This window comes from Chiloscyllium punctatum, chromosome 15 (genome assembly GCF_047496795.1).
Source record: "Chiloscyllium punctatum isolate Juve2018m chromosome 15, sChiPun1.3, whole genome shotgun sequence".
Taxonomy (NCBI): Eukaryota; Metazoa; Chordata; class Chondrichthyes; order Orectolobiformes; family Hemiscylliidae; genus Chiloscyllium; species Chiloscyllium punctatum.
This window is the reverse complement of record NC_092753.1, coordinates 68,534,560-68,606,648: the sequence shown is the minus strand read 5'-3', so window position 1 is coordinate 68,606,648 and position 72,089 is coordinate 68,534,560. Positions and strand designations below refer to the sequence as shown.

At 42.5% G+C, this 72,089-nt stretch overlaps 1 pseudogene; it reads left to right on the top strand.

Annotated features, from left to right (window-relative positions):
- Window positions 1-16,158: 16,158 nt before the first annotated feature.
- LOC140485918 (NXPE family member 3-like) lies at window positions 16,159-53,280 on the top strand (annotated as a pseudogene).
- The last annotated feature ends 18,809 nt before the right edge of the window (window positions 53,281-72,089 follow it).

Sequence of the window (72,089 nt, the reverse complement as noted above, 5' to 3'; positions counted from 1 at the left end):
GGAGATGTCCCGCACCCTGGCACTGGGCAGGCAACACCATGCGAGACTCCCGATCCGGCTTGCAAAGGATACTATCTGTCCCCCTAATTATAGAATCCCCTATAACAACTACTTGTCTTTTTGCTCCCCCCCTCTTGAATAGCCTTCTGCACCATAGTGCCATGGTCTGCTGGCTCATCCTGTCCAGAGCCCTTTTCCTCAGCCGTACAGGGAGCAAAAATTTCGTAACTGTTGGACAAGGTCAAGGGCTGAGGCTCCTGCACTCCTGAACTCCGGTTCCCCCTACCTGCCTCACTTACAGTCACACTCTGATGTCCCTGATCACCAACTGAATGTGAATTATTTAATCTCCCAGGTGTGACTGCCTCCTGAAACATAGCGTCCAGGTCACTCTCCCCCTCTTGGATGTGCCGCAGAGTTTGAAGCTCAGATTCCAGATCATCAATTCAGATCCGGAGTTCTTCCAGCAACCAACACTTGCTGCAGATGTGGTCACTGCCATTCACAATGGGATCAGCCAGCTCCCACATCATACAGCTACAGCACATCACCTGCCCAGCCATCTCTGCTTAGTTAATTACTTTATTACTTTGTATAAATTTCAGTTCAAATACTTTCTGATACCTCTCTGCTATATAGTCTTCTTCTAAAAACCAGTTAATGAATAAACCAAAAAAGTATATTTTTAACCAGTCATTGATAAAGAAATAGAAAATACTTACCTTAACAAACTAGAGTCTCGGGTTTAGCTGCCTTCCTGATTTATATACTCACTGCTTGCCTTCCTGGCTTCCCCCTGCTGCTCCCGCTCCTTCTGTGAAGAAGAAAAAAAAACACTGCTGCCCGCTACCAGTAAGTAATTTTAAAACAAACTGTCTTACCTTAGCTGCAGTCTTCCGGGTTCGTTTAACCTCAGCTGCTGCTCGCACTCAAAATGCTGCTATGCTTTTCCAGGACCGCACTCTCAACTCTGATCTGACAACAACTATAGTCCTCATTTTTTCCTCGTTCATGTGAAATGATCTCCTTCACCTAGTCAGGGAGGAACAATCAACCTGTTCTTTATTGTCTCCTCTCAAGCCTTTCTTAGAATGTTTTCATCAATGTTGTCCCTTGTTTACATAGGTGCCTACAAGGATCCTCCTGACACTAGTCTGTAAGCTGCTTGAACATGAATCTATACAAAGTTGAAACTTCCTTCTACTTAGAGTAAGCAAGTATCATTTAACCTTTCGAACATTAAAATCTAAATTTCCCTAATAGTAACCACTTTTGGCCCCTTGGCCTAAGGTAGCCAATACTGTGGTTTCATCCTTGTCCTTTATGCTCCATAACACACCAATAGTTGTCAGGTATCCAGCTCAGGTTTGTAAAGGTAAAGGGTTAAATCATCTGTACCATTTGGTCCTTCAATCAAGGTCTCTGACCTAATTGTTCCTGGTTTCTGAATCATCATCACTATCTCCCGTACCAAAAATCATCAGGAATGTTAGATGTAAAAGCTAAAACAATTGGATGCCAACCAAGGCAATGGGAGACCATTGTATTCCTTGGAAGAATTTGTGCAATTGTCCCATGATTCCATAAAAGGGTAGGTCTGATCTAAAAGTTCTAGAGTAGGGAAGTAACAATGCTTGCCTTCATTGGTCAGGCCAGTGAGTATAGAAGTTGTGAACATCATGTTGCAGTTGTTGAGGACATTGGTGAGACCACTTTTGGAATACTGCAAATAACTTCTGGTCACCCTGATGAAGGAATGATGTTAAACTGTATAGGGTGCAGAATAAATTTAGTGGCATGTTACAGTGACTCGAGGGATTGAGTTATAAGAAGAGGTTAGATAGGCTGGGACATTTCTTCCAGAGCCTCAGAGTCTGAGGGATGACTGTATAAAGGTTGATAAAATCATGAGGGGCATAGATAAGGTGAATATGCAAGGTATTTTGCTCAGGGTATGGGAATTCAAAACTAGAGGGCGCACATTGAAGGTGTAAGGGGAAAAGTTTTGAAAAGGATCTGAGGGGCAACATTTTAACAGCGAAGGAGGTGTGGGAATGGAATGAGCTGGCAGAAAAAGTGGAAGAGGCCGGTACAATTACAACATTCAAAAGACATTTGGACAGGTCTGCGAACAGTGTTATGGACAAGACCAGAACCCCTCAAAATATTTTAAATTTCAGCTCTCGGCTACCTTCTTTTCATATTTTAAAGGCAAATATAAAGTATTGTGTTCTAGAAGCAATGTGCCTGGTCAAACTCTCAAAATTAAGCAAAACACCATTTATTTAAACACTAGAGTTAAAAAGCAATCAAAAAAAGAGGAATTTAGAATAACTTAAAACTCTTAAGTTTTCCCATAGAAACAGTTACAGTACCTATTTCTAATTAACTATTCCAATATACTAATATCCCATAAACACATCCTTTGGCTAAAAGACAAAGTTAGAAAAACAGATTGTGTCTCACATGTAATCAAGCAGCCTAGGAAGAGAACCCTCAGCTTTTGACTGTAGTTGAGAGAGGGAAAAACAGCTTCCACTTCTTCAAGATCCACAACAGCAACTGCTTAAAGCTAAAAAATTAAAATTATTAAATCCTGGTCTGAGAGAGCTGGTCACACCCAGCCAGGCTGCTTCTATTGTTGCAATATTGAAAAACACCTCAAGGCTTCACAACTGCTTACTCTTGTGGTTATAGTGGGCTGCTCGTCTCCTCTGCCTTACAGCCTCTCTTCAAAATAACCAGTACAAAATAACCTCTTAAAGCATCATCACACCTTGCCCATTTTTTAAAGATGATCAATATACAAAGATGGAATCATTTTTAAAAACGCTTAATCTTATGCTATTAATACACTATAATATATAGACATTATATTGACTGTAAGCAAACAAATATTCATTCCTACTATCTATTTCAGTCTGTTTATTCCTGTCACCAAACACCTCTACCTTTCTTCATCAGAGTCCCTACAATGGATTGGAATTACATTTTTTATCCTGCCACATGTATAATTTCTAAATTGAATTGCTGCAATAATAAAGCTTCATTGAAACAGTCTGGAATTTTAAATTTCTCCAAAACTTTAAAGGGTTTGGACTAGGATATATATTTGTCTCAGACACATTACTGGCAATGTGTCCTCACCCACCACCCCACCAGTCTCCGCATCTAACACATCATCCTCAAACATTTCTGCCAACTTCAAATAGACCCCACCACCAAGAACACCTCCCTTCCCCCCCCCCCCCCACTCCCCCCAGCCCTCTCAGCCTTCCACAAGGATCGTTCCCTCCAAAAGTCCTTAGTTCATACCACCCCCGCCACTGAAGCCCCAGTGCCTTCCCTGCAAGCAGGAAAAGATGCAAAGCCTGCCAGTACGTCATCCCCTCCCCTCCATCCAGGGCACCAAACAGCCCTTCCAAGTGGATAAGAGGTTCACCCGCCTCTCTTCCAACCTAGTTTACTGCACCAGGTGCTCCCGATGTGTATCTGGGAGACCAAACGTAAACTTAGGGAATGGCTCACTGAATATCACAGTCGCGACCACAGGGATCAACCAGACCTCCCAGTCACTGCTCATTTCAATTCCCCCAAACACTCCCTTTCTGACATGACCATCCTTGGCCTCCTCCATTGCCAAAACAAACCATAGCACCTATAGGAGGAACAACATGTTATTTTCTGCCTGGCCACTCTATAGCACAGAGGACTCAACATTGAGTTCTCCAGTTTCAAATAATCTCCCTCCCCATCCCCGACTCCCTTCCGAGCCCCTCCCCCTCATTGCCACTGCTCCCTGCCACCAACCAAATGTATTTGTCCCATTGACCAACTGGGTAGTACTCTCTACTTGTCTTCACCTGTCCCCAATTCACCACCCTGCCCCGCCACCTCCTGTATCTGCAGCTCCCCCACATTTACCCCCTGTCCTGAAGAAGGGTTACACCCAAACTCTCGACTTCCACACCTCCTGATGCTGCCTGGCTTGCTGTGTTCATCCAACCTCCTGCCTGTTTATTCTTCATAGTAATGGTACCATTACTATGGGTGAGCTCCAGTCACTGTAACTCAATTCTATTATGCTGTCCTTGAGCATGTGTTAAATCTCTATTTGAACCTGTGTCAACCTCAGAGGATTAAGTCAGTAAGGATCTTGCTTAATTGGAACAGCATTTCCTATAGCTACATCATCCGTAATTGGATAAGAACTTCCCAGCTTATTCCCATAAATCTCCCCACATGACTATAATAACCATATTAGATCATTTTGATTTTCCTCTGAATGGTAACTCAATAATTTATCCTAATTTTGACAACTTCCTCATTGTCTAATTTAATTTGAGGAAAGACCAATTCTGAGTCTTCTGAAGAGTCTTCACTCTGTATTGTAACCAGTAACACATTCTCCTTTTTCTTTCCTTCCCTATCAAAGTACATTTTGAGCATATTCACAAGGCACACTCTGTGAGGTTTTGTTCTATTTGATGTTCTTATCATATAATTCACCTCATTCAATCTCCTTTTGATTTGATAAGACCCACTAAAACTTACTTTCAGTTGTAGGTGAACCTTTAAAAATAACACTAACACTTTATATCTGCCAGCAAAATTGTAGATTTTTGATTTCATGTCTGCTTCCTGTTTTATCGCATGCTGTGTTATTTTTAAATGCTGTGTAGCCAACTCCCCCACTCTATTTAATCCTTTCTTAAAATTTGACACACAGTCCAAATATGTGGTCCCTGACCTCTGTCTCACCAATTTCTCCTTAATTAATTTCAGTGGTCCTCTCGCATTATGCCCAAAAACTAATTCAAATTCACTGAATTTGGTAGATTTATTAGTACATCTGTAATTGTGAAAAGTACAAATGGAATTCCTTTATCCCAATCCTCTGGATCATCTCAGCTATAAGCCCTCAGCATAGCCTTTTAAAGTTTGATGCCACCATTCTAATGCTCCCTGCAATTCTAGCTGGTATGCAATGGATTTGAATTGTTTTATTTCCACCTATTATCGTGGAAATTAAGTCGACTCAACTCAAATGCTAGCAAGAGCAAAGAAAAATTTTATTACAGGCCTTTGCAAAGGGACCCTCTGCACTTGACAAAAAGCTTTATGCAAAGGGCACTTGAGCAAAATTCAGACACGTGGCTCGTACTGTTTCTAATCACGCTCTCAAGGGCAAAGATTGGGAAAACTCGAGTTGTTATTCTCTTGTCCCCTGGTCTTGGACATAACAGTTCTTCAGCTTTCGCTGAATTCGACTGTCACAAGGTCAAGTTGAATGTTAACAAAGTTCAGAGACAAGCTGGCTGCCAACCTCATCAAAGTATTGCTTCCAAAGCTCAGCACAGCACTGAATTTTAGAAAAGCATTCTCTTTCAAATTTCATAGTAAATGTAAAATTTGTTAATTTTCCATTACATTTTCCCCCTTTTTGTCATTTTATGACAATAAGGACAACAACCAAACAAAAGAGCCAGATTTTTAAAGAAATAGAGCCAGATAACTAAAAATTGGCGATCTTAACAGCTGTCTGTGTTGTAAGGAGCACTTGAAATGGTCCCAGCCATGTCTTCGCCTTCCAGCTTTTCCTCCTGAAGTCTTTCACCACGATCCAGTCTCCAGGTTCTAGATCATGCAGCTTCCCTTCTGCTGGTTGGGGTAGTGCTGCTTTCACTTGATTCTGTATTTGAGATAATAGTGTAGAGAGTTTTATACAGTAACACAACATCTCATCCTCACAGCGGCCTGTTATCTGTCTTACCTTAGGTCGTGGGCCAATTCCTGTGTTGGGCGGCCTATCAAACAAAATCTAAAACGGGCTAAGATTGGCCTTTCCTCTCCTTCTAGACCTCATATACATCAGAATTGGAAGTGCCTTTGTCCATGCCACCCCCTAGTTCCTCACAACATTTTGTCAATTTAAACTTTTTTTTTGGGTTGCTTTTTTCCCTTTCCACTGTCCCACCGCTCGCTGGGTAGTAGGCTCAGTGTTGTCTCATGTTTATTCCCAAATATTCACTGATCTGCTATAAGGCATTATTGGCAAATGGTGTCCCATTGTCACTACTGAGCCTTTCAGGGATGCCCCATCTCGGGATTATCTCAGTTAGCAAAGCCTTGGCTTCTGCACTGGCATCCTGTTTAGACATGGGGAACACTTCCACCCATTTGGGAAACATATCAACTATTGCTTGACAATACCTTTTCCCATCGCTAGGTGTTCATTCAATAAAATCCATCTGTAAATATTCAAAAGGTCTTTGGGGTTGGGGGTGTGCTGCCTGACTCATCTGTTTTCCCCTCCCCACATTATTAGTGGCACAGATAACACATCTCACAATATCTCCTGGAGTAATGAGTAAATCCCTTAGTGTACCAGTGTGCCGAAATACTGTCATACATCCCCCCTTTTGACACATGGTCCTTACCGTGTGTCAGTTTGGGGTAGAATGGAAATAATGATGGTGATAGACAGGGTTTACCATTGGGGCCACACCGTACTCCTTCCCTCCCACTGCATACTGCTTTCATCCACTCACACTTTCTTTCCGGCGTGGCCTGTGACTCTAACTCCCATATGTCTGCTGTTCGGGTACAAATTTTTGTCATACACATGTCAAACTGATCACTTGGCAGCTGCTGGGCTGCCGTTCCTGCTGCTGAATCCGCCCTCGCATTAGAATCATTATTTTTTGTGTGGGCTTCACATTTACACGCAGTGATTGATTTAGGCAATTGGACTGTTTCCAGGAGATCGAAATCAGGCCACGATGTGTGATGGGCTTTCCAGTGGAGGTCAAGAAGCCCCTGTATTTCCACAGGGTTCGAAAATCACGTACAACCCTGAATGCGTATCTGCTATTGGTGTAAATATTCACTGTCTTTCTCTCAGCCAATTTACAGGCCTCAGTCAAGGCAATCAGTTTCCTGCTTGCGCTGACAGATGAGAAGGGAGTTACTCCGCTTTGACTACCTCATGGGTAGTCACTACAGCATATCCAACACAGTTCTGGCCTGTCTCCTTGCTCCTGAATGCTGACCCATCCACAAAAGACTCCATATCTGGATTCTGAAGTGGTGAATCCTGCAAATCCGGTCTAGGGCTGCAAACTTCATTAGTTACAGTGACACAATCATGTGGGTCTCCGTCTCCTGTGGGGAGAAGGCTAGCAGGGTTAAGGACGTCACATTGCTTTATTGTAATGTTAAGCATCTCCAATAACACGATATTGTATCTCAGCCAACGTGCTGCCGACATGTGTGCTGTCTTTTGCTCGGGAAGCAGTAAGGATACTGCAGAAGTGCTGATCCCGGAGTTAAAACAAAAGTCTCCAGACTCCTGCGTAGACCCTCATTTATATATGGTGGGGGACTCACAGTAACCTTGACAAAGTTGTGTGAAGGTATATCATTTCCCTCGAAATGAAAAAGCAAACCAGAATTGACAATCTGGGTGTACCGGTACACTAAAGAAGGCATTTGCTAAATCCACAACAGAGAACCATTTACTCTCCGGTGGAATTTGAGTTAATATAGTATAGGGGTTAGGAACATTTGGGGCGTGCAGAACAACAGCATTATTGACTGCCTGCAGGTCTTGAACAAACCATCATTCCTCCGCTTCACCGGGAATGTTTGTTTTCTTGACCGGAAAAATGGGAGTTCTCACCGGTGAGTTCTCACAGGGGATTCTCATTCTAGCCTTTAGGAGGGATTCAAAGGCTGGAGTAATTCCTTCTATAGCCTCTGGTTTTAACAGGCATTGTGCTCTGCAAGGAAGCAATAAATCTCTCTCATAGCATGACTCCTGATCCACCCATTGAGTTCAGGACCTTCCACTCATCTTTATTTGCGTTGACTCTCTGAACTGGCTTGAATTAAGGACTGAATATGTTGCCCCTGTATCTACCAAAAAGGTAACTGGCGTACCTTCCACATATAACATAGAGGTAGGCATCGACTTATATGCATCGTTGTTGTATTGGATATATTGTCCACACTTCACAATCTCAGTGCTCAATAAAGAGATGGGACATGTCTCAGTGCCCGTAAGGTTAGTAGAAGAGATTAGCAGAAGCAAGTCTTCGTTGCTAAGCATAAAGGAAAGAGGCTTACCTGTACCTTGTGGGCTGCCCACTTCCACCTCCGCCTTCCCCTGTCAGTCACCCTGTCGCCCAGCTTCCAGGGTCGATTGAGGCTGTCTGTGTGGGCACTGTCTCGCCCAGTGATCCATTGCTCCACAAACAAAGCACCCGCCAGATCTACCTCTGCCAGTGCCTCTTCCTCTCTCTTTTCCCACAGCACCTCCCTCCAACAGCTGGACGACCATCTGCGTTAGAGTAAGCTGAGCTTTATGTGCTTGTTGTTCCATCTTTAGTTTCCGCTTATCCTTCTCTTGGGCCAGCAATTTTTCAGCATGTATCACATGTTGTTCTAACAAATGCAGCTTTCTTGTGTCCCAGGTAATGCATGTGTCCTTTACCTTCTTCGCTATTTCGTCTTTCATTCCATTGGTGAAGCTGTTCCTCAGGTGTGCTTCATACGCCGTGATCTCTGCCCCTGTTATGTCGTCAGGTGGTGTCAGTCCACTGCGGGCGTTATGGACTTCAGTGAGGCACGTAAGGTACAGGGACACTGTCTCACCTTCTTGTTGTTTACACATTGCAATTTTGGTCATGTCCATTCGCACCGGGAATGCCTCCCTACAGGCGATTGTTAGCTCTGCAACAAAATCATTAAAGTCTCTGTTCTCTTCTGCATGCGGGTTGGCTGCTCTGGAATGGACGTTTGCAGCGGGCCAGTTATACTTGATTTTGGTGACATTGGCACCCGGTTTTTGTGCCAGGAGACGTCTCAGCTCATGTGACATGGGACGGAACTTGGTACAGAACTTTCTCACTTCTTCGGCGAACTTATTACCTTCAACCTCGCGTGGGTCAGGCAACTGACCATAGGCACTTTCCAAATCCTACATGGCCGGTGGACTAACACTGGTACCCTTCTGGACTTCAACCATCGGTGCTTGCAGAACTCCCTGGTAAGATGATCGTAAGCCAAACCCCTCACCGTCTGACTCGAGATCCGTTGTGGGGAGCTCACGAGCGGGCCCTAAATGCTTCTCCATCTTGGAATGACCATCTTCCTTTTGGGCTTCTTGCTTCAGTTGGTTGTGGGTATGGTGTGCTATCGGTGATCCAGTAGACCCTGAGGCAGCGGCTGCTGACATGGAACCTTCGCCAGGCGGATCTCATAGGGGGGCTATAGGTCTCGGAGGGCAGTCATCATGGTCAGGATCTGAAACAGACATGAGACACTGTACAGCTTCATTAGGTTGTTTTCCGTGCATCTGCATGTGCACTGTATTTGATCTATCCTTTACTTGAGATTTCCTTTCTCTGATATCAGCCTCAGCCTTCCACTCCAATTACAAGCACTCCAATTCACAGGTTCTATTTTTCCCTTTGTTTCTCCTTCTCTCTCCTCCAACCTCGACCTCCATGCTTCCAACTGCCTTTTACTAAAACTTCCCCCTCTGGAAAACCACACTGCTTGATCCACAATTCTAACTGCTTTACAGACTCTGGGCCATAATTATTTAACATGTACTGTATTTTTGGTTGGCCTTTCCAATTCCTCTGTGGACCCTTTTTTTTTGCTCTTGCCGGAGCCCATTTTCAGTGTTACTGGAAAAGTATTCAGCTCTCTCTCTCTCTCTCTCTCTCTCTCTCTCTCTCATGGCACGGTTACCCTTTTCCCTTTGACTTGCTTTTTACCTCCGGAGGTTCAGTCTCGCATTGGGCATGTCCGCCTCAATGCCTTGGTTTTCGTAAACCAAGAAACCATGTACCTGGTACATCTTTGGCGAGTCCAACTCAGCCAGTGGTGGTTCCAAGTCTAAAGCCACCCTTAAACTTGCTGTCTCTCAAACACTCTAGAGACAGCAATCCTGTCCCTTGAGCTCTGTTTGAATATTGCGTGAGAGTTTACTGAACCCTTTTCCTGATTCATTTATTCTCTTAGAATGAGTCTCTAAATAGGATTACTTAAGCCACAGCTCTTACCCCAACCTTATTCGATTCGAACCCCGGTGCTAGGGCAATCCATGGATTCCTCGTCCTCTTACGCAAAGGGGCCAATTCAGCGCTCGAGTTGAAGTGAAAGACCTTCAAGGCGTTGGTACCTGCGCCTCCTGGGAATCTTCAGAATCTTACCCAGGTAAGCCCCCAAGTTTACTGTCATGGAAATTAAACTGACTTGACTCAAATGCTAGCAAGAGCAAAGAAAAGTTTTATTACAGGCCTTTGCAAAGGGACCCTCTGCACTTGGCAAAATGCCTTAGGCAAGGGGTACTTGAGCATAATTCAGACACTCGTCTTATACTGTTTCTAAACTCAAGTTGTTATTCTCTCATTCCCTGTTCTTGGATATAACAGTTCTTCAGCTTTCGCTGAATTCAACTGTCGCAAGGTCAAGTTGAATGTTTACAAAGTTCAAACAGAGACAAGCTGGCTGCCAACCTCATCAAATTATTGTTTACAAAGCTCAGCACAGCATTAAATTTTAGAAGAGCATTCTCTTTCAAATTTCACAGTAAATGTAAAATTTGTTAATTTTTCCATTACACTATCCATAACGTTTTTGACAAATTTTGATGTAAAATTTGACCCTTGATCTGATTTATCTCCATAGGAAGTCTACATCTAGTGAAACAATTGCGTAACTCCTCTACAATCCTTTGAGTTGTATTGCTACATAACGAATGGCTTCTGGAAATTGAGTGGACACATCTATCATTGTCAACAAATACTGATTCCCACTTTTTGTTTTAGGTAGGTATTCTATGCAATCAATTAACATCCTTGTTAAACATTCCACAAATGTGGGGATTGGTATTATCAGTGCCTGACGTTTTCCAGTTACCTAACAAGTATGACATATCCTGCAAAATTCAATCACATCCTTATGCAGTCCAGGACAGTAAAAAATTTATTATATTTTGGCTTGAGTTGTTCTTGCTTACAAATGACCTCTTACATGTAATTAATGTGCTACCCACAACACCTCTTTTCTTTGTAATTACCTCCTGACTTTGTAATGAAGCCTGCCAATAAGGCTGGTGCTGGTATTGCCTGGCAGACCAACCTCTACATTGCAGAGGCTTTTTGCCAGCTCTCTGATACCTCCTCCTATCTCCCCCTGGACCATGACCCTACCATGGAACATCAGACCATTGTGTCAACTTTGGTTACCAAGCTCATTTCATCTGATGATCTCCTCCTCACCTCCTCCAAGCTGATTGGCTCCCAAGTCTACACAGCTCACTTCTACCTCCTTCCCAAAACACACAAACAGGACCACCCCAGGCAGATCCATTGTTTCAGCCTGTTCCTGCCCCACAGAACTCATCTCTTCCTACCTTGACTCGGTCTTTTCTCCCCAGTCCAGTCCCTGCCCACTTAGATCCACGATTCTTCTGATGCTTTGCACCAGCTTCAGAATTTCCAGTTAGCAGGCTCCAGCCATCTCCTCTTTACCATGGATGTGCAATTCCTTTACATGGCCATTCCCCATCAGGACAGTCTTTGGGCATTGTGGGACTGCCTACAACATGTGGACTGGAGCTGTTTGAGAAGGCAGCTTACCACCATCCTCTCAAGGATAGCTAGGGATGGTCAATAAATACTGGCCAGCCAGTGACACCCACATCCCATGAATGAATAAAATTTGATACCCGACTGAACCATTTCGGGTCAGCTTCTTGCCTTAACTATGTCTGGTAAATGAAATGTACTCATCCATTTTGTACAGCTGCTTCAATAGTTTGAGACCCCATATGATTTTTAATGAATCAACTGCTGAAGACTGAGTGGAGGTTTATGCATTTGTTTTATTCTTTGCTGTCTTGAAGGATGCAGACGATGTATCTGCTCTTTAACTGGGAAAGTGAGCATGGAGATGCAATGGGATCACAGCTGCTTTAAAGACTAGTTGCAGAATTCCATCTGAAAGTAGATGTTCATCATTGTTCTTAGGGAAATTGACTTTTGGACTCCATAAGAACCTTTTTACCTTCCCATGTATTTCTCAGATGTTTTCCAAAACCGGGATCCTCATTTTGCAGGTGATTCCAAAATTAACAAGGGCTTAATTCTGTATGAAATTCGTCTGTCCCTTTTTTTCACTCTCTCTCTGAAGTTCCTTTTTCAATCTTAAAATCACTGCTCACCATGGTCTTGGAGCTCTGAATATTCCATGAAAAGAAGTGTTTTTGCTCTGTCAATGCTCTTTTTTTTAATGTCAATCATATGAAATCATACAATGGGATTTTTGGAAATCTTCTGTTATCCTGACCTTTTTTTTGGTCTCCAAGGGTTAATTGCAGAAGTTTTACTTTTACTTCAGCAGTTTCTTTGAGATAGACTGCTCCAAATCTTGTTTAACTTTAGTCTGTTTGTGCTATTATTCTGGTTTAACCTTCAGCTGAACTAAGGCATTCTGTACCTTGAAAAGCTCCACAGTTCGGTCAACTGCTTGTTGCCTGAAAAAGTCCTTGAGTGTTTGCATAGTTTGCTGATGAGACTCCATGATAGCCTCCAGTCATCATTTATGCAGATTTCAAATTTCTGAAAACTAATATTGGCATGATCCAACTTGAACTTCAAACTATCCTTTTCCTTGCAAAGTGTTTTTTACTGGCTGCTTGCGGTTATTCGGGAAATTTAGACTTTTAGATTCGAAGGGTTAAATAATATTTCCTTACCAGAAGTAGAAGGCAGGTTTCAGCGTTGCTTGGAATGATCCTTGTGCAGTGGAGAGACTAGTGTCAGCAGGATCCCTGTAAGTATCTGTGTAAACAGGCAACAGTGTTAATGGAAACATTCTAAGAAGGCTTGGAGAGGAGACAGTGTAGAACGGCCACTGATGAAGGAAAAGACAGGAATACCTAGGATAAAATTGATTGTCTACTCTCTGATTTAATATAAACATATGAAAATGCAAACATACTAAATAGTAGCAGAAGAAGGCTATTTGGCTGCTTGAGGCTGCTTCACCATTCAATAAGATCATAGCTGATCTGTTCGTGTTGTTTTGGACCAGAATAAACCCTCATCAAATATATCCCCAAGAAGATAGTCAGGATCTTAACTTTTATCTTCTTTCAAGGCAAGTGTAATTCGATTGGTTACACAGAGAGCTTTAAGCAGTACATACCTTATTCTTACTTGATAGTTAAAATACAAACAAAAGAATGAGCTCTATTGGAAAACATAACAGAATAATTTAATTACAAAACAGCAATGGTTCCCACAAAGTAATTCCCATAATCGCATCATTGACAAAGGCAAGGTCAGTAAATTAGATTGTCTCACATGCTGGCAGGAGAGAGAGAACCCATCCTTTTTGCTGTAAAAGGGAGAGGGAGAGAGACAGCTTCTATGGCCATCCTCCAATCCCCAACACCTCACTGAAAGCTAAACTAAAACCCTGGATTTGTGGGAGCCTGACTCCACCCATTCATGCTGCTCTTATTGTTCCAACTTTAAATTCCAAAAACCCAATACTCTGAGAGAAAAACTTTCTCATCTCTGTCCTAAAAAGGGACGCAATTTTAATACAGTGCTCCCTCGATTGACCCACAAGAAAAAATATCCTTTCCCCATTCACCTTTCAAGTTCAGGATGTTATAAAGCTCCATCAAAGCATCCCTCATTCACCCAAACCCCAGAGGAAACAAGACCAGATTTGTAACAAACTTACCAACAAAAAGAGAAATTGCTGGAAAAGCTCAGCTGGTCTGACAATATCTGTGTAGAGAAATCAGAGTTAACGTTTCGGGTCTAGTGACCCTTCCTCTCAGCCACCTCTGAACATCAGAATGCATTTACATCTTTTCTTATATAAGAAACAATTACTGCACAAGAGCCATTGAGATGATCAGGAAAGAGAAAGATTCCTAGACAGGAAGTCAATGGTACTGAGAGGAGAAGGAAGGGAAAGGACACTGAAACAGGCAGTCAGAGATATTGAATGGTGAGTAAATTTACTTCCTTTTCTCTTATCACCAGTTTGAATAGTCTAAACGTGGGCAGGACGGGCAGGACAACTCAGGTGTGCAGAGCACACATCCCGTACAATGTGAGCAGTAGTCGACACTTTATGGGGCTTTCATGGTCACATGTGCAGGGCCTAATTGGAGCTGCAAAGACTTGAGGTCCAGATTGTGGAATATTAATGGCTACAGAGAAAAAAACTAAAAACTCATAGCTTTAGGGGAGATGAAAGATTGGCTGGCGAGCTAGCAGCTAACAGAGAGTGTGCAGAAATGGGTCTTTGTCTAATTGGTAGGATATGATGAATAGAGTCCCACAGGGTTCTGTGCTGGAGCTTTAACTTTTTATATATTACATCAAGACTTCAATGAATGGAACAAAGGCATGAAAGCTGAATTTTTTAAATGGCACCCAAACTGGCAGGTGGAGGATAATGTGGGAAAATGTGAAATAGTTCAGTTGACCGGAAACTTGAATGGCAGAACAGTATTGAAATTGAGACTGACTGCAGAATTCTGAGTTGTAGAGGGATAGAGATGCCTTTGGGTCACAATTAATTAGTACACAGCTATAGCACCTAATCAAGAAGGCTAATGGGATCTTCTCCTTTATTGTGAGAGGATTGAACTTAAAAATAAAGGTGTGTTTCAGGTGTACAAGGCATTTGTGAGACAATATTTTGGTACCTGCATGAAGTTTTGGACTCCAAATTTAAGGAATGATGTGTTTGAAGTCCATTCCTGTCTCAGGCAACTGTCTGTGTGGAGTTTGCACATTCTTCCTGTGTCTGTGTGGGTTTCCTCCGGGTGCTCCGGTTTCCTCCCACAGTCCAAAAATATGCAGGTCAGGTGAATTGGCCATGCTGAGTTGCCCGTAGTGTTAGGTGAAGGGGTAAATGTAGGGGAATGGGTCTAGGTGGGTTGCTCTTTGGGGGGGTCAGTGTGGACTTGTTGGTCCAAAGGGCCTGTTTCCACACTAAGTAATCTAATCTAAAAAAAAAGTGGTTCAGAAGGCATTTACTCGTTTGGTACCTGGAAGGAGTGGAGTATCTCACAAGGATATACCTCGTGGACATACCAGGCTAGTTTCTGATGGACCTTAAATAAGTGATGGTTGACTTTAGTAAATAATATCCAGAATGGTCTTGAGAAAGCGATATGGAAAATATATTTGTAGATCACTGCAGAGTATGGAACAATGTTTTATAACGAGGGGTTGCTCTTTTAGGTCAAGGATGAGGAGTGTTTTTCTTTCTCTCTGAAGAACAAGAAAGCCCTGAATTGTCTTCAGAAAACAGCAAAAGAGGTAGCACCTGAATAAAAAGGTGACGTAATCTTTACCTTTACCTTGAGGAACTGATTCTGTTCGGCAGAAGTCAATCATCTCTGTCCAAGAACATCATTTCAGGCGTAATCAGGGTAGTGGGTTAGGACTGACCAATATCAATGACTTTCTCTCCACCCAAGGTCACAAGTAGGGATGGTAGTCATGATTGCACCATTCAAGAATCCTCAGCCATTGAAGCCGTCCATGTTAACATTCAATGAGAACTGGGCAACGTCCAGGCTTGGACTGAAAATTAGCAAGTAACATTCATGACACACATTTGCCAGGCAACGACTATATCCAATGGAAATTTCTTATGATTTTCAGTTGGTTGGATCCTGAGCTACCCACAAAACCCAATAGTCAGCCAGAATGAGCCCTCCTCACTCTCTCACTGGTAAGATCCACAGTTCTCCAATGTGTCTGTCACCCTCCCCACCTCATTCCCTCTTTATTCTTCCTTTTGATCTTTGCATCCGTCACATTGTCTTTTCTCTCCATTTACTTCCCTGTAATCCAGTGTTTACTGGAAGTTTGTGTTTCTCTGTGATTTATGGTTTGATTTTTAGTGACAGCTGAAATAATTGTGACTCATCTGTAATTATCTCCCTGTCCCTGCCTCCATTTTGGTGCCTCATTTCACAGTCTCTAGTTCTCCAGCATGGCTTTCGTTTCTGGGGCATTTTGTGAAATTAAACTCCCTCAGGATCCTTCAATGAAGAATATCAAATTTCATCATTAATTCATATGAAATTTAATTTTTGTTGCAGACTTACAACAAGCGAGTGCATTGTGACCTTTCAATATGGATGAACAAAGTCCAAGAAAATCTCCTCTTCCCTTCTCCATACGTCTCTCCCACTTCACATTGCTGGTATCGATGGCTCTACTGCTCCTGGTGCTGAATTTGTATGGCATAGTGGTATGTAGATTGGTATCATCAACATATGATTAGTTTTCTCTAAATAAGTTGAAAAGCTCATAAGTTCATTACATGTAGGAGCAGAATTAGGCCATTTGGCCCATTGAGTTCTCTCCACTATTCGATCATGGCTGATATGCTCCTCACCCCCATTTCCCTGCCTTCTCTCCATATCCCTTCAACCCATTACCAATCAAAAATCTGTCTAACTCCTCCTTACATTTATTCGCTGTCTCAGCATCCACCACACTTTCGGGTGTTGAATTCCATACTTTGACATCACTTTGGGAGAAGTGCTTTCTCCTTAACTCTGTTTTAAGTTTGCTACCGTTATCCAAGACCATGACCTCTCGTCCTAGAAGGCCCCACAAGAGGAAACATCCACTTCACATCTATTTTATCTACACCTTTTATCATCTTGAGTACCTCAATTTGATCTCCCATTAATCTTCTAAATTCCAGAGAGTATTGGCCTAAACTGTTTAATCTCTTTTCATACGACAAACCCCTCATGTCTGGGATCATCGACTGAACCTCCTCTGAACTGCCTCCAATGTCACAACATGTTCACTAAGGTTCAAGGTAATATTATTTAAAAATGGAATAGTTTGTCTCTCAGGCCCAGGCATTTCAATTGCTAAATACTATTTTAATTATTTCACATGCTGTCTCTTGAATCAAGGGCTGAGGTTCTCCCAGTTTGAGTCCTATGGAGATAGAGTAAGAGAGTCATAGAGATGTATAGCATGGAAACAGACCCTTCGGTCCAACCTGTCCATGCCGACCAGATATCCCAACCCAATCTAGTGCCACCTGCCAGCATCTGGCCCATATCCCTCCAAACCCATCTTATTCATATACCCATCCAGATGCCTCTTAAATGTTGCAATTATACTAGCCTCCACCACTTCCTCTGGCAGCTCATTCCATACACGTACTACCCTCTGCGTGAAAACGTTGCCCTTTAGGTCTCCTTTATATCTTTCCCCTCTCATTCTAAACCTATGCCCTCTAGTTCTGGACTCCACAACCCCAGGGAAAAGACTTTGCCTATTTATCCTATCTATGCCCTTCATAATTTTGTAAACCTCTATCAGGTCACCCCTCAGCCTTTGACGCTCCAGGGAAAACAGCTCCAGCCTATTCAACCGCTCCCTATAGCTCAAATCCTCCAACCTTGGCAACATCCTTGTGAATCTTTTCTGAACCTTTTCAAGTTTCACAACATCTTTCCGATAGGAAGGATACCAGAATTGCACACAAAATTCCAACAGTGGCCTAACCAATGTCCTGTATAGCCGCAACATGACCTCCCAACTCCTGTACCCAATATGCTGACCAATAAAGGAAAGCATACCAAACGCCTTCTTCACTATCTTCTCTATCTGTGACTCCATTTTCAAGGAGTTATGAACCTGCACTCCAAGGTCTCTTTGTTCAGCAACACTCCCGAGGACCTTACCATTAAGTGTATAAGTCCTGCTAAGATTTTCTATATTTTCTCACTGCATAATGAGAATGTTCCAGACCTTTCTCTCATTTACCACCTGTGGGCAGTGCCTGACATTGATCTGATGAGGACACTTTATCTTTCACTCTTCACCCCTCCCATTGCTTCCCTAATCCCCATACCTTACTTCAGGTCATTGTCATTGGCTGTTTCGAGACTTAAGGATATCCTGCACTCAGGGTTGCAAGCTTCTGTTTTGGATCCTGATTCTTGACCACAGATCTAGGGTCACATGGAGCAGGATATCTAATGAAGTATTGGGATCCGGAATGCAGGATTTCCAACTCGTCCATCCCAACCAAGTATCTGAAATAAATCTAGTCCCACTTGCCAGCATTTGGCACATATACCTCTAAACCCTTCCAATTTGTAAACCTATCCAGATGCCTTTTAAATTTTCTTTTTGTCTGAGTCTCCACCACTTTCTCTGGCAGCTCATTCTATATACACACCACCCTCTGCATGAAAAAATCCCTTTTAAATCTTTCCCCTCTCATTTTAAACTTGTGCCATCGAGTTTTGGACCACACCACCCCAGGGAAAAGACCTTGTGTATTTACCCTATCTATGCCCCTCATGGTTTTATAAACCTTTACAAGGTCACCCCTCAGCCTCCGGCACTCCAGGGAAAATAGGCCCAGTCTATTCAGCCTCTCCCTATAACTCAAACTCTCCAACCCTGGCAGCATCTTTGTAAGTATTTTCTGAATCCTTTCAATTTTCACAACATCCCTCCTGTCGCGGGGAGGCCAGAATTGTGTGCAGTATTCCGAAAGTGCCCCAACCAATGTCCTGCACAACCGCAACATGACCTTCCAGCTCTTATCCTCAATGCACTGACCAATAAAGGCAAGTGTACCAAACACCTTTTTCACCATTCTATCTACCTGCAACTCGACTTTCAAGGAACTGAGAACCAGCACGTCAAGGTCCCTATGTTCAGCAACACTCCCCAGGACCTTACCATTAAGTGTATAAGTCCTGCCTTAATTGAATTTGCATTCAATATGTAAGGGAAGTGAAACTAACCAGGCATAGGTTGATATGAGTTCACTATTCTCAAGGAGAGATAAAGTTGGATGTAGAAATGAAAAGATCGAGAGCTGCTTGCATATCTGGTGTAAAGTGGATAAGTACAAGACAAGATCAAGTTCCTGAATAAGCCTCATGTTCCAAGTGAAGCATTAACTTTGTTTCTCTCTGCACAGTCTCTGAGACCTGCTGTGTATTTCCTGCAGGTTCTGGTTTACACCAAACTTCTGTAGTTTCAGTTTCTCCCCATAATTTGACATCATGGAATTCAGTGTGGTAGTTAGTAAAGCTTTCAAGCTTTCTCTGACCCTCTGACATTCTTTTACCCATTCATATTTCTTGCCTTTCTTTAACAAACTTGCTTAAGTAACTGCTTTTAACAATTTTGCTTAAATTTAAGATGAACTTCCAAGAGAATCCATTCATGCTGATACGCAGCAACATTTCATATTTTGTCTTCAACACAATAAACTCTAAAATATCTCTGATTTTCGCTTCACTGGATGCTATTTGGCATTTCCATAAGTTGTCTGTGCTTTGGCAACTTCTCTTTTGGACCATTCGGGCCAAATTTGCTCTTTGTAACCAATTTGTTTAATTATTGCAAAGATTTCTCCTCATTTTGACCACATTGTTTCTTGTTATGATGCCAGCTAATGATGATAATGGACAAATCAGATCCCAGAATGAAACCTGGCATGTGAATTAGTTTTAGTTAATTAGTGTGGTGGTTCATCACTGAAAAAATATTTCACAAAGCTGCACATATTCTTTAATAAAAGAACATAAACAGGAAAAGTTAAAACAAGCCAAGCAATATAGAACATAGAACATTACAGCACAGTACAGGCCCTTTAGCCCTCGAAGTTGCACCGAACTGTGAATAGAAAGAACAATTTAGAAGGATCTTAACACAAACATCAAAACAATATTTCAACATTTTTCTCAACAAGATCTGTTTCAGAAACTCAAGTCCATCAAAATTTTATTCTTGTTTCAACTCTTTCAGTTTCGAATTAAACAGCTGTTCTATTTTCTTTTGTGAAATTGTAGACAAAAATGTACAATTCCTTTCTGAATCTGATTGCATGAAACTTCCACAAGTGTGATAGACTAAGCCTTTTTGTTTTGAACAACATGAAGATTTTTATTCCAAGTTGAATTTGATTTATTTATTTATTGTCACATGTACCTAGGTACAGTGAAAAGCTTTGTTTACGAGCAGTGCAGGCAGATCGTAGTAAGCAAGTGCAGACAGGTCATAGAGTGAAAAAAATCTGGGCAGTTACACCATGCAAGGCATGTGCTAGGCTAGATCAACCTTAACACCATCAGCATTATTTGAAGTTAGATAGTCCATTCATAAGTCTAACGATGGCAGGGAATAAGCCGTCAACTCTCCTGACTTAGAGATGACATGGGCTAGAAAATCATTACTGCTACAATGACCTATACCCTGAACTGAACTAAACAAGATTTTGCTGTTGGGAGATAAATTGTTCTCTATTCAACCGAACTCTGGGCTATCAGCTCTGAAGTAAAAACAAAACTAACAGATTAGTGATTTTACACTGCCTGTTATAAACTTCAAAATAAAACCTAGAAGGTGGCACAGTGGCTCAGTGGTTAGCACTGCTGCCTCCCAGAGCCAGGGACCCCAGTTTGATTCCAGCCTTGGGTGACTGTATGGAGTTTGCACATTCTCCCCATGTCTGTGTGGGTTTCCTCTGGGTGCTCCAGTTTCCTCCCACAATCCAAAGATGTGCATGTTAGGTGAATTGGCCAGGCTAAATTGCCCATACTGTCCAGGGGTGTGTCTGTTAAGTGCATTAGTTAGGGTAAATGTAGAGTAATAGGTTAGGGGAATGGGTCTGGGTGAGTTACGCTTTGGAGGGTCGATGTGGACTTGTTGGGCCTAATGGCCTGTTTCCATGCTGTAGGAATTCTATGATTCTATATAAACATCTTCTCCATTAACAAAACAGGGGCCTGCCAGGCATTTGGCTGCACTCATGTGTCTTCTTGGAATCGTATCACAGGATGGTTACAGCACAGAAGGAGGCCATTTAGCCCATTGTGTCCTCACTGGCTCTTCAAATGAGCATCATTACATCGTGCCAATCTCCAACATTTCCCCATACACTCGAAGATTATTCCTATCCAAATAATCATTCAGTGCCCACTTGATTGCCTTTTATTACCTTTATTCCATTTATACAATGTAAACAATGCAGCAGGTGGGCATTGTATCAAATAACTAATTTTATACCAACCGGAGTTCAGAAATTAACAGTCTACCTTTCTCTGTCTTTTGTCTAACCAGTCTGTCTTTTGTTTCTGACATGAGCAAGCTGGTAGTATTCCCTGTTGGAAAAATTCTTGGTGTTTATTGAACATGACAGATAGGAACTCTGACACATTGTTCAGGGTGCTCATCAACTGAGAGCTGGATTTATGACATTTCTTGAGATTATGACTGAAGTTATGAGAACAAATCCTACTGAGATACAGTTCTACAGACTGATCTCGTACCTTCATTACATATCACCTGATCTGAGGCAGGATCTCTAACTGAAGCCCAGGTCTGTTCCTCATGCTATGCCTCATCTTATGCTCTTCCAGCAGGCATCATTGCACAGTGTGTGAGTTGGGAACACAAACTGAGTGTGTACTTTCCCCTCACTATCTCAGCAGTGCTGAAATCAATTCTGCACAGATTGGGAATTAAACTGGGAACTTTACTGGCCTGGTCATTTTCAGAAGAAGATCACTGTGCTGTCGGGGAATCAAGGGTTAGGCTGTCTGATGACCTGTTTCCTCTCCTGATCTGAGCTGCAGTACATAACTGAATTAATGCTCACTGTCACATTGAAATATATAATGATTTAATTAAGATGCTGCAATTCTGAAGAATTCCCAATTATTCACGAAAACAATATGCTTTTTTCACAGTATGATAAAACTGCAGTTATCAGTCCTAAGTCAAAATGGAGAAGATATCCAGTTCCAAAGTTTAATCACACCATGAGGCAGAAAGTGGAGACAAGGAATCTCCATTGGACAGACAAGCTGGTGCAAAATGGCTACCAGAATCACAGCTTCACCCCTGAAGAAAGGTCAGAGGGAGCGTTCCTTATGAAAATGATCTATTGGCCTAAATCACCCAACTCTGCTGTGCCCTTTCAGAAAAGCAGTGACTCATTACACAGTCGCTTTGTAATTTTAAATTCTGCAAAGACTTTCTATGTGGGAGATCAGTTACAAATGATGCTGCAGATGTATGATTTTGAAGGTTACCCAAAGCGATATGGGGGTGACTATCTCCAAGCTCGGATCCACACCCCAGCTTTAAAAGCTGGCTCAGCGGGAACTGTTTTTGACAACCAAGACGGATTTTAATGTATTAATTTTACTTTATTTTGGCCGGGGAAAGTTGAAGTTTCTGTTTTACTGGCTCATCCCAGTGAAGGGATCCAAACACTTAAAAGACTACGTGAGGAATGACTAACGAGAGCATATTTTCAAAGTAACTTCAAGAATAGGAACATTTTAGAGACTACTCAATGTAACCTTGATTTGCCTCCGACTGGGCCACTCTGTAACTTAACTGATCCCAGGACTGGGGAGCCCTGGTTCTGTTACAAACCAAAGAAGCTTACCTGCTCTGCTCGTATTAACTCGACTGTAGCAGGATTTCAAACAGATCTCTTCATTGTAGAAGAGAAGCTTTATTTCCAAAGGTACGTCGCTTGAAGTATTTTTATTTACATTTTGTTTTCTCATTCTTCTTTCTGACTCAGATTCTAATAGAGAAGCACAGAACCAGACTTCTCAACATTGGAAAGTCAATTGTAACCTTCACTTTGAGATACAATATTTATATCCTTTTAGGTGCAATGATTTGGAGCTCTTATGAGATTAAGAAATTTCACATGAATGCTCACTATCAGCAATTGAAAATAGAATGACAAGTTATCAGAGACCATCCTCCATCAACCCTAATATTTTCTAAAGTATAGTGTTGGCAGAGGCCATAGGACTGATCCATGTTTCAGTCTAGGCATCTTTTTTATATATGCTCATGGGTTTTGGGTATTGCTGGCAAGTCTAATATTTATTGACCAACTGTAGGATCATTTTCCACTGATAGGGAATGAAAACTCAGGAGGCAGGCAGAACTTAGGCAAGTGAACGTTTATTAATGCATAAACCTGTTAAAGCAGGGAGAGGGCCAAAGGATATTTCTGAATCTAGCATCGAAGTGAACTTAGTTATTTGCTTAATCTTTGACTCAGATCAGAAGGTAGATCAATGACACACTAACTTGTACAGTAAAAAGCAGTATTTTTATATATTTCTGTATTATAATAATCACATACAACATGGTTACAGCTCTTCTCTCATAATCCATACACACAATCTGGGAAGACACCTAATTAATGATGGGCATTTTTAAGTCCAGCCTCTGCTTCCCATCATCCCATCTTGTTTAACAAGCATTATTATCTCTAGGCCTTGGGATCTTTCTGTCCATCCTGTTCACTTGCATAGCAAAGATAATTGCTATACTCCTTCAGTCCTCTTTGTCTGGCTATATCTGTAGAGACTGTTTGAATTCTATTATTTATGTATCTCTTGTGCTGTCTTTATCAAATTCAGTTATTCCTCTTATATTTCCCACTGTCCTAATTATGTGTGCAAAAATACAAAAGACAGTTAGTTTTATCTAGTTGCTCTAAAGTTTGTAATATTGATTTTTGCTCAGAAGTTAGTTATAGAGTGTAACATTAAACACAGCTTTTCTTACTCTTAGTACTTTGTGATTAAGAGGCTGTAAGCAATCTATTTTGTTCAGAGCACATGTTATTTCCTGAAGCGAATTAACTTTCACATCTTGGTCTCAATGCTTTTTCTTTAAACTTTTATTAAGCATTTTTAAATATATATATATATATATATATATATATACTAAAAACTATCTTTATGATTCCCTAGGGAATTTCTATAAAAAGATACAAATACAAAATAACTTTAACTGTTGTTCCAGTAACGACATAAGGATGTGACTAGGCATATCTTGTGCTTGGTGTTCATTCATTCAGTGGGGCAATTACTTTTATTAATGAGGGCTAGGATTAGTTGCTTGTCTATTTTAGAGACAAGCCCTTATCAGTAACTTCTGGAATGGGGTACTCGTGGCCTTGGCAGAATTTTGTTCAGAGATGTTGTCATTTCTTTAATTAAAGGCTTATTTATCTCCTGTCAGCCATCTTGTGTTTTAATTCTAAGGCAGGCTGCTCTTTCTGTTTGTCAGCCATTTTGGGTGAGCAGACATGGGCCATTTTGTTATGAGCATGTACAGTCCACCCCTACACCATCCCTGTGTACCATTGTGAGAGTTCATGGTGATCCTCTTGAACCTGTGCTATTGATATGGTGTTGCTACAACAGTGATCTGATTTTCTGAGGAATGGCCTTCAGTTTGCCCCTCAGCTCCGAATGTTCTTTTGCATTAAGGAAAAGCTTTGCATTTCTGACAGGATGTTTTGATCAGGGTTTCTTCAGAAAGGTGGAACATACTCTAAATCTTTCAAGTCCCTCATAATGCAGGAATATCAAGGGAAGGTCCTCAAAACCCTGCCCCCTTTCTCACACATTCAATTGCCATTTTCTGTCATTTTAAACATCCAGACAGACTCATTGGCAGCTCTTGTAACTATGTAAGGTATGTGTGAGGGCCAGATGCAAGGAGAACAGGGTGTCAAAGTGACGGGTGAGTAGGATGCCAGATGGATAGGATGCCATGTTAGAAAGTAGGTGGGTGTCAGGTAAGTCATGATGTCTGTAAGGCAGTTTGGCTTACGGTTATTGGGTCCAGAGGGGTGAGACATAACTTATCAGTCTTGAGGGTGCGGGGTATGAATGGTTATTGGGTCCCGGAGAGGAGGGGACTCCAGTAATAGGAAGGCTCTCTCGGGGTGTGTTTGCAGGGTTTTCCCAGGCCCTGGGTGGGCAGAGAGCTACTGGATAAACAGACCATGATATCAGGTGCTGAATGTTGTGGTAGAGTGTGTCAGGTCTCAGGAGGAGAGCTGCCAGTCTGGGGTGGGGGCTTTTGGGGAAAGGTGAGTGTCAGATCCAACAATATCTGGGGTAGGGGAGTGTTGTCAGTGGCTGTGACTAGAGGGATGTTGGCTACTTCAGGAGAGAGTGGGGGTGTCAGATCTGCTGGTATGGTTGGATTTCACAATCCAAGGGGAGTGTCAGATCCCAGATAGAGAGCTAGGAGTTGGGGGACTGTATGGCGCCAGAGGAGAGGAGTGTCGATGTTGGGTCAGGATCTGGGGAGTGTTAGAGACAGGGACAGTATAGTTGGAAGTGTGTGAGATAAATTGGGGGACAATTTAATAATTACTGAGGAGTTAAACTGTGTTTTTAATTGTCTGCCAATTCTTTGGTACCTATTTGCATAACTGTTCTGAACCTTCCCAATTCTCCAAATTAAATGGATACCCAGGGGAATAACCCAGTCGAAGCTTCAATGTCCCAGGGAGTTCCTGTGCAGAATCTGCAAGTGTAACTCCATCTATGCTGGTGAAAGAACCATCTAGCCACTAAAAAAAGTCCAGGCCAATTTTGGAAGGAAATTCCAGGTTTTTGAACCAGTGGCAATGAAGGAAACAGTGATATATTTCCAAGTCAGGATGCTTTGTAATTTGGGGAGAATTCTGACTGCTCTAGATGTTAGAGATCACAGTTATAAAAGGCACTCTCACTTATTTACCTTTTTTTGTATTAAAGATAGAATACAAATGGTTAGGCCAGACCTGGTATTTTGTATAGTCCTTTGCTCACTATCTTACAGGGAAGGACACACTTGACCTGGAAATAGGACAGAGGAAATTTACAAGAATGCTACCTGGATTACAAAATTGTCACCATGAAGATTGGATAGTCTAGGAGTGTTTTCCTCAACAGAGGATGTTAAAGGGTGCCTTAACTGAGTTGAACGTTATAATGAAGGGCTTGAAGGGACATGAGGAAATAATTTTTCTCGCCCAAAGGATTGCATGTGTCTGAAATCACAACCCAGTTAGATGGATGAGGTAGAAACCCCCAACTCATTTAAAGAAACTGAATCTGCACTTGAAGAGCTGTAACAACCAGGTGTTGGAAAGTGGGATTAGAATGGGTGTGAATTTTGAGTGGCACAGATACAATAGTCTGTGTGTTCTCTCTCTTTGACACCATAGAGCTGTAGAAGGATTAAAGCAATCAAGCAGGCAAACTTTTTACATATTATTGGAGCTACACTGAACCCAGCAAGTGGGGTATATCTCAACAAACTCTTAACTTAAACCATGTAAATGGCTGAAAGTCATTGGGGAGCCTGGAAGTAAGCTACTTCATACAGCATGTGAAACCTCTACCTTTTTAAGTACAATAATTTTGAGAGGACAACATAATCACCACTTGCAAATCTTGACCTCAATGAGGTGTTGATGCTCCTTCATTGATGATTTCCCAGCCAAAAGGAAATTGAATGGGCAGTTAATGGAAAGTTTGGGGGTGGCACGGTGGCTCAGTTCATAGCACTGCTGCCTCACAGTGCCAGGGACCCAAGTTCGATTCCAGCCTTGGGCAACTGTCTGTGCGGAGTTTGCGCATTCTCCCGGTGTCTGTGTGGGTTTCCTCTGGGTGTTCCGGTTTCCTCCTACATTCCAAAGATGTGCTGGTCAGTTGAATTGGTCATTCCAAATTGCCCATGGTGTTAGGTGCATTAGTTAGAGGGAAATGGGTCTGGGTGGATTACTCTTCGGAGGGTCAGTGTGGACTTGTTGGGCTGAAGGGCCTGTTTCCACACTGTAGGGAATCTAATTTAATCAAAAAAGAAATTTGCAGAGTTACAGGAATGGAGTGTTAAATGGAGCTGACTGGATTGCTGCATTGAGAGCCGGCACTGATCCGACAGAAAGAGGCTGAATGGCCTCTTTCTATACCATAACAATTCAATCATTAATTAACAATGTTGCTTGGTGTGCAAAAGGAGAGATGGTGGTGACACAAACACATTTGGTCACAGAGAAGGACCTACCCCATCCAGTCATTCATTTACTAGAGTCTGAGATGTTTGGCCATTCTGATATTTTTGGATTTAGATAGCTAAACAGAAACCAGGTGTCCCATTTAGGAGAAGCAGTTCCTTCTTAAAAAAAGAAGTGAAGTTGTACATGTATTTCACAGAATCGATCAAGGAGATGCTGCAACAGTAACTGCAGTCACAGTTAGAAGAGCAAATTCTTTCTGGGACAAAGGACCAGATCATTACTGGGAATCAAAGCCAAAAGTGTCTGCTTCTTACCTCTCTAATAAAAAAGCAAGTCAAGCTTTAAACATTTCTACAGCCAGTTCTGTGATCACAGAATCTCTGACCTCAGGTTTATGGAGTAATGAAGACATCTTTAATGATCCAGGGAAGAGGCTGTTAGCTTCCACACACATTCATGACCACTGAGGCTTCAGGCAATGCGGACGATGCCACATTTCCAGAATACAGTTGGAAGCAATACATCCTTTTGATCATTTTCTGGAAAAATCAGCTTGAGTCTGACATATTTAAAATTTCAATTGTCAGAAATGGCCCATGAGCTGTTAGTACAACAACTGCAAGGAGCCAATTAAAAGCCATCCAGAGAAATAGAGACAGATTGATTTATGTCAATGTCCAACATGGAGAAATAGTCGCATGAAAGCTGATGGAGATTGCAAGGGAAACTCATCAGCGCATTCTGGAAACACTAAAGAACTTTTTTTCAGTCAATATCTACATCTACAGGATTAAGATAATGAGATTCTGGAGATGCAGAACACAATGTCAAAGCTGAAAGTTGAGCATCAGAATGAACTTGAACACCCCTCAAAAGAATTGGCACATAATCCTCACCTCAGTGAAACAACTGAACTAAAAGACCAGCTGGTAGCAGTGAAAGCAGTAACATCACCACCAAACCTTGCAGGCTGAAAATGAGAATCCGACTGATGTATAAATAAGAGTTTAGATTAGAGTGGTGCTGGAAAAGCACAGCAGATCAGGCAGCATCCGAGGAGCAGGAAAATTGACGTTTCGGGCAAAATCGACGTTTTGGGCAAGAGCCCTTCATCAGGAATATAGGCAAGAAGCCTCCAGAGTGGAGAGATTAATTGGGGGGGGGGGGGGGGGGGGTGATGCTGAGGAGAAATTAGCAAAGAGTGCAATAGGTGAATGGGGGTGGGGTAAGGGTGATAGGTCAGAGAGGAGGTTGGAGCGGTTAGGTGGGAAGGGAGATTGGCAGGTAGGACAGGTCATGAGGATGGTGTTGAGCTGGAAGTTTGGAACTGGGGTAAGGGGGGGGGCAGGGGAAATGAGGAAACTGATGAAATCCACATTGATGCCCTGGGGTTGAAGGGTCCTGCCTCTATTCCTGATGAAGGGCTTTTGCCTGAAACATCAATTTTCCTGCTCCTCAGATGCTGCCTGACCTGCTGTGCTTTTCCAGCATCACTCTAATCTAAACTCTGGTTTCCTGCATCTGCAGTCCTCACTTTTGCCCTGATATATAAATAAGCCCACTCAGACTATTAATGATCCTCGCCACATGACACAACAGAGAGATATATTGCTTGAGGAAAATGTGTTTGAGATGTAGAAATATTCAGAATGCTAACAACACAATGAATGCTAACAACAACACAGCTGAAGAAATCCACCAGCTATGTTAATGAATGATGACTTACTTCAAAAGAAAACGTGGAGACAGAACAAAATCCTCATTCTCCAGTAAATGACAGAGATCTATGTTTCATAAGGTAATGTTTCTGAAGGAGGTAATAGAGAGGTAAAGTCATACAGCATAGAAACAGTACTCTTCAGTCCAACTCGTCCACGCCGACCACATTGCCAAACCAAACTAGTCCCATTTGCCTATATTTGGCCCATATCCCTCCAAACATTTCCAATTCATGTACTTAGCCAAATGGCTTTTGTAACTGTACCTGTATCCAACACTTCTTCCAGCAAACCATTCCACACATGAACCACCTCTTTATAAAAATGTTGTCTCTTGTGTCTTTGTAAAATCTTTCTCCTCTCACCTTCAGAAGCCCCCTAGTCTTGAAATCCTCCACTCTAGGGAAAAGACCCTTGCAATTTGCCTTATCTATGCCCCATGATTATATAAACCTCCATAAGGTCACCCCTCAACCTCCTATGCTCCAATGAAAAAGTCACAGAATATTAAGCCAATCTTAATAACTCAAAACCTTCCATTCCTGGCAACATCCTGGTAAATCTGAATCATCTCCAATTTCACACTCTCTTTTCTATTACAGGATGACCAGAACTGCACACAGTACTCAAGAAGAGGCCTTACCAATGTTCTGTACAACTTCAACATGATGTCCCAACCCCTATACTCAAAGCTCTGAGCAATGAAGGCTAAATGCTTACTTAACCACCCTGTTATGAAAATTTCAAGAATTACATATCTGAACCCGTTAGGTCTCTGTTCTACAGCACTACCCAGGGCCTAACCGTTAATTGTATAAGTCCTGCCCTTGTTTTTTTTAACAAAATACCTTGCATTAATTCAAATTAAACTCCATCTGCTACTCCTCAGCCCATTGACCCAATAGATCAAGATCTCTTTGTAGTCTTAGAAAATCCTCTTCTCTCTCAACAATACCACCAATTTTGGTGTCATCCTCAAACATACTAACCATGTCTTCTAGATTGTCTTCCAAATCATTGATATAACTGTCAAACAAAAGTGGACCCAGACCTGATCCCTGTGGAACACCATTGGTCACAGACCTCAGGTTCAAATAATGAACTCTCCACCACCACCTTCTCTCGATGTTGATTTTGCATTAAGTCCACCCAATCTGATGACATCACACAGTCTTTGGATAGAGGCCACTGAAATCTGCGTGAGTTCCCAAGAGAAATAAATGTGTTCTTCACAGTTCCAGGTAATCCTGAGTAATTACTCATAAGAACTTAAATGCAAATTATCCTATTGCTATCATGCAATAAAGTATATTGTTATGGAATTCAAAGGCCCCTTCTGTTAAGATCCATCAGTGGTCTATCTTCCACCAGTAATATATAGACAGGCCTTAGACACAGCTTTGAGAAAGGAGGATTGGTGGCAGTGAACAACCCAAACCAGAATACAACATGGTGAACAGCTGCTTGGTTTCGAATTGAAGAAGATATTATTTTAAAGAAAAGGGATTTACCAATGTCAGAGCATTACTGCTTTAAGAAAGCACAGGGAGTCAGCAAGGAGACAAAATGCAAAAGTTGTCAGTCAGCAACAGTCAGGGGATCAACCACAGTGATAAAACATTATTCTAAAGCCTTTATCGTGAAGCTGGTAGCAACATTGAAGGAATAGTATAGGTTACAGAAAGAAAAAAAAACTGAGCATGTTTAGATTAGATTACTTACAGTGTGGAAACAGGCCCTTGGGCCCAACAAGCCCACACCGACCCTCCAAAGAGCAACCCACCCATACCCATTCCCCTACATTTACCCTTTCAGCTAACACTACAGGCAATTTAGCATGGCGAATTCACCTAACCTGCACATTTTTGGACTGTGGGAGGAAACCGGAGCACCTGGATGAAACCCACGCAGACACGGGGAGAATGTGCAAACTCCACACAGACAGTTGCCTGAGGTGGGAATTGAACCTGGGTCACTGGTGCTGTGAGGCAGCAGTGCTAACCACTGTGCCACCATGCTGCCTGTGATTGGTACCACATCCACATATGTACATTTTCTCCATGGTACTGGAGAAAATGTACATTTATGGATGTGGTACCAATCAAGCAGTTGTTTTGTCTTGGATGGTGTCAAGCTTCTTGAGTATTGTTGGAGCTGTACTCATGCAGACAAGTGAGAGGTATTCCAGCACATTCCAGACTCATGCCTTGTAGATGGTGGACAGGCTTGAGGGAGTCAGGAGATAAGTTAGTTGCTGCAGGATTCCTAACTTTTGATCTGAGCCAGAGTACTGGTCAGTATAGTTCCTGGTAAATGGTAACCCCAAGATACTGAAACTAGAACATTCAGCAATGGCAATACGATTGAATTGTCAGATTCTCTCTGTTAGAGAAGATCATTGCCTGGCACTTGCATGGTGTGAATACTACCTGCCACTTGTCAGCCCAGGCCTAGATATTATCCAGATCTTACTGCATATGGATACAGACAGCTTCTATATCTGAAGAGTTGTGAATGAACATTGTGAACATCCCTACTTTTGACCTCATGATGGAGAGAAGGACATTGTTGAAAGAGCTGAAGATGGCTGTGCTGAGGAAACTGCCCAGAGGAACTGCTGAAGAGATGTACTGGAGTTGAGATGATTAACTTTTAACATTATCTTTTATCCTCAGTATGACTCCAACCTGCAGAGAGGTTTTTCTCCTGAGTGTCAGTCAGTAGGTTAGAATGAAGCAAGTGCTGGTTGACAGAACTGTTGATAACACCTTCCTTCACATTACTGATGATCAAGGACAGACTGATCCAGCAATAACTTTCCAGCTTGAATTTGTCCTGCTTTGTATGTAGAGAAATACCTGGACAATTTTCCACATTATCAGCTCAATGCCAGCATTGTTGCTTCATTGGAACAGTTTTATTAGGGCTGTGACGCACACTGGAGCACAAGGCTTAAGTACTATTGGCAGAATGTTGTCCAGTCCCATCGTCTTTGTAGTATCCAGTGCCTTCAACTGGTTCTTGATATCTCATGGAGTGAATTAAATTGGCTAAAAACTGGTATCTGTGATGCTGGGCACTTCCAGAGGAGGCCAAGGTGGAGCCACTCAGTATTTCTGGGTTAAGAACTTTGTCAATGTTTCAACCTTATCTGCTACACTGATGGACTGGATTCCTCCATCATTGAGGATGGTGATTATTTTGGAGCTTGTTCATCGAGTGAGTTTATTTGTCCACCACCATTCAGAACAGGCTTTCAGCAGATTGCTGAGTTAAGATCAGATCTGTTGATTGTGGAAACACTTATCTTTGTCTATCACTTTCGGTTTATGCTGGCTGACATGCAAGAACCCCTGTGTTCTTGCTTCATTACACCTCATTTTTTGAGATGTTGTTGCTGCTCCTGGCATGCCCTCTTCCGTCTTCAATGAACTAGGATTGATCCTCCAGCCTAATGGTAATGGTGGAGTAGAGGAATATGACAGACATATGGGTGCAGACTGTGATTGAGTCTAATTCTGCTGCTATCTAGCACTCTCAGCTGCTCATGAATAACCAATCTTGAGTTACTAGACCTGATCAACATCTACCCATTTAGCATGTGGTAGTGCCACACAACACCATGGAGAGTATCCTAAATGTGAAGATGGGATTTCACCTCCACAAGGACTGTGTCTTGGTCTCTCCTCCGAGTACTCACATGGACAGGGGCATTGGCAGCTGGCAGATTGGTGACAGTGAGGTCAAGTATATCCTTCCACGTCCTTGACCATTTGCCCAGAAGCAGCTGAGCAGTTATGTCCTTCAGGACGTGACCAGTGAGGTCATCGGTGCTTCTGCCAAGTCACTCTTGGTGATGGAAATTGAGGTCTCACTATAAACGGAATCATATCACAAGCTTAGGTTGATAGTGGCAAGTAACATTCATAACAATCATGTACCAGGCAATGAGCATCTCCATAAAGAGACAATTACATTACCTCCCCTTGACATTCAAAGACACAAATATTGCCTTCATTTTTAACATTTTGGACATTACCATTGACCAGCAATTGTACTGCACCAACCAAACAAATACTGTTCCTAGAATGCTTCAGTGAGCAATTCACTTCCTGACTCCTCAAAACCTGTTCACCATCTACAAGGTGTGAATCATGAGTCATGAACGCTCCACACTCTCCATCTAACTCCAGAAACACTCACAAACCTCCACCTACCACGAAGCACCATGCTTGCTTTCCACCTTATGCAGCCCCTTCAATATTCCCACTCTCCACCACTGGCCATGATGCACTGCAGTAAATTACTAACACTTTTTGACACCCCTTCCAAACCCACAATCTCTCCCCGTGGTAGATAAAAGGGAGCAAGCACATGGTAAAACCATCAGCTGCACATTCCTCCCCAACTTTCACACGTACAGTCATGACTTGGAGCTAAAGTGTTGTTCACTTATTGTCACTGGGTCAAATACCTGAAACTCCCTTCATAATAGCATCATGTGTGTCCCTTCACCAAATGAACCTGTGCAGTGCAAGCAGACAGCTCACTAGCACCCTCTTGAGGGCAAGTAGGAAAGGGAAATAGTTGCTGTCCTATTTAGCAGCGTCCAAAAATCAAGAACAAATAAACAAGATCCCGCCCAGAACTGTCACAATACTCATGCTACCATCCTTGTATACAAATCCTTCCCTGTATCACCTCTGTAACTTTCTCCAATCCTGTTATCCTCCAAAAGCACGCTTTTTTACATCTCCCTCATGTGCCTTGTGCCTATGTCTTCAGCTGTCAGACCAGAAGCTCTCGAATTCTTTCCAATTTACCTTGCTGTCTTACCCTCTTTGTTTATGATGCTGCCTAATGCCTACCTATTTAATGTATGTTCACTTCTCCTAAAGTCTTTAGGTGGCTTGGTGCCAAATATCATCTGGCGATAGTTTGATGAAGGATCTTGGGACATTTTGCTATGTAAGGCTTGAAACGAATTGTTGACTAGTTATTGATTCTGATAAATTGAGAGATGTGGAATAGTACCAGTCAATTATTTATTTATTCATGCTGATTCAGATTGAACTGTGTTTGTTCAGTGTTTACTCTCATCTTACTGGAGAGGTGACATCAGAAACAGATTGAAGATATCTCACACCCTCTCTTGGGTAAATCCTCAGTACATTCTCAGATGGCTGATAAGTCTGATGTATGATCTGCAAACTCTATGGTCTGTGGTGTTTGAAGGGTTGAATAGTTGAGTTACTCACAGGGCGCTATGCACTCCGTCCACTGCCTTGTCTTTGGCCTCAACATTCTCCGATCGAAATCTGTCCAATCACTCATTGCTTCCCTGAAAGCCTGTTCTCCATTCTGAGTGGTAAGAGCTAGGTTCAGTGAGAATCTCTTCACATCATGCTTCGATAATATCTCTGAGGCAACTCCTCTACTCTCCTGGGAATCTCTTGCCGTGATGTTCAGAGAAAAGCAGTTGCTCAGGAACTTGGTATCAGGTTTGTGAATGAAATGACACACCCAGTGAAGCTGGTTCTGGGTGATGACTGCTGTTTACACTGGGAATGTTGGTTAGGGACAAGAGGCTGGCAACTCATTTACAGAATTTAGTGGAGTCAGTGGTAACTGTAAAATTCAAACTGTTATTTATGGTTTGAAAAATAACAGAGCAAAACATGTTCTTGGGCTACCTCCTGTCTACATTCACTTGTTACATTAATATAATGACTTCATTAATCATATATTTTCATCTAAAGTTGTTTCAACCTCAAGCAGCCCATATTACCCAGTGCACAGGATACATAATGGTAGAGCATTCACCTCGACCAGGTAAGTTAATTATACATGTATAAATGTGGAATTGTAGATTTGGTATATCAGAGGAAGTATGAATTGTCATATAAGACAATTGAACTGAAAGAGTTAACTCTGGATCTTTGGGATAGCTCCTCCCATTGATATATAAATGATTGTCTCGGGGAGCAGCAAGCCAATTGCAAATCACTAGCTCAACAATCTACAATCATGTCGCATAAACATAGCTGTATCCTTTTGGAAATAACAATGTCTTTTACATTGTGCAATAGAGTTTGCCAATTAGCTGTAATGAAGCTAATATAACCTGTTATTATCTGTTTTCACCATGTCATGTTACTCAAATTCAGGCTTTTTTGCCAAAAGCTTATTATGGTTAACCCTTCATCACTTAGTACTGGTAAACATCATAAACTAACATTGCAAGAAAGATTGGTGCCAGAATTTCTATTCTCATCACTTACAAAGTAGTAGCAAACTGCATAGAGAGTGCTGTCCCATACCACCTGATGTTTGGGGGTACAGATTCCTGTCTTCAAATATGAATAAACCATTGGGAAAAAGAATCTAAAGCTATCGAAAAAAAGAAGAAAATAGTCTTGAGACAAAAGGTGAGTTGGTGGCAGCAGAGTATAGTTTGTGGCTAGGTCCCAGGCCCAGGGGTCCTCTGCTTCCATCTGCCTTTCTTTTTTCACTCTTTTTCTTTTACTTTTGCTCTTTCTTATTTTTTCTTTTTCTTGTTTTTCTTTTTTCCCCCTTCTTTGGTGCCATCCGTTCCCTTCCCGTGGTGTTGGCAATGGCAGGTATGGTCCCCTTCCTGGGGCCTTCACTGCAGCAGGAAGGCTATTTCTTGGCATGAACATCATTCTATTAAATTGTAGCGTAAAAATTTTTAATTCTTTAAAAACCTGTTCAGATTGACAACATAATTTGAGTTTAGAACGTGAACATTAAAGAGAGCAGAAAATTGTATTAAAAATGGTTGTCTTGAAGCTAATTATTTCTTGTGCAGTTAAAAAAGAGTCAATTAGTTGAGGAAAATTTGAAATGCTGCAAAGTAGCCATCTTAAATTTTAGTATGATAAAGATTAGGTTTAATTACCTGAAATATTTTAAAAGATTCACAGGACCTCAAATCTTACCAGGCAGTAACAAATTGATGGTGATTAACATCTGTTAATATCATTGTTGATATCCCAACATTCCTTATTAATGTTCCGGTTGTGATCTGACCAAGCGTCCTCAACAAATTAGCTGTTGGGAAACCCAATATGGAAACCACAGCGGGTTCCTTCTGCATTCAGCTCACTGCCTCCTCTGAACAGAAGGAATCATGTGCATGGTCAAACTGCAGAGCAGGGCATGGTTTACGTGCATCAGTCACACGTACCCTTCCATGGACATTGGTACCTGACATTCAGGGAGCCATTACCACCATCCTGGCATCATATTGATGCAGGAGAAAGTGAGGACTGCAGATGCTGGAGAGCAGAGTCGAGGGTGTTTTGCTGGGAAAGCACAGCAGGTCAGGCAGCATCTGAGGAGCAGGAAGATCGACGTTTCGGGCATAAGCCCTTCATCAGGAATGAGGCTTGTGGTCCGGGGCTGAGAGACAAATAGGAGGGGGTTGGGTTTGGAGGGAAGGTAGCTGAGAAAGCAATAGGTGGATGAAGTTGAGGGAGAAGGTTGCAGGGTCCCAAGGTGGAAGATGAGGCGTTCTTCCTCCAGGCATCGGGTGGTAACGGTTTGGCAGTGGAGGAGGCCCAGGACCTGCATGTCCTTGACGGAGTGGGAGGGTGAGTTGAAGTGTTCAGCCACAGGGTGGTGGGGTTGGTGGGGTTGGTGGGTGCACTTATTGATGCACCTGTCTAGGTGGGTACACAAGCAACTAAGAATACACAGCTGCACCCAGATATTGGTCAGGGAGAGGCACCCAGTCCACAACATGGATCAGGCTACCCATCACGGCTGCTCTCTTACTCTGTCAGCATGCATTCACCTGCCTATCAGTGTGTCCACAGCATGCATGCTTTACCTTGCTCTGCCAATGCCTTGTAGTGGCAATTGGCACAGACTCATCACCAGGCTGGTGGTCATACTGTGTAACAGTCCTCACTCAGGGGCATGTGCATCTTGTTGTATATTAGTGCTACATCTCTCTACCACCTACACCACATGGCAGCAGTGATCATGCCAAACACACTGCATCTGCAGCAAGCAAGAGGGCATGTCTGAAAGTTAGGGCAATCTCAGTCAGGAGGGGGGATTCCTACCATGGTTCTCAATGGATTCTCATTTTGCATGGTTCTATGAAATGTTTTTCACTGTTCATTTACAGTCAGACATTTCCGTTTGTTTATCTTGAGAACAGTATTAGGCAGCAGGAGTATACTCTCAGGAAATCAGGAGGGCAAAAAGGGGACATAAGATAACTTTGACAAGTAAGGTGAAGAAGGCAAAGGCAAAGAAATTTGACAAATACTTAAGGATGAAAGAGTAACTAGGGAGAGGATAGGGCTCCTTAAAGATCAGCAAAGCCATCTATGTGTGGAACCGCAAGAGATGAGTGAGATACTAAACAACTATCTCACATCAGTGTTTACTGTGGTGAAGGATGTAGAAGCTGGACACCTTGGGGAAATAAATAATTAAAGCTTGAAAAGGGTCTATATTACAGAGGAGGAATTACTGGACATTTTAAAATGCTTAAAGGTGGATTAATCCCTGGCACATAATCAGGTGTACCCCAGATTTTTATGGGAAACTGGGGAAGTGATTGCTGGGCATCTTGCTGAGAAATTTGTAACATCAATAGCCACAGGTGAGGTGCCAGAGGACTGGAGGTTGGCTAATGCCATTATTTAAGAAAGGTGGTAATGAAAAGCTGGGGAACTGTAGACTGGTGAGCCTGATGCCAGTTGTGTGTAAGTTGTTGGAAGGGATTCTGACTGACAGGACTTACATGTATTTGGAAAGGCAAGGACTGATTTCGGATAGTCAATATGGCTTTGCCTGTGGGAAATTGGTCTCACTAACTTGATTCAGTTTTTTTTTGAAGAAGTGACAAAGAAGAATGATGAAGCCACAGTGGTGGACCTTGTCTGTTTGGAATTCAGTAAGGTATTTGACAAGGTTCTGCACGGTAATCTGGTTAGCAAAGTTAGATCATGTGGAATACAGGGAGAGCTTTTCGATACAAAATTGGCTCGAAGGTAGAAGTGTTATGGACCAGAGTGGTGCTGGAAAAGCACAGCATGTCAGGCAGCATCCGAGAAGCAGGAAAATCGATGTTTTGGGCAAAACCAGCATCTGCACTCCTTGCGTTATGGACCAGACCAGATCTCCCTCAAAACATGTCATGAAGATAGCCTGGGCCATTACGTTTTTCTTATTTTCAAAGGCAAATGTAAAGTGCCTTTCCCAGATGCAATGCGACTGGTCAAATTACTCAATGTTAAGCAAAACACAATTTATTTAAACCCTGTAGTTAAAATACAACCAAAGAAAGAGGAACCTAGTATAACTTAACTCTATTGGAAAACTTAGTAGAATAATAGATGCAGTAACCATTACTAATTAACTTTTCCAGAATAGTAACACCCCATAAACACACCCCTTGGCAAACAAAGAAAATTTTGACACAGATTCTCACTTGCAGTTCTCCCATCCAGGAGGAAAAAAACATCAAGAGAAAATTCAGAGAGAGTAGCAGCCAAGAGATCTTCACTGAAGCTCCCAACTGTGTTGAGAGCCCAATAGCCTCTGCTTAAACCGAAACATAACAATCCAGAAATCCTGATCTGTGTGAGTTGGCCACACCCATTCAGCCTGTTTGAGAAAAACCCAAAGGCCTCCCATGTTGTTTACTCCAGTGGTTCTGGTAAACTGCTGGGTACCTTTGCCTCTGTCTTCCAACCTCTCCACAAAACGGAATAGGATAAAATAACTTCTTAAAGTCAGAACATCATCACTAGGAGACAGAGGGTGATAGTGGAGGGTTTCTTTTTGGACTGTGATCAATGGTGTGCCACAAGGATTGATAACTGGATCTACTACTTTTTGTACATTTTACATAAATGATTTAGATAAGAATATAGGAGGAATAGTTAGTAAGTTTGCAGATGACACCAAAATTACTGGTGTACTGGACTGCCAGGAAGGTTATCTCAAAGTACAACAGGATCTTGATCAGATGAGTAAATGGGTTGAGGAGTGGCAGATAGAATTTAATCTCGATAAATGTGAGGTGCTGTATTTTGGTAGAGCAAATCAGGGCAGGACTTATACATTTTAGAGAATGCCTACACTGTGGAAACAGGCCACTTGGTCCAACAAACTCACACAGACTCTCTAAAGAGGAACCCACCCATTCATTCCCCTACATTTACCCCTGACAAATGCAACAAACCCATACATCCCTGAACACTATGGGCAATTTAGCATGACCAGTTCAATTAACCTGCATATCTTTAGATTGTGGGAGGAAACCAGAGAATGTGGAGGGACCCCACGCAGTCACTGGGAGAACGTGCAAGCTCCACACAGGCAGTCGCCTGAGGCTGGAATCAAACTTGGGTCCCTGGCACTGTGTGGCAGCAGTGCTAACTACCAAGCCACCGTGTTGCCCATAGTAAACATCTGTAGATTGTTGCTAAATGAAGAGACCTTTGAGTGTATAGTTTTGGTCTCCTTACTTGAGAAGGATGCATTGGCACTTGAGAGGGTACACAGGAGGTTCACTGGGTTGATTCTGGAGTTGAGAGGGTTGGCTTATGAGGAGAGATTGAGTCAACTGAGACTATACTCATTGGAATTTAGAATGAGGGGCATCTGAAAGAAACATAAAATTATGAAGAGAATAGATAAGGTGGAAGCAGGGAGGTTGTTTCCACTGTGGGCTAAACAAGAACTAGGGGGCATAGCTTCAAAATAAGGGGAAGCAGATTTAGGACTGAGTTGAGGTGGAACTTCTTCATCCAAAGGGTTGTGAATTCATGGAATTCCCTGCCCAGTAAAGCAGTCGAGGCTACCTCGTTGACTGATTTTCAGGCAAAAACAGATTTTTGATCAGTAAAGGGGTTAGGGGTTATGGTGATTGGATGGGTAAGTGAAGTTGAGTCCATGGGAAAAAAAAATTGACCATGATCTTGTTGAATGGCAGAGCAGGCTCGTTGGGCTAGCTGGCCTTCTCCTATTTCTGATGTGCTTATGTTCTTATGATACCTGTACTTAAGTTATGAGAAAAAGTACAACAATTCGGCATTTTTGCTCTAGAATTTAGAAGATTAAGTGGTGGTCTGATTGAAGTCCTCAAGATATTAAGATAAACAACAGGATAGATCAAGCCAACCTATGTACACTGGCTGGGGATTCTAGAACTAAGGGACATAGTGTGAGGATTAGGGCAGACCATTCAGGAGAGATGTATGGAAGCACTTCTATACACAAATGGTGGCAGCTGTTTGGAATTCTCTTCCATAAACATCAATCAATGCAGGATCAGAAGTTAATTTTAAATCTGAGATAAAGTTTTGTTATGCAAAAGTATTAAGGGATATGTGCAAATTAGATGTCATATTAGGCTACGGATCAGCCATGATCTCATTGAAGAGTAGAAAGGGCTCAAGGGGTTGAATGGCCTACTTGTGTTTTCATGTTCCTTTGTAACACTGTCGTGTTCAGAGGGGCCAGAGCAGTTAACACCATCTCTGGCTTGGGAAGGAGTGCTGACCACTGTCTAGTGAGGGAGAGGGTGTTAAGCATTGCTGCAGCTATTGGCATGACACACCATTATACACTTCAGTATGTTTTACATCAGCTGTGAAAAGCTCTTAAAAAGTCTGTGTAGGGTAAGTATAGGGCAAACTTCCCAGGTCTTTGACTCTGGCCAATCACACAGTAATCTCAGCAGAATATAACCTACAATCAGAAGATTAAACCTGCTAATTTAATCCGATGTAGGAGCAGAAGTAGGCCATTCTGCCCATTGAGTCTGCTGTTCTATTCAATGAGATCATAACTGATCTGATAATCCTAACCTCCACTTTCCTGCCTTGCCCTAATAACCTTTGATTCCCTGACTGATTAAAATTCTGTTTGTCACAGCCTTTACGATAATTAATGACTCCTTCTGTGGGAAATAATTTGACAGGTTCACTCTGTTATCATGGGGAGAAAGTGAGGACTGCAGATGCTGGAGATCAAAACTGAAAAATGTGTTGCTGGAAAAGTGCAGCAGGTCAGGCAGATTTCCTGAAGAAGGGCTTATGCCCGAAATGTCGATTCTCCTGCTCCTTGGATGCTGCCTGACCTGTGCTTTTCCAGCAACACATTTTTCAGCTCACTCTGTTATCATCTTTGTCTTCAATGTGCAGCCCCTAACTCTGAGAATATCTCCTCCATTTCTGGCTACGTCCACAGGGTAACAACCTCTCTGTGTCTGCTGTGGTGAAACCTCCAAAGAATCTAAATCTCCAAAGTATGTTTCAATAATGTCATTTCTTACTCTTCTCAACTCCAATGAAAAAAGGCCCAACCATCTCAATTTCTTCCCCAGACCCTGGACTAACCTAATAAGCCTCTTCTAGACTGCCTCCAATGCCACTATACCTTTCCTTTAAAAAGGAAATTAAAACTGTTTACACTATTCCAGGTGTGGTCTAATGAAAGCTTTGAATAGTTGATGCAAGACCTTTTTATACTTTGACTTTTATATGTCGTTGCCCCTTGGTATAATAGCCAACTTTCCATCTGCCTTTTCTATCACCTGCTGAAATTATAAGCTAGCTTTTTAGGGTTGGTGACGATTCGCCACGGCACATTCGCCGCCGCCGATTAGCCACTGCCGGTTTGCCACCAGCGTTTCTCCACTGGGTCTTTTGACCTCTGGAGACTATTCACCACCGGAAATATATACATGTACTGATTGTTTTCCCTCCCGCCTGTGCTATCATACTTCTCAGTCCCCTTTATTTATACAACAACATAGTACATATTGATAAAAAGAGGTGAAATAAATATCATTTTATTGGTTTATACATAAAAATGAGTTACAAACAAACACTTGTGGTGGTGAATCGTCCTCAGCGGCCAATGGGCGGTGGCGAAGCGTCCTCGGCGGTGAAAGGCAGTGGCTAATCGGTGGCGGCGAATGGTCCCATCCCAAGCTTTTATGATTTGTGCATGAAGACCCCCAAATCCCTGCAGTTAAATAATATTCAGCCTCTCTGTTTCCTGCCAAAATGTAAAGCCACGTGTTAGTTTTCACATTATATTTGTGTCTACTCACTTATCTATATCTCTCTGCAAATACTTTGGTGTTATTTTCACCAGTTGCCTTCCTATGTTTGTTATTTGCAAAACTGACTGTGTGTTCACTTCCCTCATCAAAATCCTTATGATAGACTGGAAATATTTGTGGCCCCAGCACTGATCCCCAGTACTTACAGATTCCCATCCTGAAAAATTCCTTTTTATCCCAAGATCAAGAAAGTTGAGGACAGCATCAAATTGAATGAAAAAACAACAAGGTGGAAAAGAGAGGTGATAAACCATGCAAGCTTAAAAAAAAGAAAGATTTTTTGCAAGACCAACACTTTTTTGGTCACTTAGATTGATGATGCAGTGCTAATGTCTTTCCACCTGGAGAAATGGTGCCTTATTGCCTGAATTCCTTTTCAACCAAGATGTATCCGTAACTTGCATGTGATGCAGCAGTTTCACAAATACGATATTGCTCCATGGTAGAGGATGAAGGAACAGAATAGCTGGCTTCATTGTCTGCCAGTTACAGAAGTGAGAAGACAGACACTCAATCGAATAGATTTTCCACTGGACAGAGGGTCAGTATTCCAGCATAGCAGATTGGAGTTGCACATTGTAGTGATTAGCCAGGTGAATCTCATTGACTATGCGATTCTTGATTGGCCCTGGTTAAGAACCCCAATTAGGGAGCCCTGGCTGACAAAGATAAACAGCAAGTTCAGGGAGTCTCCTCATTCTAGGCAATGGCTATGAGCTGGCTAGTCACAGCATAGATTCCGTGAACATGTAAATAAAGGATGGCTTGATGACATATTCCTGGCTTCCATGCAGGTAATTCAGTGGTGACAAGGGAACACAGTATGTGCCTGAAGAAAATTTGCTCGCAACAGTCGTCATGATTTGGGGTAATCATTTCTGGCAACATGCCTTTATTTGCAAAGCTGGACTCATTCGATCCCACTGTTGAAGACTAGGCCCAGTATGTGGAAAAATGCAATATTTTTTTCTGGACAAATGACATTGGGGCAGATGAAAAGCAACGAGTAATCCTTCTGACTGCTTGTGGACCCACAGCGATTTTGGTTTATTAGGAACTTAACTTTCCCTGAGGCACCAGACACTAAAACCTTTCAAGAATTGACCAAGTTACTTAAGGAATATTATGACCCAAACCACCAGTAATTCTGGGATGCTATAGATTTTATTTGGCAGTTTGAGAACTGGGGGAATCCATATTGGGATTTTTGACGAGGTGAATTCGATTAGCAGAGGTGTGTGATTTCAGGCTAACACTGAATGAGATGCAAGGTTTGTGAAGGTTTGTAGCTCAGGTTGAGGTTTAGGGTGTAGGTTTGCTCGCTGAGCTGTAGGTTTGATATCCAGACGTTTCATTACCTGGCTAGGTAACATCATCAGTGGCGACCTCCAAGTGAAGCGAAGCTGTTGTCTCCTGCTTTCTATTTATAGGTTTGTCCTGGATGGGGTTCCTGGTGTTTGTGGTGATGTCATTTCCTGTTCATTTTCTGAGGGGTTGATGGATGGTATCTAGATCTATGTGTTTGTTTATGGCATGGTGCCACATCCATGCCATAAACACATCCATGCGAGAATGCCAATCAGCTGAAGCCCCACTGGACATCAAAAATGCACTCCAATGGTCTTTGTCATTAGAAAATGCAGCAAGAGGAGCATGGGAGCTATAGGGCATGTCAATGGTAGTGGGCACCCTCACTTGTCCGACTGAGCTTGGGGAACACCACGTGAGGGTAGGCAATCACAGAGCATCATGCAAGGCATATCCTGAGCAGAGGGACCGAGGGTCAGCTTACAGCAAAACCCCACAACAACAATGAACTGAGATTGGACAATAACACGTGAAACTTTGCTCGGCCTCATGGACAGTAGCCCTTCATGAGACCTGATGAAATTGACATTTAACTGGAAAAGCTAAGCTTCAGGTCATGAATCATGCGGATGCTTTTAATGTTTTAGTCTAGCCAGAAAGAACTTACAAAAGAGTTCACTTGAATGTGGAAAGATTACCATACACCTCAAAATACATTTCTCCTAACAGGCCAATGATCCCCTACCATCCGTTTCGGTCAGTACTGATCATGAAAATCCCCTCAAGTAATCTATACTTGGAGAACACGAATATGGGACATCAGCAGGTCACCATCAAAGTTACTGCCAACTATCCATCTGTAGCTCAGGAACAGGGCAAAACTGCAAAATAAATAGCTTGTAATTGCAGTGCAGTAAATTGCATTGAATCTTTGGAATCCACTGGTGTTCTCCTCCTATGCAAATGTGCTTTCATGCATCAAGAATACAGAAAATACTTATGGCTGTAAAGACACTTGGGTTACTCAAAACCGGTGCAGAAGTGTGTGTATTCCAGGGTTATGGACTGAATACATAAACAACACAGATATCCCAGAAAGAGTTCATATTTTGTATATTCTATGGCAAGGATAACAGGGACAATGTCCAGGGTGTACTCACTACTGCCAGTGAAAAGAATTTGAACTAGAATCCCTATGGTGTAGAAACAGGCCCTTCAGTCCAACAAGTCCACACTGACCCTCAGAGTATCCCACGCAAACCCATTCCCCTACTCTATTACTCTACATTTACCCCTGACTAATGCACCTAACCTACACATCCCTGAACGTTATGGACAATTTAGCATGGCCAATTCACTTAATCTGTACATCTTTGGGTTGTGGGAAGAAACCCATGCAGACACAGGGAGAATGTGCAAACTCCATGCAGATAGTCACCCAAGGGTGGAATCAAAACTGGGTCCCTGGTGCTGTGGGGCAGCAGTGCGAACCACTGAGCCACCAGGAATAATGTATTACTTTCACATTTTATTTGCTCTTTACTTTTATGGAGGAAGTTAAACAGTCTAATATAGTACCATACATACAGGAGGCTGTATTGAATAGAACAGGATTACATTCTCCAAATGTATCCTGTGTAGTGGCTCCACCATCACCCAGCTGAGCCAAGTATCTCAGTAGAGAACAAGGATTAACAATGGGACATCTTTCTCATGACAGTTCAGTGACAACAAGTGATAGATTTGCCCACTGACACAGCCTTGTTCAGACTATTACTCAGAGTAGTATTGTCTCTGCTTTTGTACGTCCGGTAGCAACAGCTGATGGTCCTCCTGGGATCACCGTTATCATGGAATCTGTGATTAACTGGATGAAAATATATTGATATTTGAAAGTATAGTGCATCATAATTTTCTTGTCTTTTTCCCTTCATTTTCAGCTCCGGGTCTTGGAAAACGTGTCCGGGGACAGCCCATTGTATCACCATCTGGTTTTTATTATAAGGACCAGTGGATGTCATCGACCTGCGATATTTACCACCTTGACACTCCTGCAAAAATGACAGACTGTCTTCGTCGAAAAAATGTTTATCTGTTTGGAGATTCCACTATACGTCAGTGGTTTGAATATTTAACTCAATCCATTCCAGGTCAGGTGATTATTGTGTCTGTCCATTAGTCCCTCTAGTTTTGTAAAAATTTGAAAATCTGTCTACCCCACCTCATGTGCAACTGTCCACCTGTCCATCTGTTAGCCTCTCTCTCTCTCTCTCTGTCTGTTGACCTGTCTATCTCTCTACCATCTTGTCTGTAACATCGATACTATATGAGAGGCATATATGACACTTGAAATTTGTCAACTGGATTTTAACAAACTATTCTCTGTCTTCCATGACCATGCTGACTCACTGCAGATCCCATGTGACTTAATCTTCTGGACAAGACCTACCGTCATCAAACATCTTCATCACTTCCTCAAAGTACTCAATACCCACACAGATACAGGGAGAATTTGTGCAACCAGACGTTCCCCGCACAAAGCCATATCGACTATTCCTAATGAGTCCATTCCTTTCCAAATGCGAGTAAGTCCTCTCATTAAGAATCTTCTTCAATAATTGCTAGACAACAGATGTAAAGCCCCAAAGTGGCCCATAATTTCCTGGATTGCCTCTATTGCCCTTAAAAAACAAAGACTCTTCTCTTTTTAAAATGATTTAGAGTCCATTGATCCTAATGTTAGTTCTTACCTTGTGCTGGTTTTCAAGAACATTCCAGATTTTTTTCTGGATCTTTCAGATCATGTATAACATTGGATCAGTTCCTTCTGAAAAGCTGTTTGTTACCAAGCAAAATTTTCAGACTTCTCTTCCTGGGATTATCAATCACTCAGTGTATAAATTCATTTTTATTTTATTGAAGTTGAATGCTGTTCAGTGTAAGGCTATTCCTTGTTACTGGTTTTTTAAAATTCTCTGTTTACTTTTCCACCCCTGTTTCCTTTCATTTTTGTTGCTGATGCCACACGACTGGCCATGTCTCCTTTAGGAGTGTCGTTTCAGGAATTGCAGCTCTAAGTTTAACATCGCAAGTACAAGAGTTTGTACTTACATGTTTCTGACTCTCTAGCATTTGTACCAAATAAGGAGTAATGATGTCACCGGCTTTCATTTTCATTTCACACTAATTTGAAGAAAGAAATTTGTCTGCACAGAAATAAACATTCTTACTGTAGAGAAGTGTTTTATAAGCAGTATTGAGTTTTCAAAACTCAATCAATTCTGTAAGGAACATTTGACTTTCTTTATGAACATGAGAACTGAAGGCATTTGGGTTTTTTTTTCACAAACACAAACACAAAGACAGGGCTTCTAGCTTGAAAGGTATTATTCAGAAAGAAATTCATTCTGTCTTATGATTGGTCAGTGTCTGGAAAGAGTTCTGTAAGACTGTTGGAAGTTCAAGAGGCTGATGCTGCTGACTTATTGTCTGGATCCTTTATGTTCAAGGCTGCTTCTAGTTGATCTTCAGTTAGATTTCCAAATATTTACCACTGAGATCTTAAACCTTTTTTTAAGCAAACGGTGCCCCAGGATATGAGCTTTTCCTCCAGAGATTCTTTATCTGGTGTGACAATACTTGTTATCGCTTGTATGATAAGAAATTAAGCATAGGGGCTATGGTATTGAAAGATTCAGCAAACATTTTAGTTATCTGTTAGATGCAATTATTACTTCAACAAACACCTGATGGTTTGGAATATTCTTAATCCATTTGTTTGCAATGGAAGAACATTCTGCTTGTACCATTTCAGACTTCAAGCCACCTCCAATAAGAACTGTAGTCTAGTTGGTCTTCAATCAGTTTCTGAAATAACCACAAAAATCATTGGGGTATTTTTCACAGATTGCCACCATTGCTAACCATGATAGAATACTTTGCTGGAAGCAGAATTACATCTGATTTATAGTAACACTTTGCAACATAAGAAACTGAGTGTGAATATTATGATATTGAAGAATTCGATATTATTGCAGCTCTCAATTATACACACACATTGTTTTTTGAACTATGTAAATGTCTGGACTAACAGTAAGCCATTTGATTGCAACTGAGCAGCTTGCTTCAGTAGCCTTCAATGTTTCAAATGACACTTGGGGTCAGATGGGGTATAAAATCTTTATACTTTCAAGTCACTTCTATAATGATATCACTGATGATATCATTAACCAGTCTTGTAAAGGTGTACTGATATATGCAACATTAAATATAAAATAGACAGGCACGAGGTTGGAAGAACACAGCACACATGGTACCTGGCTTGCTGTGTTCTTCCAGCTTCCTGCCTGTCTACTTTGGATTCCAGCATCTGCAGTTTTTTTTGTCTCTAAATACAGGTTTTAGTGCCATCTCCAATAACAAGAGGCCAGGGTCTTGGAACCTGAGGTGCAGCTACAGACCTAATGGGTGGACTTGAGTAGGGTTCAGATTCATGGTCCATTAAGGATCTCATTAGGACTAAACACGAGCAGACTGTGTGATGCTGTCCCATTCAATCTCACTGTGGGAAATAGGGAGTTGGTTAGCTCAGTCAGCTGGACTAGTGGGTTACAATGCAGAGTGGTGTCAAAGTGTAGGTTTAATCCCTGCAAGAGCTGAGTTTACCATGAAGGACTCTGCCTCAAAGTTACCCCTTGCCTAAGGCATGGTGACCCTCAGGTGAAACCATGACCAGTCATCCCTCTGTAATGAGGGAGTAGCCCTATGGTGTTGTAAGACTATGGTAACCGTAACTTCTCATTGAATATGGGAGACAGGTTGGAGCTGGAGTGAAAGATGGTGGGAAGGTCACCAACTTAATTTTACAAGCCCCTTTGCTTTCATATCCGGTGGCTGGGTGAGCCCTGACATTAGATCATGGAAAACCTCCAAGTTCAATGCATCAGGACTCCACCAGGTGGTGGTGAATCTCAGGGAAACATCACAAACAGTTGCAAATAATTCTAATGATTGAGACACAAAAAATAATGAATCCCTGATTGTTGCCAAATTAATTAAAATTCCAATGACCTATTCAGATAAAAGTTATTGTTTGTTCCTTTCTTGATGGTAATGGAGTAAACAGCTTTACAGTTCAGTAACTCTGAGGCAGCCTCCTCATGGCTTCATTTATGACTTTATCCCAAGTTTCCAGCCCCTGGATCCAAACTCCCTCCCAGTAACATTCCCCAAGGTATGGCTGTTTTTACTGTGTTTTGTAGCATTTCCCATCTCAGAATAAATCAGATTGCTGTGGAGTAATCCTGACAGTAATATAACCTTAACCTTGACTCCTGCTCTTTCTCACCTTGTGAAATGCTTCCCCTCCTCACTCAAGTAACTAATTTCTATCATTTGTGTGTGTTGCTGCAGCTCTCAGGCCATTATCTCCATTCCTCGTCCATTACTGTCCTCTCACTGACTGGATCATGTGTCAATATCTGAACCAATCTTTGTTAATCATTTTGCTGCAAACACAAACTGTTCAAGAAAGCCAGCAAGTATGTCAGAACCTGTGCAGAGAAATAGGGTTAACATTTTGAGTCTGATCTGACTCTTAAGAAAAGAATTATGTTGTGATGGAACTGCAGAGTGATACTTACAGAAATTTTGGGGTTTTTTTGTCCAACATGTTAGCCCAGAATAGGTAGAAATTCCTGCTGGGCAATCAGTAATGTATTAATTTACTGAGTTGACTCTGTATAAGTTCTATCGGGTGGCATTCAATCAACAGTGATGTCCTCCAGGATATTCTAAACTCTGTGACCCCACAAAGTTAATTTGAAATTTCTATTCACTCCCTCAGAATTACTTTATAGGGAAGATGAAAAAAACTCACACTGTGTTAACTTGTTACTGTAAAGTCAGCAGAACACTGGGAACAGGTCAGCAGTCTGTCTCTTCAATGGAGAATGGCTCATGAGTTTAAAGGGGAGAAAACATAAATTGTCATACAATAGCTGAAAGCAAACTAAGATACATAGAAAATGGAACACATAAAACATTGTAGTGCAGTATAGACCCTTTGACCCTCTGTTGCACCGATCTGTGAAACCAATTTGAAGCCCATCTAGCCTGCACTATTCCATTATCATTCATATATTTATCCAATGACCATGTTAAATGCCCTTAAAGTTGGCAAGTTTACTACTGTTGCAGGCAGGGTATTCCACACCCTTACAACTCTGAGTAAAGAACCTATCTCTGACATCTGTCCTATATCTATCACCCCTCAATTTAAAGTGATGTCTCCTCATGCTAGCATTCACGATCTGAGGAAAAAAGCTTTTCATGTCCATCCTATCTCATGCTCTGATTATCTTATCTGTCTCAATTAAGTCACCTCTCAACCTTCTTCCAACGAAAACAGCCTCAAGTCCCTCAGCCTTTCCTCATAAGACCGTCCCTCCATACCAGCAACATCCTGGTAAATTGCCTCTGCTTCCAATGCTTCCACATCTTTCCTATAATGTGGTGACCAGAACTGTACACATACTCCAAGTGTGGTCTCACCAGAGTTTGTAGAGCTACAACATGACCTCATGGTCTTGAAACTCAATCCCTCCACCAAGAAAAGCTAATGCATCATATGCCTCCTTAACAACCCTATCAACCTGGGTGGCAATTTATGTACATGGACAGTGAGATCTCTTTGCTCATCCACACTACCAAGAATCTTACCATTAACCTAGTACTCTTTATTCCTGTTACTCTTTCCAAAGTTAATCACCTCCCACTTTTCCACATTAAACTCCACTTGCCACCTCTCAGCTCAGCTCTGCAGCTTATCTATGTCCCAGTGTAGCCTTCAACATCCTTCCACACGGTACACAACACCACAGACATTATTTTCATCCACAAATTTACTAACCCATCCTTCTACACCCTCATCTAGGTCACTTATAAAAATGACAAACAGTAGTGGCCCCAAAACAGATCCTTGCGGAACACCACTAGTAATTGAACTCCAGGATGAACATTTCCCAACCAACACCACCCTGTCTTCTTCCAGCAAGCCAGTTTCTGATCCAAACTGCTAAATCACCGTCAATCCCATACCTTCATTTTCTGCAACAGCCTACCGTGGAGAACCTTATCAAATGCTGTTCTGAAATCCATAAACACCACATCAATGGCTTTGGCCTCATCCACCTGTTTGATCACCTTCACAAAGAACTACAGGAGGTATAGACTCATTTCTCAGCTCCCCTGTGTTTGCTGCATGATACCAGTGCACACTTCATGTCAGCAATCATTCATTAGAATAGCAGTCTGGAAAATGTGCAGACAAATTTTGAGATCTGCTGTCTGCAACTGAGAGTCCTCCACTTCCAAAAACCATGAGCATCAGCAACATTGTGGCTTAGAACATCAATTCTGTTTTGTGTTTTAGGTCTGAAAACATTGGATCTTGGTAATCCTATCAAGATTGGTCCTCATTTTGCAGTGAACATGGAGATCAACATTGTGGTAGAATTGATAAAAGATCTTAAAGTAAGGGAACCCTTAGGAAGCAGCAATCATAATATGGCAGAGTTCAGTCTGGAGTTTGAAAGAGAGAAGGCAAAATTGGATGTAATGGTGTTACAGTTAAATAAAGGTAATTATGATGGCGTGAGAGAGGAACTGACAAAAATAGACTGGAAGCAGAGGCTCGCGGGGAAGACCGTAGAGCAAAAATGGCAGGAGTTTGTGGGTATAATTGAGGACACTGTACAGAGGTTCATCCCTAAGAAAAGAAAGATTATCCAGAGGGATTAGACAGCCATGGCTGACAAAGGAAGTCAGGAAATGTATTAAAGAAAAAGAGAGATCCTATAAAGTGGCCAAGAGCAGTGGGAAATCAGAAGATTGGGAAGGCTACAAAAACAAACAGAGGATAACAAAGACAGTAATAAGAAAGGAGAGGATCAAATATGAAGGTAGGCTAGCCAGTAATATTAGAAATGTGAGTAGAAGTTTCTTTCAATACATAAGAAACAAACGACAGACAAAAGTAGACATTGGGCCACTTCAAACTGATGCTGGAAGCCTAGTGATGGGAGATAAGGAAATAGCAGGAGAACTTAACAAGTACTTTGCGTCAGTTTTCACAGTGGAAGACATGAGTAATATCCCAACAATTAAAGGGAATCAGGGGGCTGAGTTGAGTATGGTTGCCAGTACAAAAGAGATAGTGCTAGAAAAGCTAAACAGTCTTAAAATTGATAAATCTCCCGGCCCCGATGGGATACATCCTAGAGTTCTGAGAGAGGTGGCTGAGGAAATAGTGGAGGCATTGGTTGAGATCTTTCAAGAGTCAGGGAAAGTCCCGGATGATTGGAAGATCGCTGTTGTAACCCCATTGTTCAAGACAGTAGATGGAAAATTATAGGCCAATTAGCCTAACCTCGGTTGTTGGTAAAATTCTAGAATCCATCATTAAGGATGAGGTTTCTAAATTCTTAGAAGAGCAGAGTCTGATTAGAACAAGTCAACATGGATTTAGTAAGGGGAGGTCATGCCTGACAAACCTGTTGGTATTCTTTGAAGAGGTGACAAGTAGGTTAGACCAGGGAAACCCAGTGGATGTGGTCTATCTAGACTTCCAAAAGGACTTTGATAAGGTGCCACACGGGAGGCTACTGAGCAAGATGAGGCCCTATGGTGTTTGAGGTGAGCTACTGGGATGGATTGAGGATTGGCTGTCTGACAGAAGGCAGAGAGTTGGGATAAAAGGTTCTTTTTCAGAATGGCAGCTGGTGACGAGTGGTGTCCTGCAGGGTTCAGTGTTGGGGCCACAGCTGTTCACATTATATATCAATGATCTGGATGAAGGGACTGGGGGCATTCTAGCAAAGTTTGCAGATGATACGAAGTTAGGTGGACAGGCAGGTAGTACTGAGGAAGTGGGGAGGCTGCAGAAGGATCTAGACAGTTTGGGAGAGTGATCCAGGAAATGGCTGAAGGAATTCAACGTGAACAAATGCGAGGTCTTGCACTTTGGCAAAAAGAATAATAGCACAGACTACTTTCTAAACGGTGAGAAAATTTGTAAAGCCAAAGCACAAAGGGATCTGAGAGTGCTAGTCGAGGATTCTCTAAAGGTCAACATGCAGGTTGAGTCCGTGATTAAGAAAGCGAATGCAATGTTGTTACTTATCTCAAGAGGGTTGGAATATAAAAGCACTGTTGTGCTACTGAGACTTTATAAAGCTCTGGTTAGACCCTATTTGGAGTACTGCGTCCAGGTTTGGTCCCCACACCTCAGGAAGGACATACTGGCACTGGAATGTGTCCAGCGGAGATTCACATGGATGATCCCTGGAATGGTAGGTCTAACATTTGAGGAACGGCTGAGGATCCTGGGATTGTATTCATTAGAGTTCAGAAGATTACAGGGAGACTTAATAGAGACGTACAAGATAATATATGGCTTGGAAAGGGTGGACGCTAGGAAATTGTTTCCGTTAGGTGAGGAGACTAGGACCCGTGGACACTGCCTTAGAATTAGAGGGGGTCAATTCAGAACAGAAATGCGGAGACATTTCTTCAGAGAGTGGTGGGCCTGTGGAATTCATTGCCGCAGAGTGCAGTGGAGGCTGGGACGCTAAATGTCTTCAAGGCAGAGATTGATAGATTCTTGTTGTCTCGAGGAATTAAGGGCTACGGGGAGAATGCGGGTAAGTGGGGTTGAAATGCCTATCAGCCATGATTGAATGGCGGAGTGGACTCGATGGGCCGAATGGCCTTACTTCCACTCATGGTCTTCCCATCCAATTCTGCACCTTTCCAAGACACCTGCGTTACGTTTCAAATGTACTGGATGAAATTAGAGGAGGAGAAAACACAGTTATAGCCATTACCCTAACGGCCCATTTCACCCCTTTTCCTGCTGAAGTCTATATTCGGAGAATACAGAATATCAGGAGATCAATTCTACAGTTACTTGACAGGGGTCCGGATACACTGGTTGTAATAAAGACAGCCGATGTCCGGGAACAGCCCCCACAGATCATTAGCTCTGCCAGTGACTGGTACGCTTATCAGTTTGATTCAGTGATGAGGAAGATGTTCACAGGCATCAACATGGTATTTGTTAATGCCTGGGAGATGACAATAGCACATTACATTCCTCACCATATACATCCCAGAAGAATTATTATAAAGAATGAAGTCAGTGTGCTTCTTTCATATGTGTGCCCATCTGTAAAATAATGAAATTTTTATGGGATCAATTATAACCAGGATTTTTTATTTGTCATCCGATTCAAAATCTCAAGTATAACTTCATATTTTTAGGGGTCTATATCACCATTTCTACAGGATATTACTATCTGACACTTGTCGAACAATCCTAGTCTGAACATGCCCACTGAATATCTATGCACGTCATACAAACTGATCAATTATTCAGCACCTCCCCACACTCCTGCTCACACAATCTCTCACCCACATAACATCTCACCTACACAGACTCTACCTCACACATGCCACACAATTCAAGCAAATACACATACTTCCTCTTGCATGTTCATACACACACTCTCTCACTCACACATCACCTTCCATGTATGTGCACATACACACGCTGTTTCTCTCACGCACATCATTTTCTAAATACACACAATTTGATTTGCACACACTCACACCAACTTACACATTTGTCAAGAAACAAACACACATGCGTTCAATCCCATATGCACAGGTATGTACACTGCTTTGTCTCTTACACACATGTTACTGCACAATTAATGTGCAGTTGGGGTGCGATTATGTACAGTAGGTTGGTGAATGCACACTGCAGCAGCCATGAGGACTTCATTCTGAGGCAGCCTCACTGCTCCATCCATCTCCCTGCTCCAGCTGAGCAAGGACGGCCAATGGGATCGGGGCTCGAGCGGAGCGGGGACGGCCAATGGGATCGGGGCTCGAGCGGAGCGGAGACGGCCAATGGGATCGGGGCTCGAGCGGAGCGGGGACGGCCAATGGGATCGGGGCTCGAGTGGAGCGGGGACGGCCAATGGGATCGGGGCTCGAGCGGAGCGGGGACGGCCAATGGGATCGGGGCTCGAGCGGAGCGGGGACGGCCAATGGGATCGGGGCTCGAGCGGAGCGGGGACGGCCAATGGGATCGGGGCTCGAGCGGAGCGGGGACGGCCAATGGCATCGGGGCTCGAGCGGAGCGGGGACGGCCAATGGGATCGGGGCTCGAGCGGATTATTTCGCGTCTTCTCGTCTTTGAACTTCCAGCGGTTATTTTCAAAGGTTGGTTTGTAGATGTCACTTGTCCCATTTACCAGCCTGTCCACATGGTCAGTTGCTGGCGGAAAATAGAATTAAAAATTATCATAAAATTATTGTTAAAAGTCAACAGGACATACCGACTCCTGGCCTTGCTGGACTTCCCTGTACTAACAAGTGATCCACTCAGAGTGATAGAGATCTACAGCTCAAACTCCTCTGTTCCATTGAAAACAGCCAGAGTCTGTCCAATCTCTCCTTAAAGCTGAAACTCTCCAGCTCAGGCAATATCCTGATAATCTGTTCTGCACTCACTCCAATACTATCACATCCTTCTATCATGGGGATTTCAGAACTGCACACAATACTCTTGATGTAGCCTAACAAGCATTTTATACAATTCCAGCAGAATGTCCCTCCTCTTAAACAGTACATCTTGGTTAATAAAGGCAAGTATACTATATGCCTTCTTAACCACTCTATCCTCCTGTCCTGATGGCACTAAACCTTTGTGCTTCCCAAGGTCCTCTTACTGGTTGTATATTCTGTTTTCTTGTTAATCCTGCCCAAGTGCATCACTTCACATTTTTGTGGTTGTTACATCCCATCTCCCTGTTAATATGAAGAACTATCATCCTATGAACTGTAGAACCAGCCGGATATCCATTCACTCCTCTTATTACCTGCCCACACACCCACCTATACAGCTAACCAAATCTTCACCTACCCATCCATCCCTTACTCACCTTTACACTATAAGTAGGGCTGGACAGTTGATTTCAATTTGTCCTGACCTTTTTTTGGACATTTTCACATTATATTCATTGTCATGAACAAACAAAGTCAAGCCGTTCAGCTTCCTAAGTATTTGCTTATTCAAAATCAGGGGGAGCATCCTTATGGAGTACAGCAAAAGTGGGAGAATATTCATCTTAATAAGCACTATCCGGCCCAACCACGAGACTGGAAGTGTCTCCCATCTTTGAAGGTCTTGTTTAATTTTTCCAAATAATTGGATAAAATTGGCTTTGAACAGCAAATCCAGAACTGGAGTAATGAATATGCCCAAATACACACAACCCCCCCTGTGACCACCTAAATGGGAATCAATAGCCGCCCTCAAGACCTAGCTCCTTCGTAAGATCACCCATAGGCATAGCCTCTGATTTAGCAAAATTAATCTTATACCCTGAAAAAGCGCCAAACGCACAAATGCATTGTATCAGGAGAGGCACTGAAACTGCTGGATTTTTCAAAAATATTAGGACAAAGTCCGCATACAACGAAATCTTACATTATTTTGACCCCACTTCTGGAGCTGATATATTGGGATCCCCACGAATAGCCTCTGCCAATGGTACAATCACCAATGTAAAAAATAATGGTGGAAGGGGACAGCCCTGCCGGCTGCCCCTAAAAATATTAAAATTGCTTGATCATACCCCGTGAGAGGGCCATGGTAGAGAACCTTTACCCATGTTATAAAGACTTCCCCCAAACCAAACCGCTCCAGAGTGTAAAAAAAGTACGGCCACTCAACTCGGTCAAATGTCTTTTCTACATCTAAAGAGATCACCAGTCCCTGTATTGACTGCTGTTGGCATGCTTGGATTACATTAAGCAGACACCTGGCATTATTGGAGGATCTGCGACCCTTTATGAAGCCCATCTGATCCTCCTTAATAATAGAAGGTAACACAGTCTCCAGCTTTAACACGGTCTTTTAGAGAGGATTTTAAAGTCCACATTTAAGAGTGAGAGGGGCCTGTACGAAGTAGTCTTCCAGGTCCTTCCCTATTTTAAGAATAAGTGGAATATTGGCCTCTCTCAGAGATGGTGGGAAACAATCATGACTGTACGAATCATTAAACATATTGAGCATCGAGCCTGACAGTATACTTATAAATTTCTTATCAAATTCACTGGGAAGTCCGTCCAGAACAGGCGCCTTTCCACTCTGAAGCTGCCTCACAACTTCCTGCACTTCTTGCTCTGATAACAGGGTATTGAGAAAGGTCTGTTGTTCGGGAGCTTCAGATCTCTAAAAAAGGATTCTATTTTGGCCTACCCTTCCTCACAATCCTCAGATTGGTATAATTTAGAGTAAAATCTCTGGAATGCCACATTAATCTTTTTAGAATCACATGTTAGGTTCCTAGACTCTTCCCTAATCGCCATAATGGTTTGTGGGGCACTCTTTTCCCTGGCGAGACACATTAAGTATTTGCCTGGCTTGTCACCATGCTCATATAGCCTTTGCTTTGCAAAAGCCAGCTCCTTCTTTGCTGTCTGTGTGAGCACAGAATTTAGTGCAGACCGCAGTGCCGTAAACCTCTGTAGTTTGACCATCGTGGGCCTGTCAAAGTAGTCCTTCTCGGCTGCCTTAAACCATGCTTCAAGGAGACGTGGCTGCTCACCCTTCTGCCGCTTCCTGCTGGCGGAATATGAAATAACTAACCCCCTAGCATCGGCTTTGGCAGTTTCCCAGAGAACGGATGACAATAGACAATGGATAATAGGTGCAGGAGTAGGCCATTCTGCCCTTCGAGCCTGCACCACCATTCAATATGATCATGGCTGATCATCCTTAATCAGTATCCTGTTCCTGCCTTATCTCCATAACCCTTGATTCCACAATCCTTGAGAGCTCTATCCAACTCTTTCTTAAATGAATCCAGAGACTGGGCCTCCACTGCCCTCTGGGGCAGAGCATTCCACACAGCCACCACTCTCTGGGTGAAGAGGTTTCTCTTCATCTCTGTCCTAAATGGTCTACCCCATATTTTTAAGCTGTGTCCTCTGGTTTGGCAATCACCCATCATCGGAAACATGTTTCCTGCCTCCAGAGTGTCCACTCCTTTAATAATCTTATACGTCTCAATCAGATCCCCTCTCAGTCTTCTAAACTTAAGAGTATACAAGCCCAGCCGCTGCAGTCTTTCAGCGTAAGGTAGTCCCGCCATTCCAGGAATTGACCTCGTAAACCTACACTGCACTCCCTCAATAGCCAGATTGTCTTTCCTCAAATTTGGAGACCAGAACTGCACACAATACTCCAGGTGTGGTCTCACCAGGGCCCTGTACAGCTGCAGAAGAACCTCTTTGCTTCTATACTCAATCTGTCTTGTTATGAAGGCCAGCATGCTATTAGCCTTCTTCACTACCTGCTGTACCTTCATTGACTGGTGTACAAGAACACCCAGATCTCTTTGTACTGCCCCTTTACCTAATTTGATTCCATTTAGGTAGTAATCTGCCTTCCTGTTCTTGCCACTAAGGTGGATAACCATACATTTATCCACATTAAACTGCATCTGCCATGCATCTAACCACTCACCTAACCTGTCCAGGTCACCCTGTAATCTCCTAACATCCTCCTCACATTTCAGTCTGCCACCCAGCTTAGTATAATCAGCAAATCTGCTAATGTTATTACTAATACCATCTTCTATATCATTAATATATATTGTAAAAAGCTGCAGTCCCAGCACTGATCCCTGCGGTACCCCACTGGTCACTGCCTGCCATTCTGAAATGGAGCCGTTTATCACTACTTTTTGTTTCTTGTCAGCCAACCAACTTTCAATCCAAGTTAGTACTTTGCCCCCAATACCATGTGCCCTAATTTTACTCACTAACCTCATATGTGGGACTTTATCAAAAGCTTCTGAAAGTCCAGGTACACCACATCTACTGGATCTCCCTCGTCCATCTTCGGAGTTACATCCTCAAAAAATTCCAGACGATTAGTCAAGCATGATTTCCCCTTCATAAATCCATGCTGACTCTGACCTATCCTGTTACTACTATCCAGATGTGTTGTAATTTCATCCTTTATAATAGACTCCAGCATCTTTCCCACCACTGAGGTCAGACTAATTGGTCTATAATTTCCTGTTTTCTCTCTCCCACCTTTCTTAAAAAATGGTACAACATTAGCCACCCTCCAATCCGCAGGAACTGATCCCGAATCTATCGAACTCTGGAAAATAATCACCAACGCATCCACGATTTCTCGATCCACCTCCTTCAGTACCCTGGGATGTAGACCATCAGGCCCTGGGGACTTATCAACCTTCAGACCTAACAGTCTCTCCAACACCAGTTCCTGGCAAATATAAATTCCCTTCAGTTCAGGTCCTTCAGCCACTCTTACCTCAGGAAGATTGCTTGTGTCTTCCCCAGTGAACACAGATCTGAAGTACCAATTCAATTCTTCTGCCATTTCTTTGCTCCCCGTAATATATTCCCCTGTTTCTGTCTTCAAGGGCCCAATTTTAATCTTAATAATTTTTTTCCCTTTCACATACCTAAAAAAGCTTTTACTATCCTCCTTTATATTTTTGGCCAGTTTACCTTCGTACCTCATATTTTCTCTGCGTATTTCCTTCTTAGTAATCCTCTGTTGTTCTTTAAAAGCTTCCCAGTCTTCCGTTTTCCCACTTGCCTTTGCTATGTTATACTTCTTCTCTTTTGACTTTATATGTTTCTTAACTTCCCTCGTCAGCCACGGCCACCCATGCCTCCTCCTAGTATCTTTCTTCCTTTTTGGAATGAACTGATCCTGCATCTTCTGCATTATACACAGAAATATCCGCCATTGTTCCTCCACTGTCATCCCTGCTAAGGTATTGCACTATTGAACTTTGGCCAGCTCTTCCCTCATAGCTCCATAGTTCCCTTTATTCAACTGAAATATTGTCACTTCTGATTGTACCCTCTCCCTCTCAAATTGCAGATTGAAGCTTATTGTATTATGGTCACTACTTCCCAATGGCTCCTTCACTTCGAGGTCTTTGATCAATTCTGTTCAATCAGCTGTTCTAAGAATCCATCTCAGAGGCACTCCACAAGGTCCCTTTCTTGAGGTCCAATACCATCCTAATTCTCCCAGTCTACCTGCATATTGAAATCCCCCATAACAACTGTAGTAACATCTTTGCGACAGGCCAATTTCAGCTCCTGATTCAACTTACATCCGACATTCAGACCACTGTTTGGGGGCCTGTAGATGACTCCCAAGAGGGTCTTTGTACCCTTAGAATTTCTCAGCTCTATCCATACTGACTCTGCATCCCCTGATTCTAGGTCCCCCCGCGCAGGGGACTGAATATCATCCCTTACCAACATGGCCACCCCACCCCCTCTGCCCGTCACTCTGTCCTTACGATAGCACATGTAGTCTTGAATATTCATTTCCCAGGCCCTGTCCACTTGAAGCCTCGTCTCCGTTATCCCCACAATATCGTATCTGCCAATTTCCAAAAGAGCCTCAAGCTCATCCATCTTATTTCTAATGCTTCGTACATTCATATATAGTATGTTTAATTTGTTACTGCCCTCACCCTTGCCATCAACTCCTATTTCACTCAACCTTACAGCATGATCCCTTTTTGAGTTTTCTGCCCATTAATACAGTTGTCTTTCTTGACTTCCCTTGTTCTAACTTTCCCTCCAATTTCATTCTTAAACATCCAGTTTGTCCCTTCCCCCTCCGCTACTTAGTTTAAACGCAGCTGTGTTGCAGTAGCAAACCTGCCTGCCAGAATGCTGGTCCCCAACCTATTAAGGTGCAAACCGTCTCTCTTGTATAATTTATGCTTACCACAAAACATACCCCAGTGATCCAAGAATTTAAATCTTTGCTTCCTGCACCAGTTCCCCAGCCACACGTTCAAGTCCATTATCTCCCTGTTTCTGGCTTCACTAGCCCAAGGAACTGGAAGCAAACCAGAGGTAACCACCCTGGACGTCCTGCTTTCCAGCCTTCTTCCTAGTTCTTCGAAGTCCCGCTGTAGTATGTTCCTCCTCTTCTTCCCAACATCATTTGTGCCAACATGTACCACCATCTCTGGCTCTTCACCTTCGTCCTTGAAGATTTCCTGCACTCTGTCTGTGATGTTGTTAACCCTGGCACCAGGAAAGCAACACACCATCCTTAAGTCCCGCCTGCTGCCACAAAAACCCCGGTCAGTTCCTCTCACTATGAAGTCCCCTATTACCACAGCTCTGTGCGATGTCCGACTCTTCTGCTTTGCCTCCACGCCAACTTTTGATTGACAGACCTGGCCGCCTCACAGACTGGCAGTGTCATCTGTCTCTACTGTTTCCAAAAGATTCAACTTGTTCCTGACAGGAATTCTCCTGGGGTCTCTTGCACCTGTCTCCTCTCTGCCTTCCTCATCGTCTGCTCTCTTCTGCTCTCTTCTGGTATGGTCAGTGTAATAACCTCGCTGAAGGTCTTGTCCAGAAAGATCTCGTTCTCTTGGATGAGCCTAAGGTTCTCGAGTTCTTTCATCAGTGCCGCGATATGCTCTGTCAGTAGCTGAATGTGCACACACTTTGCACACTTGTACGAGCCAGTCACACCAGAGTCGTTGACCTCCCACATCAAGCACGTAGCACACTGAACCAGCTTGGCAGTCATGTCTTCACCTTATTCAACTGTGGCGTAATCACTTCACTCAACCTCCTTGTCAAAGACTCCTGAGCTAAAGCCTCACACTTCACTCCACAGGAACTTCCTTGGACCCTCTTTTTGGGGCAAGTCTGTGGACTTTTAATTTAGGTTAGAGGAGGAGGGTGGGAGGGAGGCCCTACTTTGTAGGACCTGGGGTCTAGAACACACTCACTCAAATAACAATCACTTACCTTCCCGACCGGCTTTGCGCTCCAACTTCACTTCTGCCCAGCACCCGCCGTTCTCTGCTTCCCGACTGGCTTTGCGCTCCGACTTCACTTCTGCCCAGCATCTGCCGTTCTCTGCTACAAAAAAAGAGCTATCAACCAAGCCTGTGTCTAGGAACGCCCGAAATTCCCTAGAGAAATACTCCACAAACTTATTATCCTTGAGGATAAAGGGATCCATTTGCCAGTACCTCGAACCCACGGTAACGTCCTTAATCTTAACCAACAGGTACACTGGAGCATGATCAGAGATGGTAATATTACCAATCGTACAAGATGCCACCAAATCCAGGGTTGCTACAGGGGTCAGAAAAATATCAATCTGTGCGGATTGGAGAAAAACACAAAATCCCTGCCTATAGGGTGGAGACGTCTCTAGACGTCCAACAACTCTAACTCCCCACACAGGCCCACAAACTGTTTAGTTTGTATAGAGGGTATCGAGGGACCTTTGGGCAACCTGTCTACTGTAGGATCCATGAGACAGTTAAAATCTCCCCCTTTAATGATGTGAAGGGACTCGAGACTTATCAATTTAGGAAAAGCATCTACCAAAAATTTAAGGGGATAAGCTGGGGGACAATAAACATTTAAAACACCATATTTTTCCCCATTTATCAAGGCTTTAAGAATTACAAACCTCCCGTGTGTGTCTTTAGCACACTCCAACAACTTAAATGGGAGATTCTTCCTAACCAATATAGCCGCTCCCCTACTTCTGGTAGTAAATGATGAAAAATAAACTCGGTCAAAGCCATTCTGCTGTAATTTCAGATGCTCTTTGTCATCCAAGTATGTCTCCTGTAACAAAGCAATATCCACCTTCTCCTTTCTATGACTCAAGATTACTTTCTTCCTCTTAATTGGTGAGTGACTTCCCTTGATATTCCAGGTTCACCATTTAATCAAATCAGTAGCCATATCTTCTACAATAACATTTAAATTCCAGAGAGGAGGAAGCCGAACCACAAACTGCTGAGCCTTAGTGTCACATGATCCACCAAATATAGAAACTACATAAACTAAAACCACTACATTTAATAAACCTACAAAACTATTAAGAATAAAAAACAACAAAAAACAAAAAACAGACCAAAATGTAAAGCGCCAACAGCGCTGAGTAGGGGAACTACCCATCCCAAACTGCCCATAAATAGGCATCTAACCATCCCAACCACATTCACTTCTCCCAGCTAGAGCCGCACCGCAAACACAAGAAAAAAAGAGTAAACACCCCATAGAATATTGATATGAATAAAAAAACATTTTCTTAAAAAAAAGGGGAATAAATACCCCACCCATCCTTCGGTATATCCTAACTTAGAAATTGAAAATGTACAGCTTAACCACCGTCAGACATAGTTTAAACTAAATTATTATCAATAGAGGAAAAAAATAGAAAAATAAAGCTCCAAACGGACTTCCTCCGTTTCTTTTACAGAATGATAAAGACATATCCAAACAATGCTATTTATACAGACTACAATTGTTCAAATTAGGTTAGTTTGTCCACAAAGTCTCTTGCCTTCTCCAACGTGTGAAAGAGATGTATCGATCCATGTTAGGTGAACCGAAGGACCGCCAGATACCTCAGGGAGTACTGAATCCCAAGCTCCTTCAGTCTTCTCTTGACATCATTGTAAGATTTTTGTTTCTGGATCACCGCCACTGAGAAGTCCTGAAAAAACATGATCATAAACCCATTGTAAATTAGGGCCTTCAGATCCTTCCCCTGGACTCTGGAAGCCTCCATGACTCTCTCCTTATCCCGTTAACGATGGAACTGCACCAGGAGAGGATAAGGACATTGACCCAGACCCAATCTCCGCGCTGCGACCTGGTGAGCCCTCTCTATCTTCAATCTTCTCATGCCAGTCACTAGGTCAAGGAATTTCGGCAGCCAATCCTCAACAAATTCCGCAGGCCGATCACCTTCCTTACTCTCAGGCAGACCGATGATCTGAATGTTTTTTCTCCTGACCCTGTTCTCAAGATCATCCACTTAGTCATGTAAATTACGGACCTGTGTTCCAGGGTTTGGGTCCGATCCTTGAATGAACTGGCGTCAGCTTCCACTGCTGTGACCCTGTGCTCCACCTCATCCATCCTCTTCTCCAGGTCTCCCAGCTGCTGCTCATGCGTCTGCAGCATGAGAGAGATTGGAGCCAGCTTCTCTTCAATTTGCTTCCCCAACATCTCACGAGATTTCGAGAGCTGGTTCATCAGGGACTGGAAAGTAATCAACTCCGAGGATCCTGCATGCTGAGCTGCAGACCAGGCCTCAGATGCTCCTCCACCCTTTTTCAGCATCTCTGGACGGCTGGAAACGCACAAAGTATAACACAGCCTGATAAATCATATTTATCCATGAAACAAAGTAAATTTAACACAGTGCATTTAAAAATATTGTTAATGCAGGGACAGAGGACCATTATCATACGTAAGGGAGACTCCTGTTAAGCGAGTTATATCACATATTTTCTCCTGACATTCAGAACTCTTTATAATATCTAGCTTCTCTTCCAGTGTTATAATCTTTCATTTGTGTTCACCACCCGCAATTTTATTACCAGGACACTTCTTGCTAGCATTCTTGTCACTATGCCCCTCCATTTTTTCAAAAGAAGGGATAATCTAGGAGTAGTGCACCTTTCACAGGAAGCTGTTCAGTATATCTCTCTCAGAAAGCTGCTCTCTGTACAGTACCTCTCACAGAAAGAGCACATTCACAGAATGACACAAAGATTGGTGCTAGTACTGATGGATGTGCAGAACGAAAAGTGCTAAACGACCACCACTGAAATTGTGTTATTGCTAAAAGGGTAGTGATTAACGGCTCCATTTCGGAATGGCAGGCAGTGACCAGTGGGGTACCGCAGGGATCTGTGCTGGGACCGCAGCTTTTTACAATATATGTAAATGATATAGAAGATGGTATCAGCAATAACATTAGCAAATTTGCTGATGATACAAAGCTGGATGGTAGGGTGAAATGTGATGAGGATGTTAGGAGATTACAGGGTGACCTGGACAAGTTAGGTGAGTGGGCAGATGCATGGCAGATGCAGTTTAATGTGGATAAATGTCTGGTTATCCACTTTGGTGGCAAGAACAGGAAGGCAGATTACTACCAAAATGGAATCAAATTAGGTAAAGGGGCTGTTCAGAGAGATCTGGGTGTTCTTGTCCACCAGTCAATGAAGGCAAGCATGCAGGTACAGCAGGTCGTGAAGAAGGCTAATAGCATGCTGGCCTTCATAACAAGAGGAATTGAGTATAGAAGCAAAGAGGTGCTTCTGCAGCTGTACAGAGCCCTGGTGAGACCACACCTGGAGTACTGTGTACAGTTCTGGTCTCCAAATTTGAGGAAAGACATTCTGGCTATTGAGGGAGTGCAACGTAGGTTCACGAGGTCAATTCCTGGAATGGCAGGATTGCCTTACATGGAAAGACTGAAGCGACTGTGCTTGTATACCCTTGAGTTTAGAAGACTGAGAGGGGATCTGATTGAAATGTATAGGATTATGAAAGGATTGGACACTCTGGCAGGAGGAAACATATTTCCGCTGATGGGGGAGTGCCGAATCAGAGGACACAACTTAAAAATATGGGGTAGACCATTTAGGACAGAGATGAGGAGAAACTACTTCACCCAGAGAGTGGTGGCTGTGTGGAATGCTCTGCCCCAGAGGGCAGTGGAGGCCCAGTCTCTGGATTCATTTAAGAAAGAATTGGATAGAGCTCTTAAAGATAGTGGAGTCAAGGGTTATGGAGATAAGGCTGGAACAGGATACTGATTGGGAATGATCAGCCATGATCATATTGAATGGCGGTGCAGGCTCGAAGGGCTGAATGGCCTACTCCTGTATCTATTGTCTATTGTCTATTGACATAAGCATTCTTGAAACTCCCAGTCCTTAATTCCTCAGCAACTTGATAAGCAAATCATGCTGCTGGAGCACTTATTGTTGGAGCTCTGTGTTGGAGGTCTTGTTCGTGGAGGTGGACAATGGAAAGACACCATATTTCCCAGGAGGTCAGGCACCCTCATGGCACATCTCTGATGTGAATGGGAGCAGGTATCCAGGATGGTCAACCCACAAAGATCTGGTAACAATGTTACAATAGGTTTAATGTCCTTACATTGCTGGTCAGTGTCAGTGCCTCTGTACATCTTTACCTGAATAAATAACTCACTCCTCATGTTGATCAATGTGCCACATTCCCATTACTCATCCAGCAACATTTCACTAAACCCAGGAATCACATGGAATAATTCCATGTTTTAACATTGATTCAGATACATTTCCAGAGATCCCAGCCTCACTGCCACCTCTCTGTGTCTCCACATACCTTCAGCAATGCAGCAGTGGCAGGTATAACACTTGAACACAGTGCAACACAATCATTAACATCCTTCCCTTTCCTGTAGGACCATTCACAAACAGTAGGGAGCAGCAGAGAAGCAGTGGAATTAGGTATAACTTCATTGTCTCAGTTCGATGAAGGAGATGGCGTTGAGCATCATAGGAATGCTGTCCCAGAGACAGTAGCATCCACTGTCAGCGGGTCAAATCATGATGATGCAATGTTACTGCATTGTGAGGTGACCTTTGCTCGGGACAATAACTATTGCTCCCCATAATAAAATGCCATCCTTTTTAGATTACATTACTTACAGTGTGGAAACAGGCCCTTCGGCCCAACAAGTTCACACTGCCCCGCAGAAGCGTAACCCACCCATACCCCTACATCTACATCTACCCCTTACCTAACACTACAGGCAATTTAGCATGGCCAATTCACCTGACCTGCACATCTTTGGACTGTGGGAGGAAACCGGAGGAAACCCGGAGGAAACCCACGCAGACACGGGGAGAACGTGCAAACTCCACACAGTCAGTTGCCTGAGGCGGGAATTGAACCCGGGTCTCAGGCGCTGTGAGGCAGCAGTGCTAACCACTGTGCCACCGTGCCGCCCACTCTGTGGTGATCTGCTCTTGTCAGGTCTAGAAAGGTTGCAATCCTGGTTGTAATAGTCTTGTTTCCTCCATCACTACCAACTATTTTAGTTTTGTCAGGATTGAATCGTATTGCATCCACGTTCTGATATTGTTAGTGGTGACTTGAAGGGTGTCTAGAAAGTTTAAAACCACAATGGACACTTGCAATGGTGGCAACATCAGTGGTGTACCTGCCAGCGGGAGGCAGCTCAAGGCATTTACTACTTGGCTTCCCAGATGGTGTTCTAACTAGGAATTATATGCACTTACAATGAGAACCCACTGCTGAATTTGAACTGAAGCAATGGGCTGCATGGCCTTTGTCCTTTTAAATATCTCTAGCAGAGGTTTGTGGTCTTTTACAATTACACATTTACATCCGTAACAGTATTGGTAGAACTTTCTCACTCCAAAGATAACTGTGAAACCTTCCTTCTCTAACTTTGTGTATTTGCCTTCTGCATAGTCAAAGTCTGGGAAGCACATGCAATTGGGCATGCCTCTGCATTGGGTCATCTATGAGCGAATATTACCCAGATACCATACAAGGAAGTATCGCATATTAACCCTAGATTGTGCTTTGGATCATAATTTGCTTAGATGATAGCTGCTTCTTCACTTATCTGAAGGCTATGTCTTGGTTACAACACCATTTCCAAGTCTGATCCTTTTTCAGTAGCTGATGTAAGGGTACCAGGATGGAGGCCAGGTTACATATGAACTTTCCATCATAATTCACCAGTTCAAGGAAAGACCTAGGTTCCAGTACAGATAGATGTGGGAGCTGGGGAACCTTTGATCGCTCTCACTTTATCTTACACAAGTCTTGTTGACTCCGTAGCCCAAGTGTGTCATTTGGGGTCCCAGGAACACACATTTTTCCCTTCTAAGGCTGTCTATGAGAAATGTTTAAGCACTATGTTTAAGTTCTCTAAGTGCTCTTCATTGGTCATTCCTGTTATTATCACATCATTCAGATAAGTGTCAACCATGGGTAAACCTTGTAAAATGTTCTCAATCGTCTGCTGAAAAATAGCATAGACTGTTGATACTCCAAATGGCAGTCTCATATATTGGTACAAACCCTTCTGGGTATTAATTAGTGCATACTTCTGGGATTCCTCATCTAACCACAATAACAAGTACACATGGCTCATGTCCAGCTTCGTCCCCCCACCAGCTTTGTGCATAAGTCCTCCATAAAAGGGATTGGGTATTTATCGAGCTGTGAGAAGAGGTTGACCATTTGTTTAAAATCCCCACAAAGACGAACCAACCCATCAGGCCTCACAATCGGTATGATTGTGCTGCCCATTTGCAAACCGGACTGGTTTGATCACTCTTTCACTTTCCAGCCTCCTGATTTCTGCTGCTACTTTAGCATTTACAGTAAATGACATTGGGTGGGCCTTACAGGATTGGGACTTGCTTCCTGGTCAACATGCAAGGTGACCTTGTCTCCTTTGATAGTTCCTCGACCTTCCTGAAAAATATCTGGGTATTTAAGTAGGACTTCTTTCAGGCAGCCATTTTCTAATCTAAAAATGTTGAGCCTATCAAGGAGAATGTTTGTCAACCAATTTCACCCCATCAGGCTTGAGCCTGAGCCTTTTACTACAATCAGTGGTAACTGAACCAGCTGCTTCTCATAGGCAGACCAGACCCTAAGCTGTACACTAGATGTGAAAAGGTTCCCCGGTACAGGGTCTCAGTCTAGCCAATGTCTTATGTAAACTTAAGAGTTGGAGTCTCCAGTGTATTTTGTTAAAGACTGGTTTAGAAATCATTGATATAGTCACGGTGGTATCAACCTCCATTAGAACCAGGTCACCATTTAACCATTTATCTTGATTGGTTGCAATTTGGATATTGTGAAGCAGTTTAACTGTTCAAGCTAGATGTAAGCGGATTTCCATGGTGTGAATTCTCCTGGATACTGGCCCATGAGTAATCCAACTCCATTTAGGAATAGTGAGACTCTTTAGCTGTCTCCAATGGCTTTCCAGCCCAGATCGTGAAGAAAATATTGACCATTTGGCTGAGGCTTGGCTTTGTTTTGGAGTTTTACTTTGAGCTAACCTTAGAATACTTCTGTTCAGAACATGGTCTGACTGAGGTGATGCAATTGCCTTCACACAAGTGGTGTCCCCAAAGCTCAGTCAGCCTGATGAGGGTGTCCACGTCCATTGGCTTATCCTGAAACTCCATTTGCCACATTTTCCAATGATAAAGCCAGTTGTAGTGCCTATTTGAAGTCCAGTTGGGCTTCAGCTGTAGGCACTTTTGCAGGGTTACATTATTAATCCCACATACCAAATGGTCTCTCAGCATCTCAGTAAGAGTTAAACTAAAGTCACATGCCTTTCCAGTCATCTTAACCTTATCAAGAATCCCAATGGATTCCCCTGATTATAAAATTGCCGAATAAAACTGATAGTATCTCAGAATTACAGGAGTCTTGGGGTCATAATATTCCTTAGCTAAATCCATCAACTCTTGAAAGGTTTTGGTATTTCTTTACCTCAGGGAAAGTCAGGCTCCTAATAATTGAAAACGCTGCAGGTTCACAAGCTGTCAGGATAATTAGTCATTTCTTTTCATCTGCCCCATGTCATTTGCCTGAAAAAAATGGCACGTTCTTTTCACATCCAGGTCCCAGTTTTTGATGACAGAATGAAATGAATCAAGCTTCCCAAATAGCGGCATGATGCTTGAAACGCTTATCCTGACTTAAAGTTGACTGTCGCAAGTGAATTTCTTCAAGACTGCATTTTTTTTCTTTTATCATCACTGAAATAACTCCACAGAGGACAGTATCATGTCACCAAGTTGTACTTTATTTACCTGTGGAGAGTACTTGATACTATCCCAGCTCCCTCCTATCCGGCTGAACTCATTCAAATCAATTTTGTGTGCTTGTGAGAGAATGCATATGTGCATCTGTTGGGGTTTCCAAGAGGATGTGTGTGAGAGAATATCTGTGTGAGAGAGTGTGTGTGTTTGTGTGAATGCAAAAAGGTGTGTATTTGTGTATCTGTGACAGACTGTGTGTGAGTGTATGAGAGAGCATGTATGTGTGTGTGAGAGAGAGAGTATGTGTGTATTTGTTTTGTTTGAGTTTGTACGAGAGGATGTGTGTTTGAGTTTTTGTGTGTGAGAGCTTATGTATAAGAAACAATGCAAGAGTCCATATGTTTTTGTGTGAGACTGTGACAGACGGAGATTGTGTGTATGCATGTGTGTGAAAAAAAGTCTGTGTGTGTGCATGCAAGATGTGTGTGAGAGAGGATGTATGTGTGAGAATGTGTGCAACAGGATGTGTATGTGTGGATGTGAGGGATGTGTAAGTGAGATCATTTGTTCGTGTGTGTGAGAGAGAGTGTGTGTGTAATGTGTGTATGCAAAAATTTGCATGAGAGAATGTGTAAGTGTCTGTATGTGTGAGAGGATGTGTGTCGGTATGTGTATGAGAATCTATGTCTATGAGAGAGAGCATGCATGAGTTTGTGTGAGTGTGAGACTGTGTGCTTATGTGAGACAGGTTGTGTGTGAGAGTGAGTGACGGTGAAAGAAAGAGTATGTAAGAGAGAGGATGTGTACATATGTAGCTGTGTTTGTGTGTATATGTGTGAGAGTATGTATTTGTGTGTGTATGTGAGAATAGTACATCTGTGTGTGAGAGGATAAGTGTTGGTGACAGTTGTGTGTGTGTGCATGTGTGAGAGGGTAGTGTGCTTGTGAGAGAGTGTGTGTTTGTTTGCTCAGTTTGAGTGAAGTGCACAGATATTTATTTCTGGCCAGGTTTGTTGGACAAGTGTCAGACAATGATATCCAGTATCAGTGGCAATACAGAGTCCAAAGGTATGAAGGTGTATTTAAACTTTGAATCATATGATATTAAAACTCTGGTTAGAACTGATCTTGTAGAAATGTAATCATTTTACAGAAGGACACGCACATGAAAGAAACACATCTATTTGATTCTATATAATAATTCTGCTGGATGTAAATTGTGAGGAAGGTAATGTGCTGTGGTCATCTCCCAGGCATCTACCAATACTACGTTAATGCCTGTGAACATCTTCCTCATCACTGAATCAAACTGATAAGCATACCGTCACTGTAATAGGCAACAATATGTGGTGGCTGTTCCCGGACATTGGCTGTCTTTATTACAACCAGTGTATCCGGACTCCTGTTGAGTAACCGGAGAATTGATCTCCTGACATTCTGTATTCTTCGAATATAGACTTCAACAGGAAAAAGGGTGAAATGGGCCGTTAGGGTAATGGCTATAGCTGTGTTTTCTCCTCCTCTAACTTCATCTAGTACATTTAAAACATAACGCAGGTGTCTTGGAAAGATGCGGAATTGGATGGGAAGAGCATGAGGGAGAAATTCTACCACAGTGTTGTTCTCCAAGTTCACTGCAAGATGAGGACCAATCTTGATAGGATTACCAGGATCCCATGTTTTGAGACCTAAAACACAGAAAGTAGAATTGCATTACATTCTAACCCACAACATTGCTGATGTTAATGGACTTGAAAGTGGACGGCTTTATACTGTAGACAGCAGATCTCAAAATTTGTCTGCACGTTTTCCAGCCTGCTGTTCTAATGCATGAGTTACAGACATGAAATGTACAGTAGTATCATGCAGCAAACGCAGACAAGCTGAGAAATAAGTACATACCTCCTGTATCTCATTAATGTGCTTTCAGCTATTGTATGAAAATTTACATTTCTTCCCCTTAATCTCATGTGCCATTCTGCATTGAAGAGACAGCCAGACTGCTGACCTGTTCCCAGTGTTGTAACGACTTCACAGTTAACAGTGTCAGATTTTTTCCTCTTCCTTGTAAAGGAATAGTTCTGAGGGAGTGAACAGAAATTAGAAACTAACTTTGTGGATTCACAGAGGTTAGAGCATCTGGGAGACCTTCATTATTAATTAGGTGACATTAATCAGAATTTATTCAGAGTCACTTAAATGAATCAGTTACTGATCACACAAAGAAAATTTCTACCTATACCAGGTGACCATTTTGAACAAAAACAATTTATATTTCTGCAAGTATCATTCTGCAGTTCCAAAGCAACATAATTTCTTTCTTCAGAAGTAGAGTCTAACCAGAATCAAAATATTAACTTATTACTCTCCACTGATGCTGCTATACCTTGGCTTTCTCCAGCACAGTCTGTGTTTGCAGCAAAATGATTAACAGAGACTGGATCAGATATTGACACATGATCCAGTCAGAGAGAGGACAGTAATGGACGAGGAATGGAGTTAGTGGTCTGAAAGTTACAGCAAAACACATGAATGAGACAAATTATTAACTTGAGCAAGGAGGGGAAGCAATTCACAAAGCAAGAGAGAGCAGGAATCAGGGCTACAGTTGTGTCACTGTCAGAATTACTCCAGACCAATTGTTAGAACTGCTTTAGTCTGACATGTAAGAAATGCTACGAAACACAAACTGAAAAGAGAAATAATTCAGGGACTGTTATTGGGAGGGAGGTTGGAGCAGAGACTGGAACCAAAGTGACAGAGGAAGCAGTGAGCAGGCTGCCTCAAAGATACTAAACCGTAAAGCTGTTTACTGCATTACCACCAACAGGAAACAAGAACTTCCTTTATCCGAACACAGCCTTACAGATCTGTTTATAGGCCCTGACCAAACAGAAGACAGAATTGGTTTATTTCTGGATAAAACCTTTCAAGTTAGAAGCTCTGTCTTTGTGTTTTATTTTTGAAAAAATCCCAAATGCCTGCAGTTCTAATGTTAAAAAAGGAAGGCAAATGTTCCTGACAGAATTGATACAAAGCTCTCCGAAATCAATCTTGCTTATAAAACACTTCTCTGCCGTAAGAATGTTTATTTCAGTCCAGACCGATTTCTTTCGACAAATTAGTGTCAAATGTAAAAGAAAGCTGATGTGACATAATTACTCCTTATTTGGTACAAATGCCATAGAGAGACAGAAACCCCCTTAAGTACAAATTGCAATCTTAAACCTACAAAGCTGGAATTTCTGAAACAACGCTCCTAAAGGAGGCGCAGCTAGTCATGGGGCAGCAACAAAAAAA